At 38.3% G+C, this 72,089-nt stretch overlaps 1 protein-coding gene across 1 annotated transcript; it reads left to right on the plus strand.

Moving 5' to 3' along the window:
• Nucleotides 1–22,310: 22,310 nt before the first annotated feature.
• Nucleotides 22,311–28,033, plus strand: LOC132797980 (uncharacterized). The gene is made up of 2 exons (XM_060809716.1): nucleotides 22,311–22,369; nucleotides 27,355–28,033. The coding sequence occupies exons 1-2, from the start codon at nucleotides 22,311–22,313 to the stop codon at nucleotides 28,031–28,033; spliced, it is 738 nt and encodes a 245-aa protein (XP_060665699.1).
• Nucleotides 28,034–72,089: the final 44,056 nt, after the last annotated feature.

Here is a 72,089-nt window from a genome sequence, read left to right on the forward strand (position 1 = left end):
TTAAGAATAATAGGAAGCGACGATAATATTGAAAATAAAATTACAAAGTTCGAAACAATATTATATACTTATAATCATAAAACAAAACATAAAGCAACTAATAGAACTCCAGCAGATATTTTTATTTATGCAGGAACCCCTGAATATAACTCACAAGAGAATAAAGTAAATCAAATAAATAACCTCAATAAAAACAGAAGTGATTTTGAAGTAGATACACGATTTAGACAAGCCCCATTGGTTAAATCAAAACCACAAATCCTTTCAAAAGACAGGTAACATTAAAAAGCTCGATGAAAAACATTACGAAGAAACGAATAGAGGTAGAAAAGTTACACATTATAGATCGAAGTTTAAAAAGAAGAAAGTAATTAACAAAAGTAAATATGTTAATTCCAGCCCAAGTGACGAAACATCCTAAATTACTGATGTTACTTATATTGTCAATTATTTGCACAACCGTAAACGCTCAACAAGTTGAAGTAAATCCCATTCAAAATGATCAAGGATTCATCCTATTTGAGTCAGGAACAATTAATTTACCAATATCCTTCGAACATCATTGCTTAACTATAAACGTAACACAAATAGAGAACTCTTTTGATTTATTATTAACTCAAAGCCATATCTTTAATAAGTACCCCCAAATAAAATATTTAATGAATAAATTAGAAAAGCAAATGGCAGGTATCAGAATAACAAGTCGTACTAAACGAGGTTTATTCGATTTCATAGGATCATCACTTAAATTCCTTTTCGGCACATTAGATGAAGAAGATAAGAAACAATTTGAAAACCAAATTAACATTATTGCCCATAATTCAATTCAGGCAAATAATCTTAATGATTTTATAAATACATTTAATCAAGGTATTAATGTTATAAATAATCAAAGCAAAATTTTGGAAGAAGAAAAACAATTAAATTCATTAATTTTTAACATTGAACATTTTACCGAATATATAGAAGACATCGAACTAAGCCTACAATTAACTCGCTTAGGAATATTTAATCCAAAATTACTTAAACACGATCAAATAGATCACATTAATCACGAAAAGTTGATGAATATTAAAACTTCTGCTTGGTTCAGTACACTTACAAATGAAATTTTCATCATGTCCCATATTCCATTGAGTAATCTTGAAACCAAAACTTTCCAAGTAATCCCTTACCCAGATAAGAATGGACAAATCATCAATGAAAATGTTGAAGGAAAATTTTATCTACACAATAACTTTGTTTCAAATTCAATCTCTAAAAAGATCATAAATGACCACTGCATAAATAATATAATAAAACATGAAACTCCAGTTTGCACTTTTAATAAATACCGTAAACAAGAATTTATACAAATAGTAGAGCCGAATATCATAATAACCTGAACTTAACCAGAACCAAACTAAATCAGAATTGTAATGATTTAGATATGTACATCGAAAAAGATAAAATAATAAAAATATTTAATTGTACCATTGAATTGAAAAATGTTAAAATTTCAAATAGAGCACAACAATTTACAACCATTATGTTTACAGAATATAATGTAACTAAAATAGAACCACTATCACACATTGAAATAAAAGAAATGATTATGTATAACAATAGAGAAAACAATAATTACAAATATTCAATAATTACGATTGTATTAATATTAATCCTCATTGTTATATACAACTTAGTGAATAAGAAAATTAAAACACTATTCAACATAATAACACAAAAATTTGTAAAAACACATGACACAGACATAAGTGCTAATGCTGAAACCGATAATATTGAAATTCCAGTCCCACTTATGTACCCTGAACTAAACGCTTGAGGACAAGCTAACCTCTATAGGTTGGGGAGTACGTGACAAACACTCATAATTATTCCCTTATCTTCCAAATTCTTTCCCACAAGTCAAATCATAAACATAAACACTTGTCGCGACGGCACCGACTGTCACAAATAGAAAGATCCTATTACATTGGCGATCGTGCCACTTCCAAAAATCCAAAGTCCATTAAAACTTTCCGTTTGCAACTTGAGGACTCAGCATTACTGCACTAACACAAACACAAAACATCACACGTATGTTAGCCCTAAGTCGTAATAAGAACTTTCATGTTAGAGCCCAACATATTGTGAGTTTAGTTTTTAAAGACACTTTCCTCATTCAAGACGCGTAGCCCGCGACTTTATAAACAAAAATAAAGTAGTCTATTAAGTAAACAAAAATAAAATCCTTGCGTTTTATTTTTTTACTGTTCGTGCACCGCGAACATATAATTATATATATTATTTTTGATTCTTCTCGAGCATTATAAATTAATGCAATTTGCTTAGTTGTTGATTATTTGCTTAAGTTCAAACTTAACGTTTACAAATATGTTTTGTTTTAATTATGAATTATCCATTTCACAAATATTTGCAAAGAACTTTTTTCACTTGGGCTTTAATTTATGTCTTCATTATTTTTTGCGTAATTTTTAAAAAATCGAATAACAACCGTAATTTTAAAGCTACAGCGAATTTTGGTTTATACAATAATTACTATAGTAGTTATGATTCCTGAAAATTTGGTTACGATCAGATAAAAATTGTCGAAGTTATTATAGAAATACTTTTGTATGAGCAAAAACGCCTACTTACTAGGGGTCTGAGTTGCTTTGGCTGACAATCTGGTATATTGAGCCGTCTATGGAATATTTTGAATGGTGTACTATATCGATATACCAAATATACCATTTGGTATATTTTTAGTATTTTTTAGTATTTTCGATTTAATACCGCAATATTTTTGGCCTTATTAAAAATGGGTAGTGGTATCTCACAGTCGAGCACACTCGACAGTAACTTTCTTACTTGTTTTTATTTTGTGTTTTGACACCCTTGTTTCTTCTTTGCAGGAATTTTCCTGTTCAGCTTTTGATCTAGTAGTTACTTTTAATATTTCTCTATTCATTGTTTTTGCTAATTCTTTTATTGTTATCCTTGACAAGGCGTCAGCAATATGGTTATCTTTCCCTTAAGAAATTCTACTGTAAAGTCATATTCTTCTAAGTCCAGCCTCATGCGATTGAGTTTGGAACTCGGATTTTTCATAGAGAATAGGTATGACAATGGTCTATGATCGCTTTTACCATGAAATGCTTGCCATATATGTAACAAAGTAGAGTAATTTATTGATAGAAAATATAAAAGTAATGAAGTAATGAGTAAGTAAGTAAACAGATTAATGATCAACACGATTAGAGGACAACTGTTCCTGTCAACGCCGACACACCAACTGCCTTCTCTACGATCTTGCTTTCGTGATCAGTGCTGCCATATCCTTTCCCAAAGCTCGCGTTGCCACTCGTTGCCAGCAACCAGTAGTGCCATACTTCATGAAAAATTACAAGAGTTTTGCAATTATTAATTTTCCGCTTTATTCGCGAACAAAGTATGGACCTAATTGTTGTTGTTACAAACGACGAAAACGAAAACGGAGTAAATGATGACGCGCTGTTAAGTTCTCAATTTCAACTATGTTTATAAATCTATGCTAAGTGACATTAAGCCTAACTTAACTAGAGCGGCGAAGCGAGGCGAATTCGCTCAGAGAGCAACAAACGAAAGCTTTATTGCGCTCTCGCTTCGCCCTAATTCTAACAACTTCATTTGGTATTTCATGCTCTTAACTAATAACTATCAAATGCGCCAACACCGGCCCCGATGAACGGCTGTGCCTTCATCCGATTGGCAGAGGCGCCAATTTGTGTATTGGCCGTTTAAACAGCCCTCCTGTGCTGGTTCGCACGTCTGCGACGCGCACCGCCCCGTCCGCTCCTGGATACACCGCCACGACTCGACCCACCATCCACCGCATCGGCGGCTGGTTGTCTTCTGCGACGACGACGAGCTCTCCGACTTGCAGATTCGGCTGCAACTGGTCCCACTTGGCCCGTGCCTGCAGGCCGAGCACATACTCCCGGGACCATCGCTGCCAGAACGCTCGCTTGAGCGACGAGACAGCTCGCCATCGCCTTAAGCAACTCAGACCCTCCTGGTCCGGGGTCCGCGATGCTGCCGGTGCCACCAGTGGTCCGCCCACCAGTAGATGCCCGGGGTTAGCGCCTCGCCGTCGTTGGGGTCTTGGCTTACGGCTCCTAGCGGGCGGGAGTTGAGCACCGCCTCGACCGCCACGACCACTGTCTGCAGCTCCTCGAGCGTGAGCAGGGCGTTGCCCACCGTCCGTAGGAGTAGGTGCTTTGCAGACTTCACACCTGCCTCCCATAGTCCTCCGAAGTGAGGAGCCCTCGGCGGTATGAACGCAAATTCGCATCCGCTTCTTGATGCGAAGTCGCGAACTGCGTTCTCCTCGGCCTCGACTCGCCTCCTTAGCTCCTCCAGATGGCGACTTGCTCCGACGAAGTTCGTCGCGTTGTCGCAATGGACTCGGCTCGGACATCCTCTTCGACCAACAAACCTTTGGAAAGCCATTAGAAATGCATTAGTTGACAGTTCGGATACAATTTCTAAGTGAACCGCTTTTGACGCAAAACAGACGAACAAAGCTATGTACGACTTGTACGGCGGCTTTCCGCGAATCCTATAGGTTGTCTCAACCGGGCCACAAAAATCTACGCCACAAATTGAAAATGGGCGGAGCGCTCGGAGTCGATCAGCAGGCAAATTTCCCATTATTTGCTTAAGCAACCGAGGTTTGCATTTAAAGCAACGGATGCATGATCGTACTGTCTGACGACAAAGCTCTTGAGCATTAACTAACCAAAGTCGTTCTCTAAGAATGCTCACGAGCGCTCTTGGGCCAGCGTGACAGTTGGTCAAGTGAAGGTACCTCACATAGCTGCGAGCAAATTGTGAGCGCTTCGACAAGAGGAGTGGAAACTTAGCATCATACGAAATAGGAGCATTTACCAGTCGCCCCCGACTCGCAACAACGAAAACGAACACCAAGATCCTTCATACTCATGTATGAAAGGATTGAGTCGTTGTAGACTCGAGCTCACACGTGTACTCTTACGAACCCTTTCTATATCGTCTCTGAATTCGAAATCTTGCATTACTTCTACTATTTTACTGAATGCTTCTTTCAGTTCTGATGCCGTTGGAACCAGTTCAAATTGAACTGTTTTGTCTTTGCATCTTCGAATGAAGCGGAACACATAAGCGAACACTCTCAACAGACTTGTGTGCGACGAAAAACTTTCGATCGAGTCCACTAGATCTGACTTTACCACTATAGCTGTCAGTCCAACAGCTGTTTTGCGCACTTCAAATTGCGCGTCTCTTCAGAGACGAAATGGTGGTTAACTGGCCATGCGTCGTGTGGTTCCATCAAGAATGACGGACCACTAAACCACATTGACGCGCACAGTTCAGTCACATCGCAACCTCTCGATACAATGTCTGCGGGGTTCTGCTTAGTTGGAACATGACGCCATTCCACGCTCTCTGACCACTCTTGAATCTCGGCCACTCGATTCGACACGAATGTCGCGAGAGTGGAAGGATGTGACCGGATCCAATGAAGAGTGACTTCCGAATCTGACCAAAGAACCGTCCGTTCAATTGGTGATCCGATTAGTCTTCGTATGCGGTGGCAGAGTTCTGCAAGAAGGTGAGCTGCACACAACTCAAGTCTAGGAAGAGTCTTAGTCTTGAGGGGAGCTACTTTTGTTTTTGAGGTTAGTAATGATACTTTACAACCTTCTGCAGTATGCGTACGAACGTAAATACACGCCCCATACGCTCTTATTGAGGCGTCGGCGAAGCCATGTATCTCTATCGGTGACGTAGGCTCTGTGAACAAATATCGTGGCACTTTTATGTTTTGCAATTGTGTCAAATTTGACTTCAATTGCTGCCACGATGTATCCAAACTCAATGGTATGGATTCGTCCCACTCCAACTTTTGAAGCCAGAGCTCTTGAAGCAGTATCTTTGCTTTATAATTAAGGGACTCAATAGGCCAAGCGGATCGAATAACCGCGATGTCACCGAGAGAATGTTCCGTTTTGTCGCTTTAAGACCCATGAATGAATCGTCGATCCGGAATTGGAACATGTCTTCATTTGGCAACCAAATCACACCTAGAGTCTTGGTTGCGTCAGTCTCGGAGATCGTTATCGGCTTTGGTGTACTGTTTGATGCGGAGAACCCAGGAGCATTCGAGAACCACTTCGCAAGTTCAAAACCTGCTCCTAGCAGTATCTGCGACACTTCAGACTTAATTGTCTTCAGGTCCTCGACGCATGCGGCACCAGTCAACATATCGTCAACGTAGAAGTCTTGCCTGATAACTTCAGCTGCCATGGGGTGCCGGGATTTCGCAATCTCGCTCAGCTGGATCAAACACCGTATGGCCAAGAATGGCGCTGGCGCAGTGCCATATGTTACAGTATTTAATCTGAATAATCTCAACGAGTCTGATGGATCTTTCCTCCACACTATGAGCTGATAGTTTCGATCTGCCTCGTGCACCATAACTTGGCGGTACATCTTTTGATGTCGGCCGTTAATGCATATTTATGCAATCGAAAACGAAGCAGAGTCGAAAACAGTTCTTCTTGAATGGTCGGCCCGACCATAAGAATGTCATTCAACGCCTTATGTGTCGAAGTGCGACACGAAGCATCAAATACGACCCTCAGCTTTGTCGAAGTGCTTTGGGGCCGTAGTACACATTGGTGCGGAATAACATAGTGTGGTGTACTTGGAAGGATGTGACTCACTTCGGACATGTGGCCCATCTCTACATATTCTTCCATAAATTCCAAGTACATTCGCTTTAACTCGGGATCTCGAGTTAAACGTTTTTCAAGCGACAAAACCGCCGTTTAGCAACTTCAAATGAGCACCCAAGCTGGTGCGGATCTGATTTAAACGGCAGTCTTACTTCGAAACGACCAGACGGCAATCTTTTCACATTATTTGTGAAATGATCTTCACAACTTTGTTGTTCAGCGGAAAGGACTTTGGAGGGAGAGCGCACATCTTCGACAGTCCAAGACTTCAGCAAGGTCTTGTCAATCGAGCTCAAACTTTCTTCCTGATAGCTCAGATTGACAGTCATCTTCTGGTGAGATTTTTCACCAGGAGTGTACCGCCCCGAGACAATCCACCCAAGGCTTGTCTTTTGGAGGATTGGACACTCTGACCTGCTTGATTTGGCCAACGGACAATAGGTCAAAGAATGTTTCAGCGCCGATAAGAAGATCAATTTTCTGCGGTTTGAAGAAATAGGGATCCGCTAGCTGAATATTGTCAGGTATCTTCCAGCCACTGACATTTACAGTGTGATCTGGCTGATAACCTGAGATCGATTTGAGGATCCATAAATCGATCGCGTATTCATTGCAGCCAACTCGCAACTTCACCACAGTGTGTATCTTTTCTTAACTTGAGAATTGATTCACCAATGCCAAGCAAGCTGATGCACGAGTCTTCTCTACGCAAATGCAGCCGCTGAGCTAGTTCCTCAGTCACAAAATTAATTTGTGACCCAGAGTCCAGCAAAGCTCGGGCTAAGACGAAATCGCCTGAATTCGTCTTTATTTTGATGACTGCTGTGGCCAGGATCACTTTATCCGACACGGTCGCATGCATCGCATGTGAAGTGGATGGACGATCAGGCTCAACAGCGGAGAGACTCCGGGGTGGTAACGCTCTACTATTTGTAGTCGCAGAATATATGTGCAGCAACGTATGATGTGAACGGCTGCACACACGACACTTTTTGCCTTACATTTGGCGACAGTGTGACCCTTCCGAAGACAATTTATGCATAATGCAGTTGTTTTCGCGTAGTCGAATCTATGTTTAACTGCCAAGGCAGCAAACATCGAGCAACTCACGATGGAATGATCTTCGGAATTGCAATATTCGCATATTTGGGTCTTTTGATCAATCTTATCTTTGAGCGTCGTACACGAAAACGAGCTTTATTAAGCTGTTTAGTGGAAACGGCTTGACTATCGGACTTTGTCGAATTCTCAGCTGACAAGTGCTGATATCGACGATTAAGCACAGTTTCACACTCACTCCATAATGGAATTTTCGTGTAATCTAGCTGCTCATCCCACTTCTTCTTTGTCATTGCATCAACTTTGTGCATGACCAGGTGAATAAGGATTGCATTTGCAATCTTCTTATCATCACCTATCGACAACAAAGATCCGTATATCGCAGAGACAGTGTCAATCAAGTTTCGCAACGCTGAAGCGGAGGGCTGCGAAATCTTTTGGCAAATTGAAAAGAGCAGTGATATTTTCATTAAATATCAGACAATCATTGTCATATACTCTTTTCAAACTCGCCATTGCTTTCTCATAGTTGTCCTCGGTGACTTGAAACGCTCTCACCGTTCCAAGAGCCTCACCAGAGAGACAAGAAATGAGATGATTGAATTTCTCAATGCGCGGAATTGAATGGTCATTGTCAACAAGAGTCTCAAACAAGCTTATGAAATTTTTAAATTCGGAATACTTTCCGCTGAACTTTGGCAATGAGAGTTTAGGCAGACGGGTACGAGGAGCGGCAATCGGCTGAATCGATATATTGGCGGATGAAGTATCGGTCAACGATTTCACCATCGCCTTCAGCCTTGCCTTTGCAGTAATGCAAATCTCTTCTAACTCGCACCGGTAATCGTCATATTCGTCAAATGTCTCAATTCTGCTTTGATATTTGAGAGCATTCTCAATATGCGACGACAACATCTCAAGCCTGCACTCTAGCTCTGTCAAATCTCGACCGATCGTGTCATCGAGAATTTGATTATTAACTCTGCAAATGCTCTTCACGCAAATAGCAAGTTTCTTTTTAGAGCCTTCAAGAGTTTCTTTCTTTCGAATTCATTTTTGTTTAACTTATTAGAGGAGACGACAAAAAAATATATATATAAAAATAAAATACAAAATAAAACTTGTTGCTTCCAACAACAACAACGAAAAAAAACTTAAAAAAAAAAATTTTTTTTTTTTTTTGAATTATTATTTTGAACTATTCTTTTTATTTTTACTTAATTTTTTTTTTTTTATTATTATTATTTTTAAATTGTCCTAAGCTAACCACTAAGCTTTCTCGGACAATAATAGGGGAGTACACAACTCGAGGGGAGCAAACAAGATATCGCACTGATATGCTCAACCAACGAATGTAGGGAGCGAGTTCTAAGCGCTGCAAAGCGCGCGACAACGAAAAGTGCAAGCAACAACACAGACTACAGAGCGCAATGCACTGTGCAGATGCTGGCTTGCTAACGTATGTATGTGTGTATGTGCGCTGTTTCTAAGCGCGCGAAACGAAACGAAAATGCAAGCAACAACAACACGGAGCCGAAATGCACCGGTGCAGTGTTGGCTTGCAGGTATATATGTATGTATATACGTATGTGCGCTTAGCAACAGCACACAACTTACAGCGGCTACGAATCTGGTGACAAAGGGGCGACGAAAGCGAAAATTGCAACGAACTAAGAGAAGAAGTTCGATGCAATGGAAATAAATTTCCCCTAGTCACTTTCACTTAGAAAACAAAAACAATATTCTGCCTAAGCGGTTCACTTTTTAAATTAAAATATAAAATTTAAAACAAATGCTCTACTATTACGTATGTGCCAAGAATTGAAAGCGTCACTAGAATTTTGCAACTTGGCAACCAATTCAGTTTTCGCTTCCAATTTTTCGCACAGTACCTGGTGGCGATCTTTAATGATCCCAGCCACTTTCCTCTGTGTGTTCTGCTTGGTGCAGGGTATCCTCCAGCGATGATGCCGAAAAATCCACCGATGACAAACACAAGGAGATCACAGCACTGGCACAAGACAATTGATTGTTTATTTTTAAAAACGACCGGCGCGAATTTGTTTTGGTTTGTTTTCTGTTTTATATTTTAATCAAGCACTCGCGCCATGAAAAATTACAAGAGTTTTGCAATTATTAATTTTCCGCTTTATTCGCGAACAAAGTATGGACCTAATTGTTGTTGTTACAAACGACGAAAACGAAAACGGAGTAAATGATGACGCGCTGTTAAGTTCTCAATTTCAACTATGTTTATAAATCTATGCTAAGTGACATTAAGCCTAACTTAACTAGAGCGGCGAAGCGAGGCAGATTCGCTCAGAGAGCAACAAACGAAAGCTTTATTGCGCTCTCGCTTCGCCCTAATTCTAACAACTTCATTTGGTATTTCATGCTCTTAACTAATAACTATCAAATGCGCTAACACTTCACATTCGGCCATGCTGATAAGCATCGTCTGTCCCAGACGACAAACAATCATCGTTGTACCCGACGTACAGCCACAGCTTCATATTGTCAGAACTTGTGTTAGTAATATTGGGCCCCTCGATCTGTGCAGCTTTTCGGATTTCAAAACGCCCTTTGCCTGTCACTTTTATTACCTCATATGAACAAAGATAATTATTGTGTAATTTCTTCCCAGAAAAGAATTGTGTTCGCTTCACAGCAACAAAGTCACCTTCTTTGCAGCCATTCACCTGTTTACGCTTTTTGTCGTACTGCTTTTGTTGCACAATTTCCTGCAATTCACCATTCGACTGATTCAGCTGACGCAGTTGCTCAGCTACCTCGACAGCGGTGCCTTGCAAATTCTGATCGGTTTGTTGCAACTCCTGCAGTTGCTTCTGCAATTGCTTGTTGCTGCTCCTCTGCAACTTAAGTGCGCTGTGCGTTTGCTCCAGCTCCTGCTTCATGCCGTGCAGCTTCTCAATAAGTCTTCCGGCATTCATGTCCTCCTCCATCTCGAACAACTCAAAGATTTGCACCGTTTCGCTTTTCTCTGCCTGCAACACTTTCAGTACTGTCGAAAGCTCCGCATTTTTGGCCGATAAATTAGCATTGGCCACCCGAGTGGCCTCGACTAGAGTCTTCAAGTCGACGATCTTTTGTTCATCTTCTCGTGCCAACTGCTCCTTGTGCTGCAGCTCGGTGTTTCTAATCTTCAGTTGGTCTTGCAGCTCCATCATGGGCCACCTCGTTGTCGCTGATCTGTTGCTGCTGTTCCAATTCACAACTTGGCTAAGTCTTTCTGCAACTTTTTCTCACGCCCTTGCGCCTCGGTCATGTTTGCATTACTCGTTTGAAGCTGATGACGCGCCAGCTCACGCTCCAGCTGCAAGCGTTCCTTGCTGCTCCGCTCCTGCTTCAGCGACTCAATGCTCGGTTTGTTCTGCAGGGGAGCATTTGTATCAACTTTTGTTTCAACGATATTATAAATACTCATATGATTAAGGTCAGCGTGATCCTCCTGAGCTGACGACGAAGAAGCAGATGTAAATTTATTGAGCTCCACTACAGGCAAGCGTTTATAAACTGAGAACTTCACGATAGACACATCGGCTCCTATATCAACCAGGCATGATACGTTGTTTAGTGTTATAATTTTTAGTCGCTTATATGCCCTAACAACTTGAAGGGGCTTTTAAAGCGTTAGGACAATTTAACAAAATATGTCCATCTTCTTGACACTTAAAGCACTTCGTTTTATCTACGCAGTCTTTACGCACATGATCGATTGAACCACAATTCGAGCAACGAGATTGGTTTTAGAGTTGTCGTTGTTCTGTTTACGCTTTCTTTATTATTGTCTTTTTGGCTTTCAACATCTTTTACACACTCATAGTCGCAGTATTTTTCTTTTAGTTTCTTAAAAGTTTTGCAGCCGTACATGCTATACTTAATCTCTTTTGCAATATTTAAGCCATTTACTATGTAGCGAATAATTGACTTTGTTTCGACGTTACCCAATGCAGCAATTTTCTCATCTGCAGTACATATTCTTGGAAACTTTCAACATCTTGTTTCTTCCTCTCGTTCGTATCTTTGCGCTTTCGTATTCTCTCTTGAACTCCTTTAACAGCTTTCTTTTAGTTTTCCGTAATTACAGACACATTCAGATTCAAGAAACAGCTGAGCCGTTTTTGTCATTTTCGATCGCGCATTTACGTATTTTTGTTTCTCGCTTAACCCGTACGCGTCTGCGTTTAACTCGAAGTTATTAAACCAATTTTCCACTGGCACTGACTCTCCATCAAAATCTGGCACAACTTTAGAAAAACCTTCTACCGTCACTTTTGGCTCTTGCCGGTCTATCTCATCGGCTTGAATTTTTTTTTAATTATTAAATTGAATTATTTGTTGCAAATTCACTTGATTTTGTTCAATCATCTGCTCCATTTTCGCCAGTTCAATTTCACTTTTTCTTTGTGATATTGCTTGCAACTTCCAATAATTCTTTTTCCTTCTTCTTTCTCCACTCTGTTTGTTGCGCATTTTCTCGCAAGTTCCACCGATTTGATTTTCACTTCTTCTGTCTTCACTGTTTCTCTGCTTCGCAGCATATATGTAAAGTCAGTCCTCTTCCAACTTTAGCTTTTTCTATTGCAGCTGTTTTCTCATTGATCACATGCACACACATGCACACACACGTTCATCACGACTCGACAATATGTACACTCGATTTGGTTTTCAACGCCGTTTCAACACAATTAATTCTGTTTTATAATACCGAACTTCAGGCGGTTGAGCCCTAAAATGTAACAAAGTAGAGTAATTTATTGATAGAAAATATAAAAGTAATGAAGTAAATATTATATTTCAATAGATACAAGCAAGGTTTCTCTTCGTCGGGGTGACTAACTAAAAATCTGGCTGGATACAAATCGCAATGTCAAAACATCTTTTGACTGGGTAATTCAAATGATTTTCCGGAAAACGTTTTAGAGGTGATTGAAACAAAAAATAAAAAAAAAAAAAAAAAAAAATAAAAAATTAAAAATAAATAATAAAAAATCCGAAATTCACAAATAATATAAGCAGCAAGTAGTTGGTTTATCAAGTATTCTCACAAATCTAATTCTCATGCAAGGAAGTGTTAATTAGGGTCACCTGTCATTAATGTCAATTTAGGGGTAATAAAAATGCAATTTAATTAGGGTCACCTGTGGAAATGTCAAGTGTGAGGTAATAAAGATGCAATTTAATTAGGGTCACCTGTGGAAATGTCAAGTGTGGGATTTGTGTGACGAATCGTACGTGACCCGAGACGGGGCGATGAAAGGATCGGGATCGGGGTCGGGGCGTTTCGTCACACAAATCCGTTATCGATCCTTCGAAATCGGAGTCGGGGTCGGGGTCGGGGTCGAGGTCGCTTGTCCCGAGACGCCCTCGGGGTCGGTGTCGCACTTGGGGTCGCACTCGTGGTAGCAGTCGAAATCGATTCGTAGATCGTGGACGAAAACGTGTGACGAACACGTGCCACGATACGCTCTTATCATTAACGAACGTAGCGTACATTGTCAATCAGGGGCGCAACGCTGTACCCAAAACGATCGAACACGTGAACGTTCACCTCCAAAACGGAATCGGGGTCGAGGTCGCATCCGAAATACGATTCGTAGATCGTACTCGGAAACGTGAGACGAAGACGTCCTACGAAAACGTGATACGCTCTTTAACGAACGTAGCGTACGAGCGCGCGAATAACCACCTCTAAAACGTAGGTTGTGGGGCAACGCATCATACTAGATCGAAACGTTACGAAACGAAAGGACGGAAACGTGACGCAGCGCCACATCCAAGACGATCGAATATGTGAACGTCTAACACGAATCAACGTTACGAAATGTGATGAAATATGCTCGGAAGCCCAACGCTACCTGTAAAACGATCGAAGGCGCAACGCTCACTTATCTCATTAATTCGAATGTTTTCGAAATCGGAGCGGAAGGATCACGTGATGAACGTTAAAAAGGATGGGAACGTGACGGAATTCAGACGAAAGTACAACACCATTTCCAAGACACTTGAAGATAAAATAGAAAATCTGAAAGAAAAGCCGAATATTATAACCAAGACGTGACGAATGTGCGAAAAAGGTCGGTAACACACTGCAATGAGGGCAGCACACCATGAATACTCATCGACATTCGCCCAATATTCAATTTTCCTCGGTTTTCATCCGGAATCCTAAAGTCCTTAAAATCACTTCTAGTTTGTGACTCCAACATACACATCGGCTCCGCGATTTTCCAAAGTTAACAATATTTAAAAATTGTTAAGTGAATAATTGTGCAGTGAAAATTGTTTAAACCTTCAACATTAACAATAAAACCCTCGTCGAAAACAAATTATAATTGTGCAGTGAAAATTGTTAATAACTTTCGTAATCATGTTTGTTTAAACAAATTGTAAAATTCAAAAATTATTATTTAACAACATTGTAAAATCAATTTTACAATATACAATCAAATACTTTAAAAACAATACTACAAATAAAATAAACTTTATTACATTCAACCAAAAAATAAAAAAAGAAACAAACAAAAACATCAATATGAATCCCCAGCATTACCTACCTGCAGGTATGCAATGGCATTTCCACGCTCGCACCGAGTTACATAAATACAACTCTATCCGTCCAGTGGACGGAAGAATCAACAAGGATACAAGGGACGTATTCTCCAATACATGTTTGAGAACGAGGAGCGGATGTTAGGATTCCTATTGAATTCCTAAATGAGGCTGGATTAGCACTGATCCCTCACTTGGAATGCGTGATGACTACCCACCTATCATCCAAATGCAATTTTGAGTTGTTTGCTGAGTACATGCTAATAAAAGAGCATGATATTCAACAAGAAATAAAATCGTTCCATAGCACAATGTCTCTGGTCACGACTGGATCCAACTTCCTTCGCTTCTTTGAATCGCATAAAAATGTTATAGACACAAAAATGAGTGAGTTTGGACCTTGACACGAATCATTAGGCTGAAGCTTAATGTTTACAAATGTGATCCGACAAAAGGCTCTAATCATTTTGACCTTCCGCTTAAATTAAAAATAGAAGGGCAGTTGTTAATGTACATAACAAAGATGCCTTCTGTTTTAAGTGGGCAATTATATCAGCCCTCAAACCAATAAATAGATCATACCATTGCAATAGTTATGGTCTTGACATCACGTCCCCAATAATTGAGGTGAACAACGTAAGGATTGACTTCAATGGATTAACATTCCCGATGGAAAAATAAATAAAATAAAAGAGTTCACTCAACGAAACCCTCACATAAGTTTAAATGTTTTCGGGTATGATGAGGAATCTGACAAAATAATTGGACCGCTTTACTGCGATGGAGTGGAAATGAGAATCCACATTAACTTATTATTCGTCGACGGACCAACGGTGGGTATTCATGGACACTATGTGTGGATTAAAAATATTTCATCGTAAGTACATTCAATAAATTTGAAAATATCACAATCACCTTACAATTTCAATTTTCACACACAGTCTACTTGCCAAACAACTGGGTAAACAGCGAGTTAATCGTTGGTTCTGTAATCAAGGCTTACAATACTCAACGAGTGACGAGAGGACAGCTCAACATACATTGAGATGCAGTCGGGTGGTTACCGAAGGACCAAAGAAGGATCAGAAGATTACCTTTAAAACCATCACCGTCAGTTGGAGGTTCCGTTCGTCGTGTATGCAGACTTTGAATGCATATTGGAACCAGTAACATTAAATGTAACTGCAAACACCAAAATTATTAATAAGCATGAGCCAGTAGCATTTGCATACTACATAAAGTGTGCATTTGACTCTGGCTTAGATAAGTTTGTTTGATGTCGCTCGCACTTTCATTAAAAATTTAACGTCAGACTTGTCCGATTCTTATGAGAACCACATGAAAATAGTCGTTCCAATGCACAAAAGTCATGAGTTAGATAATTTTAGGAAAGCGACCATTTGTCACATATGTAAGGGTATTTTAAATAATGATAGAGTGAAAGATCACTGTCATTTTACAGATAGATATAGAGGTGCAGCCCATAATTCTTGTAACCTTAAATACAAGACGGGTGATTTTATCCCGTATTCTTTCTAATTTCTCCAAATATGATTCTCATTTGTTTGTTAAAGAACTTGGAGAAATTGAAGTCATTCCTTTGAATAAGGAATTATATATATTAATTTTTAAATATCTACCTCTTAGGAAAAATACGCTAGAAATCAGGTTTTGGATACTATCAGATTCATGCCTTCTAGTCTAGACACACTCGCGGGGAATTTGAGTGAGGACAATTTCAATGTACAAAAACAACTCAGATTTTGAACTACTTCGCAGGAAAGGTGTTTTCCCTACGAATATTTAGATTCTGTTGAAAAACTAGATGAAACTTCTCTCCCACCAAGGTCCAAGTTCTATAGTAATTTAACAGAGTCAGAATGTTCAGAAGTGGATTACGCTCATGCCATCCAAGTATGGTATCATTTTAATTGTCGTTCAACGAAGAAATACTTAGAATTGTATTTGAAAACTGATGTTTTATTGTTAACAGACGTTTTCCAAAATTTTAGGCAATTTGTTCTTCAATTTACAATCTTGACCCCGCCCATTATTACACTACACCAGGATTGTCGTGGGATGCTATGCTAAAACCACAGAGATCGAACTCGAGTTACTCACTGACATTGATATGATTACATATTTTAAGAGTGGAATTCGGGGTGGGTTGGTTCAATGTAGCAAACCACAAATACTTAAAATATTTCGATCCTACTAAAGAATCGGAATTTTTAATGTATGTGGATGCAAACAATTTGTATGGTTGGGCTATGTCTGAACCACTAACTTACGGCGAGTTCAAATGGTTAGACACGAATCAGGTTAAGAGTTTTAATCTAGAAAATATTCATGAAAATAATGAGTATGGGTATATTCTTGATAACTTGCAAAACTTTTAAGTTGATAGCCGATCTCGCCGAAAAGAAGAATTATATCATATACTATAAGATTTTAAAACAGTGTAAGAGACATGGCTTGGAATTAAAAAATTCACTCCATCTTTTAATTTAGACAGAAAGCCTGGCTTAAGAAATATATTGATATAAACACTGAGCATAGGACCAGAGCCAAAAATAATTTTGAAAAGATTTTTTCAAATTATTGAACAATGTGGGTGGATGTACGAATAATAACGGAGTGGGAGTATCCAATTGAAAATAGGAAGTCAGGGCGACCCAAATTATGTGCCAGGGATTTAATATCAAAATCTAATTTTCACAGTGCATCAAGGTTCAGTGAAACTATGTATGCAATTCAAATGAAGAGGTTACACAACATTTGTGATAAACCAATTTATTTAGGATTTGTAGTGCTGGAGATGTCAAAATACAAAATGTATGACTTCCATTATGACTACATAAAACCTAAGTTTGGGAAAGCAATCAAGTTAAATTATATGGATACGGATTCATTTATTTACAGCATAAAACAAATGATTTTTATGCAGATATTCCAGATGAATTGGCCGAGTTGTATAAGTTTAAGAAATGTAATAAGAAACGATTGGGTTTCTTTAAGGATGAGTTGCATGGTAAACCAATGACTGAGTTTGTTGGTCTACGCTCAAAAATGTATGCGTATAAATGTGAAAATTTCGATAAATCTCGTGAAATATGCATCAAAAAATAAGGGGTAAAGGCATGTTGTTTGAGGGACAATTCATTTGTCAAACTATTTAAATAATTTGTATACAGGAAAGCAAGAAAGAGGGCATGAAATCACTGCAGTCGAAATAACAAAAACTACATTAGATAGCAAGGATGACAAGCGAATAATAGAAAAAGATAGGATTTCAACTAGAGCAAGAGCACATTATTTAGTAATTTCCTTTGAAATTGAGAGTTACATATCAATTCTAGAAGCATAGTCAAGAGTTTGGCGCAGCCAAATGTTTGCGCTAGAGAAGTCACACAATAATCAAACTAGTTTGAACAAAATAATAAGCTTTTAAAGAAAGTTGGATAATAATGAAAGTGCGATCAACATTTACGGAGGACAATTAGTATTACATTTCATGTTAATGGATAGGTTGAAAAAAAGAAAACTAGATGTTTAGAATAATAAAACAATACTTTATTGAAAATTAAAATGTATAAATAAAATAAAGAAATGTTTAAAATTAAGTGTACATATTAGTAAATTAAAAATTTAAAAATTATAAAAACTTAAAATAAAATAAAAAGAAAAAAATAAAAAATGTTAAAAAACTTGTAAAATAAAAAGAAAAAATACAAAACACAAAATTGTTTTCAATCTTATATTATTACAAAATTTCATTCTTATGAATCCAGCTGTCTTTGGTTTTGGGGAAACCCAACCGGTGCACTAGAGCTCTACTGCCTTTCTTTTTAACACTTTTTCAACCAGATAAGTGTTAGGAAAACTTGTTTTTCAGTTCCTCTTTGTAGAAACTACCTTGAAGACTTGTAGTAAGTATTTTGTACTTTGCTTATTTTAATAATTTCAGTTGTCCAATTAGGAGTATAGCCTTTTTCAAATACGTGTTTGTACTTGCTGATGCGTACATAATCACCCATTTTCAATTTGCTACCCGTAAACATTTTAATGTTGTTGTAGACAGTTTTCAAAATATGTTTCTCATTATTAGTGTTTACATTAACGGGTGGCATTCGTATAGTTCTATGATATCTATTGTTGTAAACGGAAATTAGTGTTTTGAATATATCAATCCACTTGTATGCCCCATTGAAACTGAATTCACGCCACATTAGGTCTTTTAATGATCTTTTAAATCGTTCAACAATTGACGCCTTTAGACTACTAAATGTCGAATAGTGGTTGATTCCATATCGTTTCATTAATATCTTAAATTGGGTGTTAAGGAACTCTTTACCATCGTCTGTTTGAAGATTTTTGGGGAATCCTCTCCCTGATTGAAATATTTTCTCCGTGACCTCAGCAACGTCTTTTGCATTTTTAGACTTTATTGCTTCCCCATCCAAATTTTGAGAATGTGTCTATCACTGTTAGCATGTAGCGATACCCATTGTTTAAGTGTGCATACTTCCCCATTTCAACCAAGTCAGCTTGCCATAATTCGTTTATCCCTTTTGTTATGACTCTACGTCTAAGAAAATGCTTACGTGAAGGAGCATGTATTTCATTAATTATTCCCCGTCTAGACATATTTATTACTTTCGAATATGAGAGCGTACAATTTTATCAAGAATATCTGATGTAGTTTTCTCAGTCTTGATTATTCGCTGATTAACTGTAGTCAATTTATCGGATAATAATCTCTCATTCCTTTCTTGATGACTTGAAATCATTGATGTTAGAAAATTTCTCAGATCGTTTACAACTTGGTCGACATATTCTTTTATCGCCAAGTCGGCATTCTCAGTCGGCATTAATCAATATTATCAATCAATTATATACGAATTTAATGTATAATTTGAGCCTCTCTCAATTCTTCAATTATTGATGTAATTTCATTAGTGTGATTCGTATTTCCAGCTGTTTGAGAGGCAATTAAGAGTTGTAATCGTTCAACCAACTCATTTGGATCGTCCCATATACATAATTGGGTTTATTCGTCGCGAGTGGCATGAATCCAGTCCAGAAACAATTGATTTTGAGATTTTAGGTGTAGACTCAGCACTGCGTGATTTTGTTAAGAGTGGTTTAATAATTTTTGTACATTTCTTCGCCCTTGTTTCTCTGATCTGTCCATCGGAATTAAAAATTCTCCGGTGCACATTAGTTATCAATAAAATTTCATTATATATTTCTAGATCATTTGAATTATAATTTTGAGGTAGGCGGTGGAATATTAATGAATATAATCCACTAGTAAGACGCCAGTTTTGACCATCATCAATTCAATTTTTTGTGAGTCACATTAATGTGTGAATTCCCCAACATTAATTGTCCACTTGCATTTTGTATGGGCCATATGTCTTTTCGAAAAGATCTTCCCGTGCCAGTTCACTGATATTCAAATTTTTATACCCGCTACCCATAGGGTAGAATGGTATTATAACTTTGTGCCGACTGGAAATGTATGTAACAGGTAGAAGGAGGCATCTCCGATCCTATAAAGCCGAGACGATATAGCCATGTCCGTCTGTACGTCCGTCCGTATGAACACCTAGATCTCAGAGACTATAAGAGATAGAGCTTTAATTTTTTCGACAGCATTTGTTATGTTTGCACGCAGATCAAGTTTGTTTTAAATTTTTGCCACGCCCACTTCCGAACCCGCAAATCAAAAAATCGAATAACAAGCCTAAAGCTAGAGTTGCGAATTTTGGAATATACAATAATTACTGTAAGAGTTATGATTCCTGAAAATTTGGTTACGATCAGATACAAATTGTGGAAGTTATTAAAGAAATACTTTTGTATGGGCGAAAAACTTACTTAGTTGCTTTGGCCGACAATCTGGCACATTGTGCCGTCTATATCGATATACCAAACATACCATTTGGTATATTTTTAGTTTTTAGTATTTTCGGTATACTTTGAAAATGATACCGCAATATTTTGCCTTTATTAAAATGGGTAGCGGGTATCTCACAGTCGAGCACACTCGATTGTAACTTTCTTACTTGTTTTAGTTGTCTTCATGTTGGGTTGATTGACTCGTTATCGAAGGAGTTGAATGTATAGACGTTTCATTTGGTAACACGTTCGTTGAATGAGAGGGCTCTTGACTCGTTAACCGAAATGATGAATGGGGTGAGTCTTGAGCCGGTAATGGAAGCGAAGTGTGGGGGATATTTGTTTCATAAACTTGGTTGATGAATAAGGAGAACCTTCTCTCGCTAACGATCTCGAGGTATGAGGTAATCCTTCAAACGATGTGTCTTCTATAGATGGTTGAGAATAGAATTGATCATCATCATCATCATCATCCTGAGCATTAACACTATCTATTCCCCAATCCAAAGTCTTCTCAATATCATATTTAGGTTTTGAGAATTGACTGTTAGCACTGTGAAATGTGAGTTTCCTTTTCTTGTTAGGTGGTGTGTTTCTCTCTCGGTCGATTGGAGTAGTTTTGCATAGTTATACCCGCTACCCATAGGGTAGAAGAGTATTATAACTTTGTGCCGGCAGGAAATGTGTGTAACAGGTAGAAGGAGGCATCTCCGACCCTATAAAGTATATATATTCTTGATCAGCGTCAACAGCCGAGACGATCTAGCCATGTCCGTCTGTCCGTCCGTCCGTATGAAACACTGGATCTCAGAGACTATAAGAGATAGAGCTATAATTTTTTTCGACAGCATTTGTTATGTTTACACGCAGATCAAGTTTGTTTCAAATTTTTGCCACGCCCACTTCCGCCCCCGCAAATCAAAAATCGAATAACAAGCGTAACAAGAGCTACGAATTTTGGTATAGACAATAACAACAAGAGTATTTGTGATTCCTGAAAATTTGGTTGCGATCAAATAAAATTGTGGAAGTTATTAAAGAAATACTTTTGTATGGGCAAAACGACTACTTACTAGGGCTCTTAGTTGCTTTGGCCGATAATCTGGTCCATTGTGCCGTCTATGGTATATTTTGAATGGTGTACTATATCGATATACCATTTGGTATATTTTAGTATCCGCAATATTTTGCCTTTATTAAAATGGGTAGCGGGTATCTCATAGTCGACACTCGACTGTAGCTTTCTTACTTGTTTTTTCCAGTCTCAACATTATTAAACTCTGATGGTATCAATGTCTGAAATTTTTTGTTATCATTCACAAGTTCATGTAGTGGTTCAGTTATAGGTTTAAATGTTTCCTCCAGACCAATACTGTTCTGACTTTTGAGTTGTTTAAGATCAGAAAAATTTTTTTTAGAGCATTTCGGCTTTTAGTTAATTGAGTTAAAACTTTTTGATTCATTTTCTTTTAAATTTGTCTCATTCAACTGTTAGTGGATTAGTGATTATTTCAGTCTTGTGGTCATTAGTGTACTGTGATCTATTTTACGAAACATAATCATATATAACCAATAAACAGATACATTAGCATGTTTTGATGAAGAGAGCTGGTTGTACAGATCAGCTATCAGACTGTTAAATACACCAGCTAGCTGTTCTTTTAAACAGACCTGGCTGTACAGATCAGGTACCTGGACCTATTCATTCTATTTATGTCAAACATACACACATATACCGAAACATTTAATACGTGACAATGCTAATTTTATTATAATGTTTAAACAAGATGATTTGAACATGCGTCATATATATCGAGATCACGTAAACAGTGACATGGACTATGAATCTTTTATGGAAATTTCACGAAAATGCCGGGAGGAGAAATTTGGATTTCTACTAACCTCTAAAGATGATGATATGAAAATGGGCGATACAGAAACGGTTTTGATCAATTCATTTACTTTACATACTTTAAAAATATGTATATAAAACTAATGATATGATGATTAAACAATAGTCCAAACTCAGACTTCAAAATGTCTACATCACTTGTTGAATCAAGCGCCTTCTCCCACTGTAAGCCTGCTCAGCCTAAGTGAGCAGTTACATTTTACTCTCAATCTTGCGCTCTTCTTTGCTACAGTTGTTACATTTTAGTTATAAGCTTTCGCTCATCTTTGTTTTCCTTTAACTACTAATGTCGGAATAACCGGCAAACAATAAATTGTCGCTCTCTCCTTTTGCAACTAGCAAACGAATTAGACGTGTTTAATTTGCGCATCAGCAGCCTTCAAAGTGTTTTATCTTTTTTGCTCCCAACAACAACAAATTATTTTTCGACTTTCGTAATTTTACATGGCGCTCGAGCAGGGACTACAAAAATACTTTGTTGATTGGTTAATTAAACGTAAAGAAAATTCAATTATTGCAATTGATAAGTTTAATTAATTTCACACCTTGTTGGCAGCTGAGTGCGTATAATTACAAACACATTCGTTTGCGTTGTTTCGTTGCTGGCCTTTTGGATTTATGGATCAATCAGAAGTCAACAGCTCTTCTGATGAACAGGTAACAGTGGAAAACTTTGTTAATAACCTTGGACCTGGTGACATTCATTGTGATTGTTTCCCAGTTCAGACTGACAGATTATTGAATTGTAGTGAACAATTGATGCAACACACATAAGTGAAATCCAAGTGCCAAAACATTGAAACCACCCTCGCGACTTTATGATTATGCTTTCCGGTTCTTTATTATATTGAGTTACAATAATAGCACCCGCGCATAATTTCAATTATTTTTCGCTCTCTTTATTTGGTAATCTTCGCTCTCGCTTGCTTAAAAGTTTCGCTCTCGCTTTGCTTGTTCATCTTCGCTCTCGCTTGCTTAATAAGTTCTGCTCTCGCTTTATTCGATCATCTTCGCTCTCGTTGTGTTCGATCGTTTTCGCTCTTGCTTTGCTTGTTCGGCGCCGCTCAAACTAACATTGAAGCTATGCTCACTGTTGAGTTTGACATTAGAAACATTCTCTTGAGTACTTGCATTGGTGTTTCTCTTAATAGTAGAGTGTGTTTTCTCTTTGCTTAACTTGCACAACCCAGAAACATACACCAAATCGCAATGTCGAAAGATAAAGGGAAGACTGAGAGGCTTAGATTAACAGTGTTAAATGAAACAGGTTCCATCAATAAAATTGAGATCAATGTCGTTTGGATATACTAAATAAATACATTGCAGATGCCATGGGTTGCAATCTGAAATTGATTGCATTGACCCGGACAATTCTAGCCGTGCTTCCTTAGAAGAATTATGCATTAAGACAAGGTCGTTTTATCTGATTAGTTTGAAGGAGCCCGATTCGGACCGAGTTGCTCAGCCAGCAAAATGAACTTACCAAAGTTCAATGGTAAGCACTCAGAATACAAGCAGTTCATAAGCCTTTTAAAAGTCTTTTAGATTCTGACCGGTTGAAATTAAATACTGAAAAGTTCAATCACTTAATTTCATGTCTGTCTGATGAGGCATTAGGAACAATAAAGGCGTTCCAAGTTTCCGGTGTAAATTACCCAAAAGCGTTAGAAAACTTGAGGTGTGTATACGACAACAAATGTCTTATATTCTTCGAAACGATCGCACAATTGTTTCATATCTCGCCAATGAATAAACCTTCGGCATCTGGGTTGAGGACCATTATAGATACGGTTTCGGCAATTTTTGAAAATTTGTTGTCACTAGGTGATGAACGAGATATCACCAACGCGATTCTCATACATATTGTATTGTCAAAGGTTGACCATACAACCAAATCAAAGTATGAAGAACAGCTCGACTATAACAGGCTTCCACAATGGTCTGATTGTGTCGATGTTTTGAATAGGCGCTACCAGCATATTTCAGCTGAGGAAAGCTCGAAATATAGAACGAGCCCTAAGCCAGAATCGAGTCCCAAACGGACTACCAAAGCGTCGTATTCAACGTCTAAGTCTAGCAACCCTAGTTGTCAGTTCTGTAACGCGAATCATTTTATAAGCAGTTTCCAAGGCTTTAGTGCACTGCCGGTTACAGAACGATTTAGTTTCGCCAAGACCCAGAACCTTTGTATAAACTGCTTGCAGTCTTGCATAGAATATCCAGCTGCACATCTTCAAAATGCAGAGTGTGTTCTAAATCGCACAATACATTGCTGCATAGATTCGATGCGTCAGCTCAGCCTCAGACCACGAGTATAAGCCAGCGTCAACATTAACAGCCTGGTAGCTCGAGCGGCCAAGCATCGCCACATCATTCTGGCTACCGCTGTTGTGAAAATTCGCGATAGATTCGGTCAATTCCAATTGGCCAGGGCTTTGTTGGACTCTGGGTCTCAGGTCAATTTCATGACTGAAGAATTTGCCCAAGCTCTAAGGTTGTCGCGAGCCAACAAGTGATTGACAATTACGGCCATAGGAACGTCAAATTTGGTAGCCCGACATGAAGTGTCAACAACGATATCATCTCGTGTTAACAAACATCAGTTTGACGCCGATTTCTGGGTGCTAAAATCAATTTCGAACCAGCAGGCAGACAGCTTGATTCCAGTCAGGCAATTACAAATACCGGCTAACGTGGAATTGGCTGATCCTTATTTCTACAAGCCGCAGAGAATCGACTTGCTATTAGGAGCCGATTCATTTTTCGACCTTTTGTGCACAGGCCAAATTAAATTGAACGACAGTGGCCCTCTGTTACAAAAACTCTGCTAGGGTGGATTGTGTCATGGCGTTGCAAAGGTACTCGAGTCAGAACCCATTATGTGGTGCAACAACGTACTCGTCGGAAGATATAAAACTTGACTCGCTGGTAGAAAGGCTATGGGACTTAGAAAAAGTTCCAGACTTATCGAACGCTGCTAAATACTCGTCAGAGCAAAGAGCCTGCGAACAGGACTTTATTGACAGAGTGACAACATTATCGACAGGGCGATTAGAAGTTAGTCTTCCGTTTAAAACTGACCCAAAAATACTTGGTTCGTCCTTCGAAACGGCAAAACGTCGGTTTCTTTCTCTTGAACGCAAGGTTTCAAGAAACGCAACATTAAAGGAAATGTATGTCAGTTTCATGAAAGAATATATAGAACTTGGTCATATGTCTCCGTTGATTTTCCACCAGGACCACACTACTTTATACCACATCAGTGCCACCACCAAACTTCGAGTTGTTTTCGACGCTTCGTGCAAAACGAATTCTAATTATTCTTTGAATGATATTCTAATGGTGGGGCCAACTATACAGAGGAACTCTTCTCGTCGCTAATTCGCTTTCGACTTAGTCGGTTTGCCCTCACGGCAGATATTACTAAAATGTATAGACAAGTAAGCATGTCTCAAAGGATCGGATGTTTCAACTTATTGTCTGGCGTGAAAATCCGACGATGCTGATACGCTGAAGGAGATTTGTGTCCAAGTGTCAGATATCCTAAGCTCCGGTGGTCTCCAATTGGCCAAATGGTACTCCAACCACCCTACTTTAATCAATGGGAATGAAACTGATAAAGTTCTCAGTTTCAACGACACAGATTCGACCAAAACATTGGGCATGCGGTGGACGCCAAAACTTATATATTTCGATATCATTTGGACTCCAGCTTCACCGATCTTAGCCCAACAAAACGCAACGTTTTGTCTGTGACAGCTCGTATGTTCGACCCACTTGGCTTGCTGAGCCCCATCAGTATTAAAGCCAGAATCTTACTGCAAGAGCTCTGGCAAAATCATCTGGCATGGGACGAAACTATCCCTATGCAGATGCATACGAGATGGAAGAGATTTAAAGAAAATCTACTAAACCTTGATAAAGTATCCATTCCACGATACACCAATTCCAGCAAAGCCAAGATCCAAATTCATGGATTTGCAGACGCTTCCAGCCACGCTTATGGCTGCTGTTTATATATACGAGCTAATCAGAATGGAAAAGTGAAATGTAAATTGCTTACATCAAAAGCAAAAGTTGCGCCTTTAAAACCAAGTCGATCCCAAGACTTGAGTTGTGTGCAGCGTATTTACTGGCGCAGTTGTGGTCGTACGTCAAGCCAATGCTTGGCAAATGCAGAATCGAGAGTGTGCATTTTGGACAGATTCAGAAATCACATTGTATTGGATTAGAATGTCGTCTTCTTCGCTAGCAACATTCGTAGCAAATCGTGTATCCAGTATACAAGACCTCACACAAGATGTTACATGGAGACATGTGCAGTGTGAGTGGCCTAAGAATCCTCATTTTCATTGTCAACCGATTTGAAAAACAGTGAAACAAAAATCAGCTCAGGTTTGTTTAACTACCAACCCTGATTTTCTGTCATCTATACTGGCTCACTTTTCTTCGTACAAAAGGTTGGTTCGAGCGATTGATGTGTATAAATTCATTTGCTGGCCAAAAATTAAAAATTGTTCTTCAGCCCTTAGTAAACAGGAGTTGTATTTTGCCTCGTTAAAGTTATTTGAATTGGTTCAACGGTCCGAATTCAACTTGGAATTTAAAAACTAAAAGCAAATCAATTAGTTCAACCAAATGTTCAATCTCTCCCTCCATTTATTCAGAAAATCTCTGAGCCAGTAAAATCTCTTTCGTTGATCCGCGTAGGTGGCAGATTATTAAATGCACCGATTGACGACGATGCCAAGTTTCAATCTTAATGTCAAAGAATTCGCCCTTGGTCAGAATGTATTTAAGAGACTTGCATCAGACCAACTGTCATGCTGGTGTTAAAACTATGATTTCGCTCTTAAGGCAAAGAATTTGGCTGATTAATGCTCGAAGAGAATGCACACAAGCAGTTCGTGGTTGCATTCTTTGTTTTCGATACAAGCCAAAACTAATGGAACAAGTAATGGGGCAGTTACCAACGGATCGCCTGATTGCTACACGTCCATTTCACATTTGTGGCGTTGATTTTGCGGACCCATAAATGTTTCCTTGCGAGTTCGGGGACGGCCTCCTTTAAAAATGTATATAGCAGTATTTGTGTGTTTTGCATCAAAGGCTGTTCATCTAGAACTGGTTGCTGACTTGTCCACTAACTGTTTTTATTAACCCTAAAAGCTTCATCGCAAGGCGTGGCGTTCCACTTCGGATATATTCGGACAACGCCACCAACTTCGTCGGGACAAACAACCTACTCAAGGAGCTACAGATGGAGTTCTCGAAGCAGCAGGAGAAACTCCAGTTGTTCGCGTCGGAGATGGGGATGGAATGGCACTTCATCCCTCCTCGAGCCCCACATTTCGGAGGGCTGTGGGAAGCCGCGGTGAAATCCGCAAAGCATCTCCTCGTCCGGCAAATGGCCAACGCGTCACTGGCGGAAAGCGAGGTCAGAGCTCATCTGGCAGATGTCGAGGCCATTCTCAACTCGCGGCCTCTCACTCCACTCAGCTCCGATCCCAACGATGGCGAGGCTCTAACTCCGGGCCATCTTCTAATCGGGCAAGCCATACGTTCGCTGCCGCAAGGATTCGTGCCAGACAGGCCCAACAAAGAGCTGACGTATTTGCGACGGTGGCAAATGTTATCCACGCTCAGACAGCGGTTTTGGCTCGCGTGGTCGAAGGACTACATCCACAAACTCCAAATCCGCACCAAATGGAAGTCTCCACAGCCCGGCGGAGGTCGGATGCCTCGTCCTGGTTCACGAGGACAACACGCCACCTCAGCAGTGGATAACTGGAAGGGTCGCAGGCGTAACCCGAGGAACAGACGGCCAAATACGGGTGGCCGAAATTAGAACGGGCACTGGCACATTCAAGCGCCCAATCCACAAATTAGCACGATTGCCAGTATTTTGAAATCCCACGTCGGGTATTCCAAGGTGGCCGGTGTTAAATCAAGCGCCTTGTCCCAATGTAACATAAGCCTGCTCAGCCTAACTGAGCAGTTACATTTTACTCTCAATCTTGCGCTCTTCTTTGCTACAGTTGTTACATTTTAGTTATAAGCTTTCGCTCATCTTTGTTTTCCTTTAACTACTAATGTCGGAATAAACGGCAAACAATAAATTGTCGCTCTCTCCTTTTGCAACTAGCAAACGAATTAGACGTGTTTAATTTGCGCATCAGCAGCCTTCAAAGTGTTTTATCTTTTTGCTCCCAACAAAACAAATTATTTTTCGACTTTCGTAATTTTACAACTAACATTTGCATTAAATGGAAAAACATCAGTTATAACCGAAAATTTTTTCCCACAAATTGAATTAAATAGAAATTATGAGTGTGCTCTCATTGACTTTCACACATACAATTCTATACCAAACATATTTTATTGATGTCCTAAAGGGTATGGTTCTTATGATGCGTTAAAAATAGAAACCAACAACAATACGCTGAAAGTTCAAGTTACCACTAAAAAGAAACAGTATATTTTAATCGTGAACGAAGTATTGGAAAGCTATTTGGATTTGGTGAACATATTCTAAAACCGCACAACCCTGAAAATTATGTCTCAGATAACCCTGTGAATATTTTAAAAGTAAATACAATTCGATTGGAATGCAACATTATCAGTGGCTCATATGTGGGTAATAGACCAAATCATGTGCTTCATGAATTTGGGATCAATGTTCCTCCGGGATATAAAATGAGTATTACACCACGAAACTTGATTTATTTACCTATCAACACTAGAGAAATAAGCACGCTCGCAGTACGGATAACTGATCAGGAGGGAAATTATCAATTTTCGAGTGGAAACTATATCAATTCGTCTTCATTTACCAGCAACAGAATGATTATTTATAATAAAAGGTCGTCACATCACCTGTAGTGGTGAGCAATGTCCGTTAAGTTGAAATTTGAATTTAAATTGTATGGCGGTATCGATATTTGCGACGCGACTGTTGTGCAAGCTAACAGCTGCTCGCGATAACATCTGCATTCGATGATTGATGCACTCGCCAACAGATGTTAGTATATTATTAATTATTACTCGAATATTTGCAGTGAGTTGGCAGGATCACTTTTGCCATTCACATAAGTATCGTATTAAATAATATCGATATCTAACTTAGATTAATCAAGCAATATCGATATTCACGCTTAATCTAGGCTAGACCATCTCTTTTCAATCCGAAAGCTACAAAGATAAAGTGTGCCGCAGTAAAATATTAAAAATAAATCTCACGGCATCCGTCATAATATTATATACATATTTTATTGGTGTTGTTCGGAAGTGCGCACTTTTCAAAGTGCATTGTTTTGATTTTCTTTGGCCCTCTCGTTGGTTTTACAAGGTACGTAGCGAGATAACCAAATTTCATAATTTTAATAAGTACCTTTTTCCTGGTGTAGGATATTGTGTGTGTAATCACGTGGCAACGACCACTGTACAGCACACACCAACTGATCTGCAACTGCAGAGGCCCGCGCCAAAAAGACGTGGCAACAACTTTGCAAAGGGAGTTGCCACCAACCGCCTAGATATTTGCACTTGAGTCACCATTTTAGTGACGCCGAGGACAGCAAGAGGCTGTTGAAGCGACGCCATGCGTTGCTAAAACGGTTCCAGAAGGAACCCAAGCATCGGATAAACCTTTTTGAGAGAACGGATCAGCATAAAGCTGATCGTTGCCACTCTCGTTATCATCGTGGAAGTGCGCCATGCGCTGCTGATGCTGCGCGTTTCGCAGACTCGTTGCTACGACTCGCTGCTATGTGTTGCCGAGCCTGCACCACTCGTCGGCATTGAAATCTTTGCCGCCACTCGTCGTCGCATCTCTTATTGGATGTTGTGTTGACAGTGCGATTGCCACTGAAGGCCACTGCCGTTTTTTGTTGCTGCTTCTGACGCTGCCGATAGTGCAATTGCACTCGCTGCCGCCTTTGTTGCCGTTTCTTTTCTCGTATACAATTTTTCTTGGCCATACAAAATGTTCAACAATGTAACGTAAATTCAATTAAAAATAGTATTGAAATGTAATTCATATTTGAATTTAAATTTGAATTTTATATTTAGTATTATATTTTAAGTTAGATATAATCAAATAGTAAGTCCTCATATGGGTATGGTATGTATATAATATTATATCAAAGCTGTTATATATTCTAATTCCTTTTGAAGTTCCACCCAGCTCATCAATCATCACAGGCCTGTCGATATCGATGCAGTAAGAAAAACAGCGTATAAAGAGTATGCGTAAGTACGGCATAGCCGCACCAAAATCATTTGTAAATCATATATGACAGCTATTACTATTTGAAAAATCACAAGAGTTTTTATGATATAATATTTTCCGCTTTATTCGCGAACAAAGAATGGACCTAATTGTGGTTGGTACAACGAAAACGAAAACGGAGAGAATGAGTGATGACGCGCTGTTGAGTTCTTGTTTTCAACTGTCTTTATAATTCTATGCTAAGTTACATTAAGCCTAACTTAACTAGAGCGGCGAAGCGAGGCGAATTCGCTCAGAGAGCAACAAACAATAGTCCTATTGCGCTCTCGCTTCGCCCTAATTCTAACAACTTCATTTGGTAATTCATGCTCTTAACTAATAACTATCAAATGCGCCAACACCGGCCCCGATGAACGGCTGTGCCTTCATACGACTGGCAGAGGCGCCAATTTGTGTACTGGCCGTTTGTAGAGCCCTCCTGCGCTAGTTCGCACGTCTGCGACGCGCACCGCCCCGTCCGCTCCTGGGTACACCGCCTCTACTCGACCCACCATCCACTGCATCGGCGGCTGGTTGTCCTCTGCGACCGGTCCCACTTGGCCCGTGCCTGCAGGCCCAGCACATACTCCCGAGACCATCGCTGCCAGAACGCTCGCTTGAGCGACGAGACAGCTCGCCATCGCCTTAAGCAACTCAGACCCTCCTGGTCCGGGGTCCGCGATGCTGCCGGTGCCACCAGTGGACCGCCCACCAGTAGATGCCCTGGGGTTAGTGCCTCGCCGTCGTTGGGGTCGTTGCTTACGGCTCCTAGCGGGCGGGAGTTGAGCACCGCCTCGACCGCCACGACCACTGTCCGCAGCTCCTCGGCCGTGAGCAGGGCGTTGCCCACCGTCCGTAGGAGTAGGTGCTTTGCAGACTTCACACCTGCCTCCCATAGTCCTCCGAAGTGAGGAGCCCTCGGCGGTATGAACGCAAATTCGCATCCGCTTCTTGATGCGATGTCGCGAACTGCGTTCTCCTCGGCCTCGACTCGCCTCCTCAGCTCCTCCAGATGGCGACTTGCTGCGACGAAGTTCGTCGCGTTATCGCAATGGACTCGGCTCGGACATCCTCTTCGACCAACAAACCTTTGGAAAGCCATTAGAAATGCATTAGTTGACAGATCGGATACAATTTCTAAGTGAACCGCTTTTGACGCAAAACAGACGAACAATGACGATCAGCAGGCAAATTTCCCATTATTTGCGTAAGCAGCCGAGGTTTGCATTTAAAGCAACGGATGCATGATCGTACTGTCTGACGACAAAGCTCTTGAACATTGACTAACCAAAGTCGTTCTCTAAGAATGCTCACGAGCGCTCTTGGGCCAGCGTGACAGTTGGTCAAGTGAAGGTACCTCACATAGCTGCGAGCAAATTGTGAGCGCTTCGACAAGAGGAGTGGAAACTTAGCATCATACGAAATAGGAGCATTTACCAGTCGCCCCCGACTCGCAACAACGAAAACGAACACCAAGATCCTTCATACTCATGTATGAAAGGATTGAGTCGTCGTAGACTCGAGCTCACACGTGTACTCTTACGAACCCTTTCTATATCGTCTCTGAATTCGAAATCCTGCATTACTTCTATTATTTTACTGAATGCTTCTTTCAGTTCTGATGCCGTTGGAACCAGTTCAAATTGAACTGTTTTGTCTTTGCATCTTCGAATGAAGCGGAACACATAAGCGAACACTCTCAACAGACTTGTGTGCGACGAAAAACTTTCGATCGAGTCCACTAGATCTGACTTTACCACTATAGCTGTCAGTCCAACAGCTGTTTTGCGCACTTCAAATTGCGCGTCTCTTCAGAGACGAAATGGTGGTTAACTGGCCATGCGTCGTGTGGTTCCATCAAGAATGACGGACCACTGAACCACATTGACGCGCACAGTTCAGTCACACCGCAACCTCTCGATACAATGTCTGCGGGGTTCTGCTTAGTTGGAACATGACGCCATTCCACGCTCTCTGACCACTCTTGAATCTCGGCCACTCGATTCGACACGAATGTCGAGAGTGGAAGGATGTGACCGGATCCAATGAAGAGTGACTTCCGAATCTGACCAAAGAAACGTCCATCGAATCAGCCTTCGTATGCGGTGGCAGAGTTCTGCAACAAGGTGAGCTGCACACATCTCAAGTCTAGGAAGAGTCTTAGTCTTGAGGGGAGCAACTTTTGATTTTGAGGTTAGTAATGATACTTTACAACCTTCTGCAGTATCCGTACGAACGCAAATACACGCCCCATACGCTCTTATTGAGGCGTCGGCGAAGCCATGTATCTCTATCTGTGACGTAGGCTCTGTGAACAAATATCGTGGCACTTTTATGTCTTGCAATTGTGTCAAATTTGACTTCAATTGCTGCCACGATGTATCCATTCTCAATGGTATGGATTCGTCCCAATCCAACTTTTGAAGCCAGAGCTCTTGAAGCAGTATCTTTGCTTTTATAATTAAGGGACTCAATAGGCCAAGCGGATCGAATAACCGCGATGTCACCGAGAGAATGTTCCGTTTTGTCGCTTTAAGACCCATGAATGAATCGTCGATCCGGAATTGGAACACGTCTTCATTTGGCAACCAAATCACCCCTAGAGTCTTGGTTGCGTCAGTCTCGGAGATCGTTATCGGCTTTGGTGTACTGTCTGATGCGGAGAACCCAGGAGCATTCGAGAACCACTTCGCAAGTTCAAAACCTGCTCCTAGCAGTATCTGCGACACTTCAGACTTAATTGTCTTCAGGTCCTCGACGCATGCGGCACCAGTCAACATATCGTCAACGTAAAAGTCTTGCCTGATAACCTCAGCTGCCATGGGGTGCGAGGATTTCGCAATCTCGCTCAGCTGGATCAAACACCGTATGGCCAAGGGTGGCACTGGCGCAGTGCCATATGTTACAGTATTTAATCTGAATAATCTCAACGAGTCTGATGGATCTCTTCTCCACACTATAAGCTGATAGTTTCGATCTGCATCGTGCACCATAACTTGGCGGTACATCTTTTTGATGTCGGCCGTTAATGCATATTTATGCAATCGAAAACGAAGCAGAGTCGAAAACAGATCTTCTTGAATGGTCGGCCCGACCATCAGAATGTCATTCAACGCCTTATGTGTCGAAGTGCGACACGAAGCATCAAATACGACCCTCAGCTTTGTCGAAGTGCTTTGGGGCCGTAGTGTGGTGTACTTGGAAGGATGTGACTCACTTCGGACATGTGGCCCATCTCTACATATTCTTCCATAAATTTCAAGTACATTCGCTTTAACTTGGGATCTCGAGTTAAGCGTTTTCAAGCGACAAAACCGCCGTTTAGCAACTTCAAATGAGCACCCAAGCTGGTGCGAATCTGATTTGAACGGCAGTCTTACTTCGAAACGACCAGACGGCAATCTTCTCACATTATTTGTGAAATGATCTTCACAACTTTGTTGTTCAACGGAAAGGACTTTGGAGGAGAGCGCACATCTTCGACAGTCAAAACTTCAGCAAGGTCTTGTCAATCGAGCTCAAACTTTCTTCCTGATAGCTCAGATTGACAGTCATCTTCTGGTGAGATTTTTCACCAGGAGTGTACCGCCCCGAGACAATCCACCCAAGGCTTGTCTTTTGGAGGATTGGACACTCTGGACCTTGCTTGATTTGGCCAAAGGACAATAGGTCAAAGAATGATAAGAAGATCAATTTTCTGCGGTTTGAAGAAATAGGGATCCGCTAGCTGAATATTGTCAGGTATCTTCCAGCCACTGACATTTACAGTGTGATCTGGCTGATAACCTGAGATCGATTTGAGGATCCATAAATCGATCGCGTATTCATTGCAGCCAACTCGCGACTTCACCACAGTGTGTATCTTTTCCTTAACTTGAGAATTGGATTCACCAATGCCAAGCAAGCTGATGCACGAGTCTTCTCTACGCAAATGCAGCCGCTGAGCTAGTTCCTCAGTCACAACATTAATTTCTGACCCAGAGTCCAGCAAAGCTCGGGCTAAGACGAAATCACCTGAATTCGTCTTTATTTTGATGACTGCTGTGGCCAGGATCCTTTATCCGACACGGTCGCATGCATCGCATGCGAAGTGGATGGTCGATCAGGCTCAACAGCGGAGAGACTCGGGGAGGTAACGCTCTACTATTTGTAGTCGCAGAATATATGTGCAGCAACGTATGATGAGAACGGCTACACACACGACACTTTTGCCTTACATTTGGCGACAGTGTGACCCTTCCGAAGACAATTTATGCATAATGCAGTTGTTTTCGCGTAGTCGAATCTCTGTTTAACTGCCAAGGCAGCAAACATCGAGCAACTCACGATGGAATGATCTTCGGAATTGCAATATTCGCATATTTGGGTCTTTTGATCAATCTTATCTTTGAGCGCCGTACACGAAAACGAGCTTTTATTAAGCTGTTTAGCGGAAACGGCTTGACTATCGGACCTTGTCGAATTCTCAGCTGACAAGTGCTGATATCGACGATTAAGCACAGTTTCACACTCACTCTATAATGGAATTTTCGTGTAATCTAGCTGCTCATCCCACTTCAATGACACTAACACATACAAAGCATTCCATTAGATCGGGATTGCGATCATCAATTATGTAAACATAAACATTGAAGCTTCCACTATAAACTAATAACCCAAACTGGGACTGCTAGCTTCTTTAACGTAAACATAAACAACCAAGCTTGCAATCTCTTGCAACTGAAACTAATAACGAATCTCAGCCCAAGTCCCAATATAAACACTAACCACAACCCAAAGTCAGAATATGCTAACGTAATTATAAACAACTCAGACGGTTTGGCTGCCGCCAACATCCAAGTATATAATAGCACTTCTTGCACAGCTTGACTTCAGTTTGTATCAATTCTCTGAATAAACCAGTTCAAATCTACAACACTGTGTACATTCTTATTAATTGAAATACAACTCATGTATATATATGTCAAATATATATAACTGGCGGAGCCGGTCTGAACGGACGAATAAATTAATAACACACTAAGAAGTAACATTTGAACTAGCTGAAAAGGCATAACAAGTGTTATCGAAAGTGAAAAAGTTAAAACAAAAACAAAACACACACTAAGAAGTGATATTTGAACTTAGCTGAAAAGGCATAACAATTATCGCCAAAAGTGAAAAGTGTAAAACAATAGTGGCATAAAAGGGACAAAGTCATAATTGTGCAACTAAACTAAAAACTAAAAAATCTAAAAAAAAAATATATAAACTTTAAAATGGAAAACGAAAATATAAACGAAATGCAGCATTGCATTCAGGCTCTCACTCAAATTGTTGTTCAACAAATGCAACTACCAAATGTGAACTCAAAAACAAGAGCTAGAAACCAGATTGAAAAGGAAACTCGATATCTTCCAACATATATTGGACAAGATGGTACTCTCCATGGATTCATTGCTTCAGTGGACCAGATTATGCAGGAATATGCAGATGATGCGGATCAGGTTTTCAGCGTTATATTCAACACGAAGATTCAAGGACAGGCAAGAACAGTTCTCACCATCAACACACCGACAACGTGGGAGGAATGTAAGGAGAAATTGCGACATCATTACCGGCCAAGAATGGACCAAATGGGTTTGACTAGGAAGATCAACAATCTCAGAGTGACATCTATTAAAGATTTAGATATTAAGGTAAGGTACATAGTGGAAGAAATAACAGACTTTGCTGTATTTGAAAATAATGAAAGCTTAGTAAATATATTAAGTTCACTATTGATTCAACGAATAAAAGAATTAGCTGCAGGCTCCATGGCAACCTCGCTAATGCCATTAACAACAGTGCAAATGGTTAGAAATGAAATTGCTAAATATATCGGTCTAAATTTTGGAAATTTAAATCAAAGATTGTTAATTCGTAAAAATACCGAGAATGACTCAGGTAACAATATTGATCAAAGAAATAATAATAATAACAACAATAATAATAATAATAACAACAATAATAATAATAAAACAACAATAATAATGGCAATTTTCCAAAAAGTCAAAATACTAGGAGACAATATAACAATCAACAACACAATAGGAATAACAATACTAATCCACAATACAATCATAACTATAACAATAATCAACAAAATCAGAATACTAACAATAATCCACATCAATATCCAAATAATAATTACAGTAAAAATGAAAGTCATAATGTTAGACAGAATCCCCAGAGGCAATGAGTGTTGATAATATAATTGATGAGGATAATAAAAGTACAACAAGTGAAATCCCTAAAGATTTTTGTACCCAGTAGCCTCGGATGAAAGAAAAATTTTAATAGAAGGAACAATTGAAGATTGTAAATTTACTTTTGTTAGATACTGGATCCACAATTAGTATATTAAACACAAATAGAGTGCAGGAAAATTTTTACAAAATAATTGAAAAATATTCAAAACAATCTATACAATTAATGCAAAGTTTGAAACTAATAATTAATTAGTTATGACAGAAGCACCAAGAGAATTTCAATATTCTCCACAAGTTCGTTCAAGATGGGTGGCTTTACCCTGGATAAATCATATGATTTTCTATTGGGTATGGACTTCATCCAAAGAAACGTTCAATTTATTGATTTCAAGAAGAAAACAATTAAACTGATAAATGATGCTGAAATTCCATTCCATTCCAAGCATCCTGAAGAGGCTTGTGTTTTGGAAGTAAGTGAAATTGAAAGCTTTAATTTAACAGATTTAAATTTAGAAGAAAAGGAAATTATTACCAATCTAAACAAAAGATTTAACAAGTTATAATATAAATAAGGCGACCAATTGACAAATACAAATACAGTGGTGCACAATATAAGAACAATAACGGACCAACCGATCAATTCGAAAATTTACAGGTGTTCTCCAAAATATGAAGAAGAAATTCGAAAACAAATTTTAGAAATGGAAAGAAACGGCATAATAAGAAAAAGCAGAAGTAAATACAGCTCACCTATATGCATGGTGCCAAAGAAAATAGATAATTCAGGAGTACAAAAATATAGATTATGTGTAGACTATCGTCGATTAAATCATGTAACAATACCAGACAAATATCCGTTACCTCTCATGGACTCAATATTAGACAAACTTGGTAGGGCTCAATATTTCAGTACATTGGACTTAGCAAAAGGTTATCATCAAATCTTGATGGCTGAAGAAGACATAGAGAAGACAGCATTTGTTTCACCATTAGGACTTTATGAATACGTTAGAATGCCATTCGGATTAAAAACCAGCAACTTTTCAAAGATTAATGAATGATATTTTAAGAGATTACATAAACAAAATATGTGTGGTCTACTTAGACGACATTTTAATATTCTCAACAACGCTCGAAGAACACAAACATGCTTTAGAAAAAATTTTTAAAACTCCAAGAACACAGATTAAAAATACAAGTAAATAAATGCTCATTTATGAAACAAGATACAGAATTTTTAGGACATGTACTCAGTAAAGACAGAATTCGACCAAATCCAAAAAAGATACAAGATATTTTAGCTATTCCAATCCCAAAAACAGAAAAACAACTAAAAAGGTTTTTAGGCATGACTGGTTTTATAGAAAGTTCATAAAAGATTACTCAAAAATTGCATACCCTATGATCAAATATTTACAAAAAGGAAATAATATTAATAAAATGACCCAGAATTAATAGATTCTTTTGAAAATTTAAAAGAACTTATAAGCTCACATCCAATTTTGAAATTCCCAGAATTCGATAAACCTTTTACATTAACGACAGATGCGAGTGATTTTGCAATAGGAGCAGTGTTATCACAGCAAACTCAGCCAATAGCATTCGTATCTAGGACCCTAAACAAACACGAAAAGCAATACAGCGCGACAGATAAAGAATTTCTGGCAATTGTGTATGCCGTAGACTACTTTAGGCATTACCTATATGGCACACAATTTACAATTATAACTGATCACCAACCAATTATGTATCTAAATAAAAATACAAAGGGAAAGACCTCAAGGACAAACATCAAAGGTGGATATTGAAACTACAAGAATTTGATTGTGATATCAAATATTTAAAAGGAAAAATAACAAAGTGGCGGATTTCCTCAGTAGGCAGGAAACAGACCCGCTTATAGACAAAAGAAAATATTAATGAATCAAATTTAGCATTGACAGACACAATTCACTCAGAAAACGAGAACGAACCAAAAGATTTTTATATAACAGATGATATAGTTAATAAATTCAAAACTCAAATCATTATCACATATTTAGCAACAGACAGTATAATTAAAAATAAAGGCAGAAAATTATTGAAATTAATCCAGCAGACGACAATTTGTAACGTGCAACGAGAAGAAGCACAAGGCGACAGGGCTATCGGCATTTGCGGGGCACGCTTTAGAGTCCGGCTCTAGCTCGTCGGCTTTGGGGTGGTGGTCTTGCTTATGCCAATAACCCTTCCTTCGCTGCTCATTATTATTAATTTAAGATCAGAAATTGAGCGTGCTGCGACGAAGAAGGGATTGCTAGAAAACTAGCCGGAAAGAGAAGGAAGATCCAAAAATGTCTCAAAAAATAGAAAAAAAAAACAAAGAGAGAACAAGAGAGAGAGAGACAGACAGAGAGAGAAAGAGAGAGCGAGAATTGAGGCAGGCCATCACAGCTGTTAAGTGATGAAGTCCCTCCCAACCTATGATCACAGCATCAGAGCATGGCTCTGGTGATCCCTTTTAACCCTACGACAGTGGTGTCGCTGGCTTGTTTCGGCTAAATGAAAAGTAAATTATTTCATGGTATACAATATTTAATTAGTGATAGATATTAAACAATATGGCATTATAAATAAAAATAGTACAAAATGATCAATAATACTACAAGGGGATAGTTGCAATATTTCTTTTAAAGTTTCCTTTAAATATATAATGTATTTTAATTTCAGTGCTTTGTATTATTTCATGTACCAAATTTTAAACTTTGATTTAATTTTGTAATTTATCTTCAAACATTTTTTTTATAATATTTAATAGTTTGAATTTTTTCGTATGCTTTTCTATAAATTTATATTTCGTGTTTGTACAATGTAAATCGAGGTGAAAGTACTATATAAAGTGTGTGTTTCGCAATAAAAAAAACTCACCAACAGAACTCCTGCGGCGGCGATCGATCTCCGACGAAGGTGTGCTGGAACAGTGCTAAATTAAATAAAAAAATACAACTTTCACCGAAACACTTCATATTGTACCTACGCGAAACTGGTACTAGTTATTCAATATAATTTGCATACGTTTTAATTTTTTGTTTTAATTTTGATATTTCATAACTTGGCACTGATTTTCATAACTTATTTGTTTAATTTAATTTAATATAATAATTTTCGTTTAGGCATTTTGCCTTCTAAGCTTTTAGCTGTTTTGTTTTATATTTTTAATTTTTTTGTAACTTGTGCACTTCACATTCAACAATTGTTTTAAATTCTAAATTCTCATGTCTCTACAATTTCTTATTTAATTTCAACTATTTCATTTATATTTGTACATTTGTTTTGTTTAATTCTTGTAGCGCTTCAATTTTTTAATTTGTTGTTTTACAATATTTTAGCGCTTTTATTTTTAATTGAATGTGGCACAATACTCGTTCTAATTTTAACTTTTTATTTTTATTTTTTATCAACAAAACAGCTGCGCTAATTCCTTTTGAATTTAAATCATTTTATCTTTTAACTTTTGAACTTAACTTTTAACTTTTATTTTCTTTTTGTGCAATTTTTAAATTCTGCAATTGCAGTAGCGCTTTTAAAATTAATGTGAATTTTAACTATCTTTTGTGAACAAATGAACTTTCAATTTTTTTATAATTGTTCAACTTTTAACTTTTTAGCGTGTTCAATTTTTTAAACAATTTTAACTAAATTAAATTTAATTTAATTATTTTAATTTTTAATATTTCTGTGCAATTTTTGCGATTTTGCTATACTGAATTTTTCTCAACATGTTTCATTTTAACTAGTGCTGAGCGGCGCTACACTGTTGAGCTTTTACTCTATCATATTGTTTCACCATTTTTTTTGTTTTATACAATGTAGCGCATCATTTTAAACTTTTCAGATTTGGTTTTAATTTCTCATAAATTCACTTTAACACACACACACTATATATGTAAGCGATCTGGTCGCTGATGATCAGGAGTAAAGATGAGATGAGATGATAAAGATGAGATGAGATGATAAAGATGAGATGAGATGATGAAAAAGATACTGGTGATGATTAAAGTTGAGGTTGACGACGCAGATGCAGGCCAAGAAGTCGCAGGGGTGCTGCGCTGGCGGCTCGAGCAGAGATGCGTTCGCTGGTGCTTTGCTGGCCGCTACTGCGGCAGCCAAGATGGCGCTCAGTGGCGCTCCGCTGGCCGCTGACGCGGTAGCCAAGAAGACGCGCACTGGCGCTCCGCTGGCCGCTATGCGGCGGCAAAGGTGGCGCTAAGGGCGCTCCGCTGGCCGCTATGCGGCGGCAAAGGTGGCGCTAAGGGCGCTCCGCTGGCCGCTATGCGGCGGCAAAGGTGGCGCTAAGGGCGCTCCGCTGGCCGCTATGCGGCGGCAAAGGTAGCGCTAAGGCGCTCCGCTGGCCGCTATGCGCGCAAAGGTGGCGCTAAGGACGCTTAGCTAGCTGCTATGTGCCGCAATGAGAGCACTTTGGCGCGCTTTACTGGCCGCTAGGGCGGCGACAAAGATGGCGCTTAGTAGCGCTCCGCCGGCCGCTAGTTTAGGCACTGTCACGCTCAAAAGAGCCAAACCAAAAGCAGAAAATTTCGAAAACGACCTGTGTAAACGACAACAATAAGTAAAGAACACCTACCAGAATCTATTACTATTTATTCTTACCAAGTATCAAATGCACTAAGAGAATTCTAACCTCTAGTGTCTTGTGGTATAAATTTTACACCAACCAATATGCGTCTATGCACGCTGCCGGTCACCAGAAAAGTGCTTTGACCGGAACCAGCCTAGCTTAAGCTAGCTGCGCATGCGCGTGGTGACACAAACGTCAAAGCTGAGCTTTCCAGTGCAACTCGCTAAACGTCAAATGAGCTTTTCAGCGCAGCTGATGCACTACTTAAAACTCGGCTTTACAGCGCAGCTGATGCACTTAAAGCTGCGCCCTTGGTTGAAATTTAACTTGCATACTTTTAGGAGCTACTTGCAACAACATGAACCTTGGCTTAAACTCAGCAGACTTTTAGGCCGAATTCAATACATGTTGCTGTAGGCGCCGTTACAAAACCCCCCCGCTACAATCAGACTAGGGTATTCCTTTTCAATAGATACCCTAGACTGATACCGCCGGAAGCAACATCATTGTCGAATGTCCTTGACATGATAATTGCCTAGCAAACGGCCTTGCAAATCCTCGAGCTCGTAATTCGAGTTGCCGAGTTTTCTACGAACTCGCGACTTTACAAATGCAGGACCAAACTTTGCATTATAGCCAGTCTGGAAGCAACTTTGCTTGAAATTTCGACGGAACACTTCTTGTCCAGGCGCGAAAGTTATTATTCTTGACCGCAAATTGTAACGCTTCTCGTTCACATCATGCTTCAGTTGCATCAGCTTACATGCATTCTTACGGATCAAATCAAAAGAGTCCTGTCGATTAAATACTAATGATCGATCATCCAACATGTTTAGCTTACTAAGTAATGCATATGTCGACCCAGATGTAATCATGTGCTGACCGAAAGCCATGTAATATGGAGAAGTACCGATGCTCGAATGCACGGACGATCTCAAAGCACAGCATATTTTGCTTAAGCTTTCGTCCCAATCCTTTTGATCTGGACGCAAGTAAGCTCTTATTCCCGAAATTACCGAGCGATTAACTCGTTCGGAAGCATTCGCTTGAGGGGAATGAACAGCGGTGAACATTTGTTTTACTCCATACTGTTTCAAGAGCTTTTCAAACGCCTCAGAGCGAAACTGCGATCCATTGTCAGAGACAATAGTTTCTGGAACGCCGAAAGTCATGAATAGTTCTCCTTCCAGATATTTAATTACGAGAGCCGCGTTTATTTTTTACTGGCTTAAGGAAAACATATTTTGAGAAATGATCTAGTACTATAAATATTCCAATATTTCCACTCCTTGATCGGGGATACGGTCCAAGAAAGTCAATAAAAGGCGTTGGAAAAACCGCTGACTTTCAGGAGCTTTACCCAAAGGAGGTCTCAGAGCATGATTTGGTGCTTTCGTAGTTTTACAAACTTCACAAGCGTTGATGTAAGCTTTAACATCAGAAACGAGACCAGGCCAGAAATAATATCTCCTCACTCTTTCGATGGTTTTGTGGATACCACCATGTGAGCACAAAGGACTGTCATGCGACTGGAAAAGAATTTCAGGGACCAATTCTTTTGGTATCCAGAGTTTCCAGGCATACTCATCGTGAATCTGCTCTCCTGTCAAATGCTCGGCCTTACGATACACGTAGCCACTATCAACTTTTAAATCCGGAAAATTTGTACTATTAGCTTTTACGCTATCGAGCAACTCAAGTACTCTTGAGACTTGAAATGTGGCGAGTCTAAATCCACAATTAAACCCTGTCGTAAGTCTATGGCAGCCACGCCATCTTCATTCACTCTCGACAGAGAATCTGGTACCACATTCATTGTGCCTTTCCGATGTTCTATCTTAAAACGATACCTTTGTAACGATAATGCCCAACGAGCTAGACGTGAATTTAAATCATGGTTGGACATCAGCCATTTTAACGAAGCATGATCAGTCACAATGGTGAACTCGTGACCTTCCACGTAAGCACGAAAATTCTTCAGTGCTACAATCGCTGCTAAACACTCTTGCTCGGTGACAGTGTAATTGCGTTGAGCTTTGTTGAGTTTTTCGAAATGAAAGCCACTGGACGTTCATCTCCGTTCTCACTCAATTGAACTAATACTGCCCCAACGCCAGATTTACTTGCGTCGCAGTGTATTGCGAATGGCTTAGTAAAATCAGGGCTGCATAGCACGGGAGCTTCACTAAGGCGTGATTTCAACACGTCGAATGCTGTACAAGCTTCCGGTGTCATACTAAATCTTCGTTTAGTGGTCATTAAATCGGTTAAAGGTGAAGCTAACGAGGCAAAATTCGGAACGAACTTGCGATACCAACCGCACAAACCCATGAAACTTCGCAAACCTCGCAATGTTTTCGGAAGTGGAAAATCTTTTATCGCTCTCACTTTCTCTGGGTCAGTCTTAATTCCACCGTCTCCGATTATGTGGCCCAAATAGCGCACACGGCGCATGCAGAAATGACTTTTGCCAATGTTGATTGTCAGACCTGCACGCTCAATGTGGAGAGCTATCTCTCTCAACACCTCTAAATGGCCATTGAAGCTAGATGAGACTATAAGCAAATCGTCTAAATATACAAATACTTCATTTCTAAGATGGGCCGGTACTACCTTGTCCATCAATCGCGACATAGTGCTAGTCGCGTTACATAATCAAAAGGCATAACCTTAAATTGATATAACGGCCTACCAGGGACAGTGAAAGCCGTTTTATCTCGGGCTTGCACCTCGAGAGGCACTTGCCAATACGCATCCTTTAAATCTAAGCTGGTGATGAACTCAGCTTTAGGTAGTCTACTCAAAATGCCGTTAATTTGAGGAAGTGGATACGCATCTTTCTCCGTGAAGCTGTTAACTTTACGGCAGTCTAAACAGATTCGCACTTTGCCTGGTTTTGTTACCATAACGATTGAGAAGACCAGGCGCTTTCTGACTCTTCTATCACTCCCAGTTCCAGCATCCTGTCTATTTCAGCATACATCGCCTTTTCTACAGCAGGCGAGACTGGGAAATGTCGCTGCTTAATAGGCTTAGCGCCGCCCACATCTATAGAATGCGAAATTAACTTCGTCTTCCCTAATCCCTTTCGAGCAAATGAAGGAAAACACTCTATCACAAGAGCTAGCTTGGCCCTGTCACTGTTCGATAATTCATGTTGGTCCTCATCTTCAACTTTGGTGTTAAAATCTTCGACACTGGCTACTTCTAGATTTTTCGGAAGAAGATCGTAAAGCTTCCAGAAATCAATACCCAAATACAGGTCTTGTTTCAGGGATGGAACAATATAAACTTCTAAGAGTTTTTCAAGATTAGCGTACTCTACCTTAACTTTCATCCGCCCTACAACTTGCTGAAGTCTTCCATCGGCAGTGGTTGCGCTTTTCTTAATTTCTTTAAATGCAATTTTATTCTCAATAATTTCTTTTGCTAGCGCTCCTCCGCAACAACTTATTGAAGCCCCTGAATCCAGCAGACCGTACACAGTGCGATTGAGAATTCGAACGGACAAAAATGGTCGAGGATCACTAGATCCAGGTGAGAGTGTGCCTATGTGTTCTAACCCTAGCACACACTTTTTGACCTGCTGCCAAAACGATTTAATGCGCTTTGTGCTTCGAGTTTTGGATTTCGTAAAATCTGGTGAAAAATCATTTGTAAGAACGGTTTCTCTTTCAATATTGGTATTTTTGATGTAGCAATAAGCTGCCATCGTTTTGTAAGTCCGGTAAAATTTTCACATTTGGTAAAGTGTATGGTGGAAGTTGTGAGACTTCCGTCACTCGTCCGTCATTGTCGCTTGGCTTCGTGAGGCACTCGGAGTCTTCGGTTTGTACGCTGACTTCGACGTGCCGGGCTTGGAGTTTTTTGAGCACTTGCCACAACTCGGTTTGTACGTGTTAGCTGCTCCACAGCCATAACAAAAGACTCTTCGGTCTGATACGCAATCCTGGTATCGGTGTCCTTCCTTACGGCAATTCCAACATACCAAGGATAGAGCTTCTATGTCTAACTCGCTTTCGCATTCTGACTCCATACTCTGAGTTTGACAATCTACAAACTCTGCGACTTCACGTCTAAATGGTGTCCTTTTACGTAGCCGTGAGACTTTTGGACATCGTCCAAAAAGGTTTCGCGTCGACGGCATATCTCCCTCAAATCTGACACAGTTTTTACGTCTACATTTAACAGCTCATGCCGTATTTCAGGCCTTAAATTGTTTTTAAGGACGCGAACGACCTTCAGAGTAGACCACGGCACTTCTAACTGATCTATTAACACAGATAAGCCTTCGTAAAAACTGTCAAACGACTCATTCGGTTTCTGTTTTCTGTTCCTAATAAGCTCCTCTATGTCACAATCGTCTCGTGCGATTTTGAACTGTGATCGCAAGGCTGCGCACAATTCTTCCCATTTCACATCATAGACGCTTTTGTGGTAACGCCAATAGAATTCGAGGGCCTTGCCTTCGAAAAGTACGCTAGCATGCTTACATAGAACAACAAAATTCCCGCCTAAGGTCTGATGTGTGAGTGCCTCTGCTCTATATATAAAATTGTCAACGGATACTCCTGTTCCAGAGAATTTCATTTTCCAACCATTTAATACTTGCACTACCTTGTCTGGCCTATTTAATAGGTCGGATACATGCGACATTGGAGTGCCAGAATTGATCCTTGCAGAGTCAGCATTGAAGTTTTGCTCTCTGACATACTCAGGCCTACTTTCCATTCTCTGCCCTGTTGAGGTGTGCTGGTTCTAGCATCGCTATTTGCTGGAGTCGCGATCAACCTTTGCACACTATCTACGACCGAACTCTGAATTAGTTCGGCCATCCTCTCGGAGAGAGTAGTGAGCAATCTTCTCTCCATAGCGAGCAAGGAAAGAGCATTCACGGATTCAGGATTCTCTGAATCACTTACGCGTATGTTCGATCTCATTTGCGATGTACTAGCAACGTCATCCGTCACTGAATCGCTACTCCGCTCTTCTGCCTGACGGCTTTTAGACTGTGAGCGAGTTTGCAACCCTTGAGTATTCGATGGCTCAACTGGCCTGGATTGCACTTGACAAACTGGGCATTTGTCCTTCGTTTTAAAATGCAATTCTATGCACTTTTTGTGAAACTCGTGGTTGCATGCGGTTCTATACGCCTCTGCAACGGACCTAATTTCCTTTTGCATAAAGGACATGAAGCGATAGGCAAGCCCATTGCTCCCTTGTTCGGCGATCGAGCAACACTCATTTTTCAAAGGGAACGAAACAAACTATAGAGCTAATAAATGTTTCCAGAGTCGATCTTAATCGAAAATTATCAACAGAAGAAAAAACCAAAAACTTACTAACCAACGAACAATGTATATAAACAAAAAAAAAAATAATAAATAAATAAATAATAAAAATTAAAAAATACAAAAATGGTACTATTCAAAGGAACCAAAAATAACGTAGAGATATAAAGAAATAATTCATAAATATTTTTAGCCGATAACAAAGCCTGACAACCACATATCGTAGGGTAATTTCATTCACTACCAAAATTCCCAAAAAAAAAAGAAATAGAAATAGTGTATTAAATGTATTTTCCATCAAAATTAGACCTGATTTACGGACAACAAAGCAGTTTACAATACTTTTGTTGTATTCCAGCAAATCAGAGAAGCCTAATTCCTAAGAAGAAGAATTTCAAATTTAGGTATTCCTCAGTCATTCGTGGTGGTAGCATTTTCCAATTAAAATGTCTACATATTCCAAGCCGTCTGACATAAAGAACATTAAAATTTGAACCGTTTCACCAATAATGAGGAATAAATTAAACGGGCCAAATAACCAACCGTAGTTGAATTTATTTGTATTTCCTCATACAAATAAATTCCGCATTATTGGCAAATTCAATAATTAGAAACGACAATTCGAAAGAAGAAGAATTCAATTTTGGATATTCTTCAGTCATTTGAGGTTGCAAAATTTTCTAAACAAAATATTTACACATTCCATTCGACTGACATGAAGAACATCAAAATTTGTGCTGTTTCACCAATACTGAAAATTAATTTAAATGGGCCAAAATAATCTACCGTAGTTGAATTATTTTGTATTTCCTCATAAAAATAAATACTCCATTATTGGCAAGTACAAGAATTACAAGGGAAAATTCCTACACAACTTTTCCTTTTCGGCCTGCTTCACCAATGATGAAAACCAATTTAAATGGGCCAAATAACCAACCGTGGTTGAATTTATTTGTATTCCTCATAAAAATATAACTTCATCATTGGCAAATACAAAAATTAAAAGGGAAAATTCCAATCCAACTTTTTCTTTTGGCCAAAAAGGAACTGATTGTGTATTCCTTCTTGTAATCCATAACAAATTTGAGATAAAGTCGAATTTTTGAAAAGAAATGAATGAAAAAGAAAATGAATGAAAAGAAGATAAAAAGATTTTAGAGTACGATATTTGAATTTAACCGAGAGTCTTAATGAGTATTTACTGTACTCACTAAGGCCCCACGTTGGGCGCCACTTTTCTTAATTAATAATAATTAATTATAACTGTAACGTGCAACGAGAAGAAGCACAAGGCGACAGGGCTATCGGCATTTGCGGGCACGCTTTAGAGTCCGGCTCTAGCTCGTCGGCTTTGGGGTGGTGGTCTTGCTTATGCCAATAACCCTTCCTTCGCTGCTCATTATTATTAATTTAAGATCAGAAATTGAGCGTGCTGCGACGAAGAAGGGATTGCTAGAAAACTAGCCGGAAAGAGAAGAAAGATCCAAAAATGTCTCAAAAAATAGAAAAAACAAAGAGAGAACAAGAGAGAGAGAGACAGACAGAGAGAGAAAGAGAGAGCGAGAATTGAGGCAGGCCATCACAGCTGTTAAGTGATGAAGTCCCCTCCCAACCTATGATCACAGCATCAGAGCATGGCTCTGGTGATCCCTTTTAACCCTGCGACAGTGGTGTCGCTGGCTTGTTTCGGCTAAATGAAAAGTAAATTATTTCATGGTATACAATATTTAATTAGTGATAGATATTAAACAATATGGCATTATAAATAAAAATAGTACAAAATGATCAATAATACTACAAGGGATAGTTGCAATATTTCTTTTAAAGTTTCTTTTAAATATATAATGTATTTTAATTTCAGTGCTTTGTATTATTTCATGTACCAAATTTTAAACTTTGATTTAATTTTGTAATTTATCTTCAAACATTTTTTATAATATTTAATAGTTTGAATTTTTCGTATGCTTTTCTATAAATTTATATTTCGTGTTTGTACAATGTAAATCGAGGTGAAAGTACTATATAAAGTGTGTGTTTCGCAATAAAAACTCACCAACAGAACTCCTGCGGCGGCGATCGATCTCCGACGAAGGTGTGCTGGAACAGTGCTAAATTAAATAAAAAATACAACTTTCACCGAAACACTTCATATTGTACCTACGCGAAACTGGTACTAGTTATTCAATATAATTTGCATACGTTTTAATTTTTGTTTTAATTTTGATATTTCATAACTTGGCACTGATTTTCATAACTTATTTGTTTAATTTAATTTAATATAATAATTTTCGTTTAGGCATTTTGCCTTCTAAGCTTTTAGCTGTTTTGTTTTATATTTTTTAATTTTTTGTAACTTGTGCACTTCACATTCAACAATTGTTTTAAATTCTAAATTCTCATGGCTCTACAATTTCTTATTTAATTTCAACTATTTCATTTATATTTGTACATTTGTTTTGTTTAATTCTTGTAGCGCTTCAATTTTTTAATTTGTTGTTTTACAATATTTTAGCGCTTTTATTTTTAATTGAATGTGGCACAATACTCGTTCTAATTTTAACTTTTTATTTTTATTTTTTATCAACAAAACAGCTGCGCTAATTCCTTTTGAATTTAAATCATTTTATCTTTTAACTTTTGAACTTAACTTTTAACTTTTATTTTCTTTTTGTGCAATTTTTAAATTCTGCAATTGCAGTAGCGCTTTTAAAATTAATGTGAATTTTAACTATCTTTTGTGAACAAATGAACTTTCAATTTTTTTTATAATTGTTCAACTTTTAACTTTTTAGCGTGTTCAATTTTTTAAACAATTTTAACTAAATTAAATTTAATTTAATTATTTTAATTTTTAATATTTCTGTGCAATTTTTGCGATTTTGCTATACTGAATTTTTCTCAACATGTTTCATTTTAACTAGTGCTGAGCGGCGCTACACTGTTGAGCTTTTACTCTATCATATTGTTTCACCATTTTTTTTTGTTTTATACAATGTAGCGCATCATTTTAAACTTTTCAGATTTGGTTTTAATTTCTCATAAATTCACTTTAACACACACACACTATATATGTAAGCGATCTGGTCGCTGATGATCAGGAGTAAAGATGAGATGAGATGATAAAGATGAGATGAGATGATAAAGATGAGATGAGATGATGAAAAAGATACTGGTGATGATTAAAGTTGAGGTTGACGACGCAGATGCAGGCCAAGAAGTCGCAGGGGTGCTGCGCTGGCGGCTCGAGCAGAGATGCGTTCGCTGGTGCTTTGCTGGCCGCTACTGCGGCAGCCAAGATGGCGCTCAGTGGCGCTCCGCTGGCCGCTGACGCGGTAGCCAAGAAGACGCGCACTGGCGCTCCGCTGGCCGCTATGCGGCGGCAAAGGTGGCGCTAAGGGCGCTCCGCTGGCCGCTATGCGGCGGCAAAGGTGGCGCTAAGGGCGCTCCGCTGGCCGCTATGCGGCGGCAAAGGTGGCGCTAAGGGCGCTCCGCTGGCCGCTATGCGGCGGCAAAGGTAGCGCTAAGGCGCTCCGCTGGCCGCTATGCGCGCAAAGGTGGCGCTAAGGACGCTTAGCTAGCTGCTATGTGCCGCAATGAGAGCACTTTGGCGCGCTTTACTGGCCGCTAGGGCGGCGACAAAGATGGCGCTTAGTAGCGCTCCGCCGGCCGCTAGTTTAGGCACTGTCACGCTCAAAAAGAGCCAAACCAAAAGCAGAAAATTTCGAAAACGACCTGTGTAAACGACAACAATAAGTAAAGAACACCTACCAGAATCTATTACTATTTATTCTTACCAAGTATCAAATGCACTAAGAGAATTCTAACCTCTAGTGTCTTGTGGTATAAATTTTACACCAACCAATATGCGTCTATGCACGCTGCCGGTCACCAGAAAAGTGCTTTGACCGGAACCAGCCTAGCTTAAGCTAGCTGCGCATGCGCGTGGTGACACAAACGTCAAAGCTGAGCTTTCCAGTGCAACTCGCTAAACGTCAAATGAGCTTTTCAGCGCAGCTGATGCACTACTTAAAACTCGGCTTTACAGCGCAGCTGATGCACTTAAAGCTGCGCCCTTGGTTGAAATTTAACTTGCATACTTTTAGGAGCTACTTGCAACAACATGAACCTTGGCTTAAACTCAGCAGACTTTTAGGCCGAATTCAATACATGTTGCTGTAGGCGCCGTTACAAATTTAGAAATAGAACAGAAACTCTTAAACAATATTAATAGGGAACTATTGGCATATATTCAGAAGTACCAGATTCCATTTACTATAAAGTACAATGTATTATAATAGACAGTTTTAAAGACACGAAAAATATAAAATTCTTAAAATGTACAAAACGAGCAGTAGACATAAATGACGAACAGGAACTCCACAAACAAATAGCTTTATATCACACAAAAGAATCCCTACATAGTGGCATGAACGAGACATTTTATAGTTTGAAAGACAAAATTTATTATCCAAAACTTAGAGAACACATTAACTTAGTTATATCCAACTGCACAAAATGTAGAGAAATTAAGTATGACAGGAAACCGATCAAAGCAAAATTCAATATCACAGAAACTCCTCAAGAGAAAAATGAAATAATTCATATAGACATTTTCCATATCAAACACCGATCATTTGTTACAATCATAGATAAACTTACAAAATTTGTAGCTGCATACAATATAAAAGATAGGAATTGGAGGGCAAAATTGCAAATTATAATAGAGCGATTCACAAAATTTGGCAAGCCCAACAAAATTATTATGGATAATGAATTTAGATCAGAACAGATTCAAAGTTTCTTAAATAAAGAAAAAGTCGAGTTACATTTAACAAAACCAAACTCGCACACAGGTAACGCAGACATTGAAAGACTTCACTTCACTTAATAGAAATTGTCAATAGCAGATGAAGACATCTCGATAGAATCAAAAATTCAAATTGCTGTTAACACTTACAATAATAGGTATCACACAACTATAAAATGCTCCCCAAACGAAGCTAAAAATACAAAGAACTCACAAGACCTTAAAGAAATAATAAGCGCTAACAAAGAAAAATCATAACAAAACTAAATGAAGAAAGAGAACAGTATGAAGAAAAAAGAGAGGAAGGACCAATTAAAAATTACAAAAGATTAAGACATAAAGATGAGCCGTATTTTAGATACGCCAAACTAGAAGATATTCATCCATGTAATATCAAAAGACCATTAAAAATGGAACAAAATTAAAATACATGCACATATACATTAACAGTTTTAGTAATAAATACATATATATTTATACATTTTTTTCTTTTACTCGCACTTTCACAATATTTTATTAATCACTTTAATGATTTTATCAATGACACATGCTAGACTGCATGTGGTCCCAATTCAAGAGGAGGCAGGATATGTCCCTATACATATGTATTCTACAGAAATTGTAAATGAAACTATTATAATTTTGCACATTATTGACATTAATCAAATCACTATAATAATCAATAAAATATACGACAATATAAAGAATATCGAAATAGCAAATAAGGAAACATTAATTGATGAAATAGAATTACTAAGGGCAAAAGTAAGTTCTATCACTCCATCAACACGAACAGAAAGAGGTATTTTTAATGGAATAGGCACCGTACATAAATGGCTATTTGGCATTATGAACAATGAGGACAGGGAAGAAATTATAGAACACTTAAATATAATAGATCAAAATAATCACAATGCAATCACTAACTTAAACCAACAAATTCACATTAACAACCATTTTAATAATACTATTAACACACTAGCAGGCATAATACATCAAGACAGAAATATGATAGAACTTCTTTCAGCCAAAATGAATAACCAAACAAAAGAAACAATAAAAACATATTATTCAATGATCAAATGAGAACTTTAAAAAATATTGAAGAAAAATTAAATTATATTCAAGAAACCATTGCATCAGCAAAAACAAATATATTTTACCAGGAATATTATCAAAAGACGAAATAAATAAATTTCAAATAGATTTTTATAAAATTAAATTAATCAGAATGGGCATATTAAAATACAAAAACAACGCAATTGTCATGGCAATCAAGCTACCCAAAAACTTTGTAAAAACAGACATCAAACTCATAACTGCAATACCTAACAGCAACAATATTCAAATTGATCAAGAAAATTTACTAATTACTCAAATTTGTAATAAAATAACGATTATAAAGAAAATGTAAATTTAAGGGACCTAACATTAAGTAAAAGCTGCACAATAAACAACAATTGTAAATTCAAATTCAACAATAAATCCAGTATAGAGCAAATAGATGATGAAACAATAATTGTAAGAAACAGTAAAACGAAAAATTAAAACAAAATTGCGATCAAAGAAATATTACATTAAATGGAAACTACTTAATACAATTTGTTAACTGTAAAATTCAAATATTATCTGAAAACTTTGCAAATGAACAAATAAAATTTTATGATAGATTTTTTTACCCAACAAACTTATTGAACCAATCTTATAAAACACAATAAACTTTGAACACTTCTAAATACAGAACTTTGAAAACCTAAAAGAAATCACAGAGTTAAAATTTCATAAAAAAATAAGTTATGGCATTTCAATTACATTTGCAATTATTATATTAATATTAATATTTTACTTGTGTATAAAATTAAGACCTAATAATATTCATGTTAATTTTAAAAGAATTCAGGAGAATTCAAATTCTGGCGATGGAGGAGTTATACATTTGTCACCACTTACCACTTACCCAACACTAGCACATACAAAGCATTCCATTAGATCGGGATTGCGATCGTCAATTATGTAAACATAAACATTGAAGCTTCCACTATAAACTAATAACCCAAACTGGGACTGCTAGCTTCTTTAACGTAAACACAAACAATCTCATGCAACTGAAACTAATAACGAATCTCAACCCAAGTCCCAATATAAACACTAACACCAACTCCAAAGTCAGAATATGCTAACGTAATTATAAACAACTGAGACGGTTTGGCTGCCGCCAACATCCAAGTATATAAAAGCACTTCTTGCACAGCTTAACTTCAGTTTGTATCAATTCTCTGAATAATCCAGTTCAAATCTACAACACTGTGTACATTCTTATTTATTGAAATACAACTCATGTATATATATGTCAAACATATATAACTCGCGCGAAACGAAAACGAAAATGCAAGCAACAACAACACGGAGCCGAAATGCACCGGTGCAGTGTTGGCTTGCGGGTATATACATATATACGTATGTATGTATATACGTATGTGCGCTTAGCAACAGCACACAACTTACAGCGGCTACGAATCTGGTGACAAAGGGGCGACGAAAGCGAAAATTGCAACGAACTAAGAGAAGAAGTTCGATGCAATGGAAATAAAAATTTCCCCTAGTCACTTTCACTTAGAAAACAAAAACAACAAATGTTCTGCCTAAGCGGTTCACTTTTTAAATTAAAATATAAAATTTAAATGCAAATGCTCTACTATTACGTATGTGCCAAGAATTGAAAGCGTCACTAGAATTTTGCAACTTGGCAACCAATGCAGTTGTTTACTTTCAATTTTCGCACAGTACCTGGAATTGGCGATCTTTAATGATCCCAGCCACTTTCCTCTGTGTGTTCTGCTTGGTGCAGGGTATCCTCCAGCGATGATGCAATGAATTCAGCGATGACACCAACACAAGAGAAATCACAGCACTGGCACAGTCAATAGTTTGTTTATATTTTTAAAACGACCGGCGCGAATTTGTTTTGTTTTTGTTTTCTGTTTTTCAATCAATCACTCGCGTTCAACACCAATTACAGTCTACCCGGGGCGCCATGAAAAATTACAAGAGTTTTTATGATATAATATTTTCCGCTTTATTCGCGAACAAAGAATGGACCTAATTGATGTTGGTCCAACGAAACGAAAACGGAGAGAATGAGTGATGACGCGCTGTTGAGTTCTTGTTTTCAACTGTCTTTATAATTCTATGCTAAGTTACATTAAGCCTAACTTAACTAGAGCGGCGAAGCGAGGTGAATTCGCTCAGAGAGCAACAAACGATAGCTTTATTGCGCTCTCGCTTCGCCCTAATTCTAATAACTTCATTTGGTAATTCATGCTCTTAACTAATAACTATCAAATGCGCCAACACTATTATTATTATCATTGTTAGTAGTGTTATATTCATACCCAAGCAAATAATGCATAAAATGAAGTTTTGTACATGCATTAAAAGTATTTTTGAAGTCTTTTGGTCTTAACCTTGTTGAATAATCATGAAGCCGAAATAAATTATAAAGTAATGGGCACCTGATATTACTTGTTGTTGCTAAATTTGGGTAAAGGCATAGAGCCAGAAGCTTTAACAGGTTGGGAGGGTAAAGAAGAAGAACATAACCATCTTCGTTCTTCATATTTATATATTGAATGCATGTACTTCTTAACCGGTCTATCGGTTGATAGTCTATCCTGTCTGTTCCCGTCTTAACTCTGTCTACCTTCTTTTATCTGTGTGGCACGGTAGCTTACTAGGTGGCAAAAAGACCCACCCCACTTTCCCCTGAGCTTTAGTCGACAATGTAGGCAGAGTATGCTTCCAGTTTGCTCCCCACTCAACGGGTCGTCTTATAATAAGTTGACGCCCAAGACGTGTTCGTTACATAAATAAAATGGCGCCCAACGTGGGGCCGGAGTTGTGTTAGAATAAAATGTCCAGTAGTAGGGCTTGAAAGCTATTACGCAACCAATTAGCGATCCAGAATCTAGGTATCGCATCCCCGCGCTTCCGGTTACCTTTTTCATATTCCCATTTCCTTCCTCAACCGCCATCCAAATCTTTATTAGTTCAGTGTGTCAGCTGTTTGATTATTCGGAAGTGTAGGTATTCTGCTAATTTTCGTGGAGCCTATCCAATTATCAATCAAGTTGGCCAATATAATACTAATAATCTCTAAAGCTTATTCGAACTTGTCATCTTATCCCTCTGGAATGTTAGAATTAACCTCAGGTTGATCTAAACCAAGTGATAGATTTCAGTTATCAGTAAGTTTTGTTTTTCTGTTTGAATGAGTGAGAAAATTGAGATTGCTCTTGTTGGATTATTTCGGCAAGTTCCTCTTTTCCTTCATCAAATAATCATAGAAGTTAATAGATTCAGTTCATTTGCTAAGAAGTATTGCAGGATATATATATTTGTTATTATGCAACAAGTAATAAAAGGATAAGTCCCAATTGAAAGATTTTTGAAAAAATAAATAATATTGTTGAATATTATCTTCCAAATTTAAATAATATTGTTGAATATTATAATATTGTTGTGGTTATATAATATTGTTGAATATTATTTTCCGAATTTAAAATTGTATAGAGAAAACAAATTTCATTATGGCAGTTATGCGTAGTACAGAGGATTTAGTTTCGTTAAGCAACGTGGCCCAAGAATCCATTGTCTGCACTATTTGCAACGACGTCAATTCTGAAACAGCTTATACCGAAACACGGTGTAAACATAAATAATTCACAAAATTTGGCAAGCCCAACAAAATTATTATGGATAATGAATTTAGATCAGAACAGATTCAAAGTTTCTTAAATAAAGAAAAGTCGAGTTACATTTAACAAAACCAAACTCGCACACAGGTAACGCAGACATTGAAAGACTTCACTTCACTTAATAGAAATTGTCAATAGCAGATGAAGACATCTCGATAGAATCAAAAATTCAAATTGCTGTTAACACTTACAATAATAGGTATCACACAACTATAAAATGCTCCCCAAACGAAGCTAAAAATACAAAGAACTCACAAGACCTTAAAGAAATAATAAGCGCTAACAAAGAAAAAATCATAACAAAACTAAATGAAGAAAGAGAACAGTATGAAGAAAAAAGAGAGGAAGGACCAATTAAAAATTACAAAAGATTAAGACATAAAGATGAGCCGTATTTTAGATACGCCAAACTAGAAGATATTCATCCATGTAATATCAAAAGACCATTAAAAATGGAACAAAATTAAAATACATGCACATATACATTAACAGTTTTAGTAATAAATACATATATATTTATACATTTTTTCTTTTACTCGCACTTTCACAATATTTTATTAATCACTTTAATGATTTTATCAATGACACATGCTAGACTGCATGTGGTCCCAATTCAAGAGGAGGCAGGATATGTCCCTATACATATGTATTCTACAGAAATTGTAAATGAAACTATTATAATTTTGCACATTATTGACATTAATCAAATCACTATAATAATCAATAAAATATACGACAATATAAAGAATATCGAAATAGCAAATAAGGAAACATTAATTGATGAAATAGAATTACTAAGGGCAAAAGTAAGTTCTATCACTCCATCAACACGAACAGAAAGAGGTATTTTTAATGGAATAGGCACCGTACATAAATGGCTATTTGGCATTATGAACAATGAGGACAGGGAAGAAATTATAGAACACTTAAATATAATAGATCAAAATAATCACAATGCAATCACTAACTTAAACCAACAAATTCACATTAACAACCATTTTAATAATACTATTAACACACTAGCAGGCATAATACATCAAGACAGAAATATGATAGAACTTCTTTCAGCCAAAATGAATAACCAAACAAAAGAAACAATAAAAACATATTATTCAATGATCAAATGAGAACTTTAAAAATATTGAAGAAAAATTAAATTATATTCAAGAAACCATTGCATCAGCAAAAACAATATATTTTACCAGGAATATTATCAAAAGACGAAATAAATAAATTTCAAATAGATTTTTATAAAATTAAATTAATCAGAATGGGCATATTAAAATACAAAAACAACGCAATTGTCATGGCAATCAAGCTACCCAAAAACTTTGTAAAACAGACATCAAACTCATAACTGCAATACCTAACAGCAACAATATTCAAATTGATCAAGAAAATTTACTAATTACTCAAATTTGTAATAAAATAACGATTATAAAGAAAATGTAAATTTAAAGGACCTAACATTAAGTAAAAGCTGCACAATAAACAACAATTGTAAATTCAAATTCAACAATAAATCCAGTATAGAGCAAATAGATGATGAAACAATAATTGTAAGAAACAGTAAAAACGAAAAATTAAAACAAAATTGCGATCAAAAGAAATATTACATTAAATGGAAACTACTTAATACAATTTGTTAACTGTAAAATTCAAATATTATCTGAAAACTTTGCAAATGAACAAATAAAATTTTATGATAGATTTTTTACCCAACAAACTTATTGAACCAATCTTATAAAAACACAATAAACTTTGAACACTTCTAAATACAGAACTTTGAAAACCTAAAAGAAATCACAGAGTTAAAATTTCATAAAAAAAAATAAGTTATGGCATTTCAATTACATTTGCAATTATTATATTAATATTAATATTTTACTTGTGTATAAAATTAAGACCTAATAATATTCATGTTAATTTTAAAAGAATTCAGGAGAATTCAAATTCTGGCGATGGAGGAGTTATACATTTGTCACCACTTACCACTTACCCAACACTAGCACATACAAAGCATTCCATTAGATCGGGATTGCGATCGTCAATTATGTAAACATAAACATTGAAGCTTCCACTATAAACTAATAACCCAAACTGGGACTGCTAGCTTCTTTAACGTAAACACAAACAATCTCATGCAACTGAAACTAATAACGAATCTCAACCCAAGTCCCAATATAAACACTAACACCAACTCCAAAGTCAGAATATGCTAACGTAATTATAAACAACTGAGACGGTTTGGCTGCCGCCAACATCCAAGTATATAAAAGCACTTCTTGCACAGCTTAACTTCAGTTTGTATCAATTCTCTGAATAATCCAGTTCAAATCTACAACACTGTGTACATTCTTATTTATTGAAATACAACTCATGTATATATATGTCAAACATATATAACTCGCGCGAAACGAAAACGAAAATGCAAGCAACAACAACACGGAGCCGAAATGCACCGGTGCAGTGTTGGCTTGCGGGTATATACATATATACGTATGTATGTATATACGTATGTGCGCTTAGCAACAGCACACAACTTACAGCGGCTACGAATCTGGTGACAAAGGGGGCGACGAAAGCGAAAATTGCAACGAACTAAGAGAAGAAGTTCGATGCAATGGAAATAAAAATTTCCCCTAGTCACTTTCACTTAGAAAACAAAACAACAAATGTTCTGCCTAAGCGGTTCACTTTTTAAATTAAAATATAAAATTTAAATGCAAATGCTCTACTATTACGTATGTGCCAAGAATTGAAAGCGTCACTAGAATTTTGCAACTTGGCAACCAATGCAGTTGTTTACTTTCAATTTTTCGCACAGTACCTGAATTGGCGATCTTTAATGATCCCAGCCACTTTCCTCTGTGTGTTCTGCTTGGTGCAGGGTATCCTCCAGCGATGATGCAATGAATTCAGCGATGACACCAACACAAGAGAAATCACAGCACTGGCACAGTCAATAGTTTGTTTATATTTTAAAACGACCGGCGCGAATTTGTTTTGTTTTTGTTTTCTGTTTTTCAATCAATCACTCGCGTTCAACACCAATTACAGTCTACCCGGGGGCGCCATGAAAAATTACAAGAGTTTTTATGATATAATATTTTCCGCTTTATTCGCGAACAAAGAATGGACCTAATTGATGTTGGTCCAACGAAAACGAAAACGGAGAGAATGAGTGATGACGCGCTGTTGAGTTCTTGTTTTCAACTGTCTTTATAATTCTATGCTAAGTTACATTAAGCCTAACTTAACTAGAGCGGCGAAGCGAGGTGAATTCGCTCAGAGAGCAACAAACGATAGCTTTATTGCGCTCTCGCTTCGCCCTAATTCTAATAACTTCATTTGGTAATTCATGCTCTTAACTAATAACTATCAAATGCGCCAACACTATTATTATTATCATTGTTAGTAGTGTTATATTCATACCCAAGCAAATAATGCATAAAATGAAGTTTTGTACATGCATTAAAGTATTTTTGAAGTCTTTTGGTCTTAACCTTGTTGAATAATCATGAAGCCGAAATAAATTATAAAGTAATGGGCACCTGATATTACTTGTTGTTGCTAAATTTGGGTAAAGGCATAGAGCCAGAAGCTTTAACAGGTTGGGAGGGTAAAGAAGAAGAACATAACCATCTTCGTTCTTCATATTTATATATTGAATGCATGTACTTCTTAACCGGTCTATCGGTTGATAGTCTATCCTGTCTGTTCCCGTCTTAACTCTGTCTACCTTCTTTTATCTGTGTGGCACGGTAGCTTACTAGGTGGCAAAAGACCCACCCCACTTTCCCCTGAGCTTTAGTCGACAATGTAGGCAGAGTATGCTTCCAGTTTGCTCCCCACTCAACGGGTCGTCTTATAATAAGTTGACGCCCAAGACGTGTTCGTTACATAAATAAAATGGCGCCCAACGTGGGGCCGGAGTTGTGTTAGAATAAAATGTCCAGTAGTAGGGCTTGAAAGCTATTACGCAACCAATTAGCGATCCAGAATCTAGGTATCGCATCCCCGCGCTTCCGGTTACCTTTTTCATATTCCCATTTCCTTCCTCAACCGCCATCCAAATCTTTATTAGTTCAGTGTGTCAGCTGTTTGATTATTCGGAAGTGTAGGTATTCTGCTAATTTTCGTGGAGCCTATCCAATTATCAATCAAGTTGGCCAATATAATACTAATAATCTCTAAAGCTTATTCGAACTTGTCATCTTATCCCTCTGGAATGTTAGAATTAACCTCAGGTTGATCTAAACCAAGTGATAGATTTCAGTTATCAGTAAGTTTTGTTTTTCTGTTTGAATGAGTGAGAAAATTGAGATTGCTCTTGTTGGATTATTTCGGCAAGTTCCTCTTTTCCTTCATCAAATAATCATAGAAGTTAATAGATTCAGTTCATTTGCTAAGAAGTATTGCAGGATATATATATTTGTTATTATGCAACAAGTAATAAAAGGATAAGTCCCAATTGAAAGATTTTTGAAAAAAATAAATAATATTGTTGAATATTATCTTCCAAATTTAAATAATATTGTTGAATATTATAATATTGTTGTGGTTATATAATATTGCTGAATATTATTTTCCGAATTTAAAATTGTATAGAGAAAACAAATTTCATTATGGCAGTTATGCGTAGTACAGAGGATTTAGTTTCGTTAAGCAACGTGGCCCAAGAATCCATTGTCTGCACTATTTGCAACGACGTCAATTCTGAAACAGCTTATACCGAAACACGGTGTAAAACATAAATTTCGTAGTTCTTGTTTGTCAGAGTGGTTAAATGGTAACACCACTTGTCCAAATTGTAGGCAGCCATGTACTCTTACACATAGTGCCGAGAATTTGTCACGTATGGCAGGTGCCAATTCACGAACCACATTGGGTAGACCTCGAGGTGCGAGTAATAATCCCGCCGGAGGTATTCCAAGAAATCGTCCAGTAACTAGGTCGATCAATAGAAACACCCAAAATACACGCCAATCAGTTGGTTCTGCAACTAGGCGAGACTCGGGTAGATTCGTTCCTATTAGTAATGTGAGTAATGAGGATCACATTCAACAAATGATATCAAGTTCTTTAGAAGCTCATAGAATAAGTATTGCTGCAGCAGTGTCTGAGCAAATTAACACGGCTTTACGTAACTTGAATCTTTCTTCCTTTCGAAGAGGATCTCGAGACGAGTCACAGCTCGAAAACGATTTACTCTTCCGGTTCTGCTTTTCCTTTTATTGGGATAACGAGTGTAACGAACACGTCATGGGCGTCGTCTTATAATAAGACGACCCGTTGAGTGGGCAGCCAACTGGAAGCATACTCTGCCTACATTGTCGACTAAAGCTCAGGGAAAGTGGGGTGGGTCTTTTGCCACCTAGTAAGCTACCGTGCCACACAGATAAAAGAAGGTAGACAGAGTTAAGACGGGAACAGACAGGATAGGTTATCAACCGATAGACCTGTTAAGAAGTATATGCATTCAATATATATATGAAGAACGAAGATGGTTATGTTCTTCTTCTTTACCCTCCCAACCTGTAAAAGCTTCTGGCTCTATGCCTTTACCCAATTTAAGCAACAACAAGTAATATCAGGTGCCCATTACTTTATAATTTATTTCGACTTCATGATTATTCCAAGAGATTAATACCAAGAGAATTCAAATATACTATAATGCATGTACATAACTTCATTTTATGCATTATTTGCCTACTATATTAATTTTGCCTAGTATTTCCTAATAGGAAGGGTATGAATATAATACTGATAAGAATAATAATAGCAAAAATAATAGCTGTCATATACAAGTTACAAACGATTTTTGTGCGGCTATGCCGTACTTACACATACTCATTATACGCTGATTTTTATACTGCATCGATATCGACAGGCCTGTGATGATTGATGAGTTGATGAGCTGGGTGAACTTCAAAAGGATTAGAATATATAACAGCTTTGATATAATATTATATACATACCATACCCATATGAGGACTTACTATTGGATTATGTCTAACTTAAAATATAATACTAAATATAAAATTTACATTTAAATTCAAATATGAATTATATTTTAATACTATTTTTAATTGAATTTACGTTATTTTGTCGAACATTTTGTATGGACAAGAAAAATTGTATACGAGAAAAGAAATAACAGCAACAAAGGCGGCAGAGAGTGCAACAGCACTGTCGGCGGCGTCAGGAACAGCAACGAGAATCAGCAGTGGCCTCCAGTGACAAGCGCACTGTCAACACAACATCCAATCAGGGATGCGACGACGAGTGGCGGCAAAGATTTCAATGCCGACGAGTAGTGCGGGCTCGGCAACACATAGCAGCGAGTCGTAGCAACGAGTCTGCGAAAGGCGCAGCCTCAGCAGCGCATGGCGCAACTTCCACACTGGTAACGAGAAGTGGCCACGATCAGCTCTATGCTAATCCGTTCTCTCTCAAAAGAGTTTATCCGAAGCTTGTGTTCCTTCTGGAACCGTTTTAGCAACGCATGGCGTCGCTTTTACAGCCTCTTGCTGTCTTTAAGTCACTAATCTGGTGACTCAAGTGCAAATATCTAGGCGTATGGTGGCAACTCCCTTTGCAAAGTTGTTGCCACGCCTTTTGGCGCGGGGCCTCTGCAGTTGCAGATCAGTGGTTGTGTGCTGTACTGTGGTCGTTGCCACGTGATTGCACACACAATAACCTACACCAGGAAAAACGTACCAATTAAAATTATGAAATTTGGTTATCTCGCTACGTACCTTGTAAAACCAACAAGAGGGTCAAAGAAAATAAAAACAATGCACTTTGAAAAGTGCGCACTCCCGAACAACACCAATAAAATATATATATAATATTATGACGGATGCCGTCAGATTTATTTTTAATATTTTGGCTGCGGCACACTATCTTTGTAGCTTTCGAATTGAAAAGTGATGGTCTAGCCTAGATTAAGCGTGAATATCGATATTGCTTGAGTATCTAAGTTAGATATCGATATTATTTAATACGATACTTATGTGAATGGCAAAATTGATCCTGCCAACTCACTGCAAATATTCAATAGATAATTAATAATATACTAACATCTGTTGGCGAGTGCATCAATCATCGAATGCAGATGTTATCGCGAGCAGCTGTTAGCTTGCACAACAGTCGAGTCGCAAATATCGATACCGCCATACAATTCAAATTCAAACTGCAATTAACGGACATTGCTCACCCCTACACCACAAGTTCAATGGGAGTCTTTACGACGAAGATTGAATTTGAAAAAGGGTGAACAAAAAACTACCAAAGGTCTTTAGCATGGAATGTGCCTAATTCCTTCCCTGTTAGATCTTCCAATAAGTACAAAGAATTGCCAATTTTCTTTTTAATGCGAGCGTTGATTCCATCAGGAGCTAACTTGGCATTAAAATTTGTTGCTGCATTGCTTAATGCAAATTATACATCTGCTGATTTTTCTCATAAGCCATTGTGAGATGTTTTTCAATGTCTGCACGAATCTTCTGAAATTGATCAATTCTATTTAAACCTTCCGTTCCATCGCTAAGCAAGTCAAGATTTCTAAGCAATTTAAAATCTTGACCGTGTGTAGTATGTATGTATGTATGTATGTTGTCCGAATACTACAAGATATGGAGATATGCCAATCGACTGGTGTATGGAATTTCTTAAAGCCGCATTGATACTTGGCAAATAAGTGTCCCACACCCGCTGATCACTCCGTATATAAGCTCTTAAGGCTGCGTTAATAGAGCGATTAACTCTTTCGGCTGCATTTGATTGCGGAGCATACGCACCTGTTCTTATATGCTGAACTCCGAATTTGGAAATAAAGTTAGTGAACTCATGGCTTTTAAATTGAGTGCCATTGTCGCTAACTATAACTTCCGGTACTCCAAAACATGCAAAGATATCATCTCTTAAATAATTGATGATAACTTGCGATGTAAATTTCTTTACTGGTTTAAGAAAGGTAAACTTAGAAAAATGGTCAAGGATGATGAAAATTCCTACGTTGCCTTGTTTAGTGCGCGGAAAAGGACCAATAAAATCGATGTATAACCTCTGAAAAGGTCTGTCACTCGATACTTTATTTCCCATCGGAGGTTTTAAGTTGCACGTTGGATATTTAGTGGTTTTACATATATCGCAATTTTTAATATAGTTACGAACATCGACAACCATCTTGGGCCAAAAGAATCTCCTTCTCAGTCGTTCTAAGCATTTAGCTATGCCACAGTGACTAGAAGTTGGCTGATCATGAGCAGCTCTGATCACTGATTGTCGTAATTCGCCTGGAACGAATAATTTCCAACAATCCTGATTAAATGCGCAACGATGATAAATGAATTGGTCAATCACTTGAAAATCAGGTAAAGCAGCTTCTTGATAGCTATCTCTTAACTTACAATATTCAGGTGATTGAAAGGCATCGGAATCGAGATTTATTTCCGGGAACAGTTCTAACTCTACTGCTACGATTTCTGTCACTTCTTCGAAGGATCTAGAAAGTGCATCAGCTACTACATTTTCACTTCCTTTTCTGTGTTCAATATCAAAAGAAAAGCCCTGTAATTTAATTGCCCATCGAGCCAGCCTCCCACTCAAGTCTGATTGGTTCATTAACCAACGTAGGCTTGCGTGATCAGTAACGACTTTAAAAGACTGTCCTTCGATATACATTCTAAATTTTTTATTGCCAGAACAACCGCTAAGCATTCAAGCTCAGTCACTGTATAGTTTCGTTGGGCTTTATTTAGCTTTTGGACATATAAGCGATGGGTCTCTCGCTTCCTGATTCATCCACTTGAGCTAATACAGCGCCTACTCCATAAGACGAAGCGTCGCATTGTACAACGAATGGCTTTGAATAATTCGGATGAATTAGAAATGGAGCAGTACACAGCTTGCGTTTGATTTCATCAAAGGCCACTTGAGCTACGTCATTCCATTCATACGATTTTCCTTTTAATAATTCAGTTAGGGAAATATGACTGTAGAATACTGGGAAATGAATCGCTGATACCATCCAGTCATACCTAAAAATCTTCTTAGTTGTTTTCGTGTTTTTGGAGCTGGGAACTCATCCACTGCTTGTATTTTGTTAGGGTTTATTTGGAGAGTACCTTCTCCTACAATATATCCAAGATAATCTACTTGGCGTAAACCAAACTGACTTTTTCCGACATTTATCGTCAGTCCCGCTTTATGCAATTGTGTAGCAACTGTAGACAAATGCTCCAAGTGCTCATCAAAACTTGCTGACATGACTAGCAGATCATCAAGATATACAAATATATGCGATTTTAACTGATACGGTATAACTTGATCCATCAATCTGCACATAGTCTGAGGAGCATTAGTAAGACCAAAAGGCATACGTTTAAATTGATATAGAGGTCGGTTGGGTATTGTAAAAGCAGTTTTTGGATGAGAATCCGAATCCAAACGTATTTGCCAAAATGCGTCTTTTAAGTCGATTTTCGATATGCATTGCACCGAAGGAAGTCGACTTAAGAGACCATCTAACATAGGCATGGGATAGGCATCTTTACTGTCGCCGCGTTGAGTTTGCGAGCATCTAAACAGAATCGAACCTTCCCTGGTTTAACGACTAACGTGACAGGAGAAGACCACGGCGAAGTGGGAGCTTCTTCGATTACGCCTATCTTAATCATTCGATCTACTTCTTCGCACAGCAACTTCTCTTTAGCTGGCGACAAAGAGTAGAATCTTTGCTTAATGGGTTTGATATTGCCTGTATCAATATTATGCTCTATGAGTGAGGTTTCACCTAGGCCATCACGTTCTGATGAAGGAAAATATCCGATTACGGAATTCAATTTAGCTCTCTGCGACACAGAAAGATCAAGGCCAGATGAATCAACTGACGACTCAGCTTTGATCTCATTAATAGTGAACGAAGGCGAAATGGAAATGTCAAAGGCCTTCCAGAAATCCATACCACAAATCACATCTTGTTTAATGGACGGTACGAGCAAAAATTCGAAATCCTTAATCTTAGAATTAAAAGTGATGGGAATGCTAACTGTACCAGCAACAGCTTGCTTTAAACCATCCGCAGTATGAACAAAACCTTTAATTTTCTTAAATTTGTGTTTCATAGAGATAATGTGTTCTGCAAGAGCGTATCCAATCACACTTTTATTAGCGCCACTATCGAGGAGAGCTAAATAAGATTTGTCGAAAATACAAATCTGTGTAAACGGACGAATATCATTGTTCTTGTGCACTATAGAGGAAATAGTATAGCATTTTAATCTTCGTCTATTTTCCCAAAATGCTTTCAGTCGTTGAGAAGAACGGCTTCTTTTGACAAACAGTGCGTTGGCATTAAAAATTTCTGCTCGACGCAAACGATATTCTCGCAAGCGTTCATGATATGGCTTGAACGATCGATAAAATTTTAAATCTGGTGATTGATAAGAAATGTCAGGGGTTGTAAAGTCGTGTCAGGTAGAGAAGTCATTATGTTGGAATCCCAGGCTAGTGTCGGATGTTCCTCGTTTGAATTTGGAGAACATCCTTCGTTAAGTTTTCCTGTGCTGGTCGACATTTGGGACAAGTAGGGCGATACATGTCTTTTAAGCCACAACCAAAACAGAAAATGCGACGAGTTTTTAGACAATCGTGATAACGATGACCAGATTCATCACAATTCCAACATTTTAACTTTTGTTTTTCAAGTAAGGCACAGATTTCTTCATTCGATTCAGGTTCTGATACAGATTGATTATCAGAATCCCCATCATGAGAAATGGCATTGACAACTCTCCTAGAAATATTTTCACGCTGTCTCGAACGCGTGTTTCTAAAGAAATCTTCGTGTCTATGGCATTCTCTTCGCAATATAGCTAGACTAGGTGTATCTATATGCAGTAACTCGTGCTTCAGATCAGATCTCAGATTATGTCTGACTTCTGTTATGATATCAAACTCCGATAACGGGTTTTGAGAGAATCTGCGATAGCCACCATCGCATCCAGAAAGTCATCAAAAGTCTCATTGGTTAATTGCTTTCTGTGTCTCATAGCCTGCTTAATATCTCGATCCGATCTTTGATCTTGATAACGTTCTCGTAACTTATTACATAGCTCAAACCAATTCATATGACCTGCCGTCTTATGAACTCGCCAATAAAAGGAAAGAGCAGAACCGGAAAAGAGTAAATTGGCAAATTGATACAATACGTCGAAGTTGCCATTGAAATATTGGGTCGTAAGACAATTAATACGATATATAAAATCTTCTATAGGAAGATCATTGGCTGAACCAGAAAACTTAATTTTCCAATTAGAAATAACATTGAAATTCGGTCAGGCCTATCAGTGGAGTAGTCACTCATGTTCGTACGTCCATCTGAGGCTCTGTTTCTCGAATTAGAGTCATTAGCTCTTGGCACATTGTCAGGAATCTCGTTATCCCATTCGAGCTGTGACTCGTCTCGAGATCCTCTTCGAAAGGAAGAAAGATTCAAGTTACGTAAAGCCGTGTTAATTTGCTCAGACACTGCTGCAGCAATACTTGTTCTATGAGCTTCTAAAGAACTTGATATCATTTGTTGAATGTGATCCTCATTACTCACATTGCTAATAGGAACGAATCTACCCGAGTCTCGCCTAGTTGCAGCACCAACTGATTGGCGTGTATTTTGGGTGTTTCTATTGGTCGACCTAGTTACTGGACGATTTCTTGGAATAGCTCCGGCGGGATTATTACTCGCACCTCGAGGTCTACCCAATGTGGTTCGTGAATTGGCACCTGCCATACGTGACAAATTCTCGGCACTATGTGTAAGAGTACATGGCTGCCTACAATTTGGACAAGTGGTATTACCATTTAACCACTCTGACAAACAAGAACTATGAAATTTGTGTTTACACCGTGTTTCGGTATAATTTGTTTCAGAATTGACGTCGTTGCAAATAGTGCAGAGAATGGATTCTTGGGCCACGTTGCTTAACGAAACTAAATCCTCTGTACTACGCATAACTGCCATAATGAAATTTGTTTTCTCTATACAATTTGAAATTCGGAAAATAATATTCAACAATATTATTATATAACAACAGCAATAAAATAATATTCAACAATATTATTTATTCTCTCTCAAAAATCTTTTAATTGGGACTTATCCTTTTATTACTTGTTGCATAAAACAAATATATATATCCTGCAATACTTCTTAGTAAATGAATCTATAAACTTCTCTGATTAGTTGATGAAGGAAAAGAGGAACTTGTCGAAATAATCCAACAAGAGCGATCTCAATTTTCTCACTCATTCAAACAGAAAAACAAAACTTACTGCTAACTGAAATCTATCACTTGGTTTAGATCAACCTGAGGTTAATTCTACATTCCAGATGATAAGATGACAAGTCGAATAAGCTTTAGAGACTACTAACTATGGTTAGTATTATATTGGCCAATTTGATTGATTATTGGTTAGGCTCCACGAAAATTAGCAGACTACCTACACTTCCGAATAATCAAACAGCTGACACGCTGCACTACTAAAGATTTGGATGGCGGTTGAGGAAGGAAATGGGAATATGAAAAGGTAACCGGAAGCGCGGGGATGCGATACCTAGATTCTGGATCGCTAATTGGTTGGACATTTTTGTATTACTATCTACGGCTCCACGTTTGGGCGCCATTTTATTTATATAAATGGCAACTCCATTTAGAGCTGCATTTCGCTGTATCACGATCTCCGGCTCCACGTTTGGGCGCCATTTTATTTATGTAACGAACACGTAATGGGCGTCGTCTTATAATAAGACGACCCGTTGAGTGGGCAGCCAACTGGAAGCATACTCTGCCTACATTGTCGACTAAAGCTCAGGGAAAGTGGGGTGGGTCTTTTGCCACCTAGTAAGCTACCGTGCCACACAGATAAAAGAAGGTAGACAGAGTTAAGACGGGAACAGACAGGATAGGTTATCAACCGATAGACCTGTTAAGAAGTATATGCATTCAATATATATATGAAGAACGAAGATGGTTATGTTCTTCTTCTTTACCCTCCCAACCTGTAAAAGCTTCTGGCTCTATGCCTTTACCCAATTTAAGCAACAACAAGTAATATCAGGTGCCCATTACTTTATAATTTATTTCGACTTCATGATTATTCCAAGAGATTAATACCAAGAGAATTCAAATATACTATAATGCATGTACATAACTTCATTTTATGCATTATTTGCCTACTATATTAATTTTGCCTAGTATTTCCTAATAGGAAGGGTATGAATATAATACTGATAAGAATAATAATAGCAAAAATAATAGCTGTCATATACAAGTTACAAACGATTTTTGTGCGGCTATGCCGTACTTACACATACTCATTATACGCTGATTTTTATACTGCATCGATATCGACAGGCCTGTGATGATTGATGAGTTGATGAGCTGGGTGAACTTCAAAAGGATTAGAATATATAACAGCTTTGATATAATATTATATACATACCATACCCATATGAGGACTTACTATTGGATTATGTCTAACTTAAAATATAATACTAAATATAAAATTTACATTTAAATTCAAATATGAATTATATTTTAATACTATTTTAATTGAATTTACGTTATTTTGTCGAACATTTTGTATGGACAAGAAAAATTGTATACGAGAAAAGAAATAACAGCAACAAAGGCGGCAGAGAGTGCAACAGCACTGTCGGCGGCGTCAGGAACAGCAACGAGAATCAGCAGTGGCCTCCAGTGACAAGCGCACTGTCAACACAACATCCAATCAGGGATGCGACGACGAGTGGCGGCAAAGATTTCAATGCCGACGAGTAGTGCGGGCTCGGCAACACATAGCAGCGAGTCGTAGCAACGAGTCTGCGAAAGGCGCAGCCTCAGCAGCGCATGGCGCAACTTCCACACTGGTAACGAGAAGTGGCCACGATCAGCTCTATGCTAATCCGTTCTCTCTCAAAAGAGTTTATCCGAAGCTTGTGTTCCTTCTGGAACCGTTTTAGCAACGCATGGCGTCGCTTTTACAGCCTCTGCTGTCTTTAAGTCACTAATCTGGTGACTCAGGGTGCAAATATCTAGGCGTATGGTGGCAACTCCCTTTGCAAAGTTGTTGCCACGCCTTTTGGCGCGGGCCTCTGCAGTTGCAGATCAGTGGTTGTGTGCTGTACTGTGGTCGTTGCCACGTGATTGCACACACAATAACCTACACCAGGAAAAACGTACCAATTAAAATTATGAAATTTGGTTATCTCGCTACGTACCTTGTAAAACCAACAAGAGGGCCAAAGAAAATAAAAACAATGCACTTTGAAAAGTGCGCACTCCCGAACAACACCAATAAAATATATATATAATTTTATGACGGATGCCGTCAGATTTATTTTTAATATTTTGGCTGCGGCACACTATCTTTGTAGCTTTCGAATTGAAAAGTGATGGTCTAGCCTAGATTAAGCGTGAATATCGATATTGCTTGAGTATCTAAGTTAGATATCGATATTATTTAATACGATACTTATGTGAATGGCAAAAGTGATCCTGCCAACTCACTGCAAATATTCAATAGATAATTAATAATATACTAACATCTGTTGGCGAGTGCATCAATCATCGAATGCAGATGTTATCGCGAGCAGCTGTTAGCTTGCACAACAGTCGAGTCGCAAATATCGATACCGCCATACAATTCAAATTCAAACTGCAATTAACGGACATTGCTCACCCCTACACGAGATTCCTGACAATGTGCCAAGAGCAAATGACTCTAATTCGAGAAACAGAGCTTCAGATGGACGTACGAACCTGAGTGACTACTCCACTGATAGGCCTGACCGAATTTATTTATTATTTATTATTTATTATTATTTATTATTTCTAATTGGAAAATTAAGTTTTCTGGTTCAGCCAATGATCTTCCTATCGAAGATATTATATATCGTATTAATTGTCTTACGACCCAATATTTCAATGGCAACTTCGACGTATTGCATCGATTTGCCAATTTACTCTTTTCCGGTTATGAGAACGTTATCAAGATCAAAGATCGGATCGAGATATTAAGCAGGCTATGAGACACCGAAAGCAATTAACCAATGAGACTTTTGATGACTTTCTGGATGCGATGGTGGCTATCGCAGATTCTCTCAAAACCCGTTGTCGGAGTTTGATATCATTACAGAAGTCAGACATAATCTGAGATCTGATCTGAAGCATGAGTTACTGCATATAGATACACCTAGTCTAGCTATATTGCGAAGAGAATGCCATAGACACGAAGATTTCTTTAGAAACACGCGTCCGAGACAGTGAGACAGTGAGAATATTTCTAGGAGAGTTGTCAATGCCATTTCTCATAATCAATCTGAATCAGAACCTGAATCGAATGAAGAAATCTGTGCCTTGCTTGAAAACAAAAGTTAAAATGTTGGAATTGTGATGAATCTGGTCATCGTTATCACGATTGTCTAAAAACTCGTCGCATTTTCTGTTTTGGTTGTGGCTTAAAAGACATGTATCGCCCTACTTGTCCAAAATGTCGACCAGCACAGGAAAACTTAACGAAGGATGTTCTCCAAATTCAAACGAGGAACATCCGACACTAGCCTGGGATTCCAACATAATGACTTCTCTACCTGACACGACTTTACAACCCCTGACATTTCTTATCAATCACCAGATTTAAAATTTTATCGATCGTTCAAGCCATATCATGAACGTTTGCGAGATTATCGTTTGCATGGAGCAGAAATTTTTAATGCCAACGCATTGTTTGTCAAAAGAAGCCGTTCTTCTCAACGACTGAAAGCATTTTGGGAAAATAGACGAAGATTAAAATGCTTTACTATTTTCACTATAGTGCACAAGAACAATGATATTCGTCCGTTTACACAGATTTGTATTTTCGACAAATCTTAT

This window comes from Drosophila nasuta, unplaced genomic scaffold, assembly GCF_023558535.2.
Source record: "Drosophila nasuta strain 15112-1781.00 unplaced genomic scaffold, ASM2355853v1 ctg45_pilon, whole genome shotgun sequence".
Lineage (NCBI taxonomy): Eukaryota > Metazoa > Arthropoda > Insecta > Diptera > Drosophilidae > Drosophila > Drosophila nasuta.

Coding starts and splice junctions, on each gene's coding strand:
- LOC132797980 (XM_060809716.1), top strand. CDS start 22,311: ATGTCTACATCACTTGTTGAATCAAGCGCCTTCTCCCACTGTAAGCCT. Junction 22,370..27,354: donor TGTAAGCCTGCTCAGCCTAA/GTGAGCAGTTAC, acceptor TAACCCTAAAAG/CTTCATCGCAAGGCGTGGCG.